Genomic DNA, 72,089 nt, shown 5'->3' on the forward strand with positions numbered 1-72,089 from the left:
GCCATGTGTGCTAATATGTATGTATTGTGTGTATGTGTTAATGCATTAAGATGCATGTCCCACCATTATGGACTATGGGCAGAGATGGACAGGCAGAGGAAGGGCTGGCAAATGAGACAAAAAGGATTGTTCAGGTGTGGTTTCACCCTCTAGAAATGTCAGATTCATATCAAAACTAAAATAATAAATGCACTGCTTTTCCCACTCCCCAAAACTTTTGCTTTGGAAGCAGAAGTCATCTTTTTTGTTTTTGTTTTATAAGACTGTGTCTTTCAAAAAAATGTTTATTTATTTATTTGAATGGCAGAGTTACAGAGAGGCAAAGGCAGAGAGTGAGAGAGAGAGAGAGAGAGAGAGAGAGAGAGGCCTTCCAACCACTGATTCACTCCCCAGATGGCTGTAAAGGGTGGTGCTGCACCGATCGGAAGCCAGGAGCCAGGAGCATCTCCCAGGTTTCCCACATGGGTGCAAGGGCCCAAGGACTTCAGATATCTTCTGCTGCTTTCCCAGGATGTAGCAGAGAGCTGGATTGGAGGTGGAACAACTGGAGCATGAACCAGCACTCATATGGGATGTAGGCACTGCAGGCAGCTGCTTTACCAGCTACACCACAGCGCTGGCCCCAGCAGAAGTCTTCTTAGAACCAGAACTAGCAATGTTAAGAAGCACTGGAGGAAAAAGTCACCTGGTGTCTTTTTAAAATTGTTTTAAATTTCAGGGCCAGCGCCCAAATGGGTGCCGGTTCCAGTCCCAGCTGTTCAACTTCCGATCCAGCTCTCTGCTATGGCCTGGGAAAGCAGCAGAAGCTGGCCCAAGTCCTTGGGCCCCTGAACCCACGTGGGAGTCCCAGAAGAAGCTCCTGGCTCTCGGCTCCTGGCTTCAGATCAGAGCAGCTCCAGCCTTTGCGGCCAATTGTGGTGTGAACCAGCAAATGGAGGATCTCTCTCTCTCTCTCTCTCTCTCTCTCTCTTTCTCTGCCTCTCCTTCTCTCTCTGTGTAACTCTGACTTTCAAATAAATAAATACAAATCTTAAAAAATTGTTTCTTAAAATTTTATTTGAAAGAGGGAGGGAGCAAGAGAGATCCGGAGAGAGATCCCCTATCTGCTTGTTCATGTCTTATATGACCACAACAGCCAAGAGTGGGGGCCAGGTCAAAACCAGAAGTCAGGAATTTAATCTTGGTCTCTCATCACCTGCTGTTTTCTAGGGTGTGCATTAGCAGGATTCTGTAACCAAAAGCAGAGCCAGGACTTAATATGGCACGCGTATTTTCCAAGTGTTGTCCCGGCTGTTGCACCAGAAATCCAATCTTCATCTACAGCCCTTCCGGCATTACAATTGGCCCAAGTAGGGGAAGAAGAATTCCCACTCCCAATATCCATGCATCATGGTACTAAGCTAGATGATCCTAAGGGGGCTCAAAATGCAGCAAGGGCTAGGGCAGGAATCTTGATGTGGGAAAGGAAAGCACATTGAGAGTCTGACTCTTCAACATGGGTGGTAAGGAACAGGTGTTTGACTGGAGGGAAAAATTTTACTGTCAGTATTTCCTCACTCTTACTATTAAAATCATAGTGGGGGGGGGATAACACCTTAGCAAATGGAAATCCCACTTACAAGGACACAGAAATCCTATGGGGTGAAGCTGTACTGGAAATACAGGGCTCAGAGCACCTGCAGGAACTGTTCCTCTGATTGTCGGCCTCTATATTTGTATTTGCCAACTTCTATTCTACATATCTAATAGCAAAATTAGCTCCATTTCTGAAGTATGAGTTCCTTGTGAACATCAACCATGGCCTAATCATCACCACAAAACCTCAGAATGTCTCAGAAAGCACTTTGTAGTAGGCCCTTGAAGAATAGTTACTAAACTGGTTTGATTTTTAAGAAGTGTTGTAGAGGGGCCGGCGCCGTGGCTCACTTGGTTAAACCTCCGCCTGCAGCGCTGGCATCCCATATGGGCACCGGGTTCTGTCCAGTTGCTCCTGTTCCAGTCCAGCTCTCTGCTGTGGCCCGGGAGGGCAGTGGAGGATGGCCCAAGTGCTTGGGCCCTGCACCTGCATGGGAGACCAGAAGAGGCACCTGGCTCCTTAGCTTCAGATCGCCGTAGTTGCGGCCGTAGCAGCCATGTGGAGAGTGAACCAATGGAAGGAAGACCTTTCTCTCTGTCTCTCTCTCACTGTCTAACTCTATCTGTCAAATAAATTTTTTTTAAAAAGTGTTGTAGAGTGAGCATTTCATTAGGGATTGGGTGATTTAGGTTTCAAGAGAGTGGACCAATAGCAGATGTTTTTATCCACAGGCAGTCACCTGCATCCTGTAGGTCTCAGTATCTCTTAGCAGATGTAGGAAGTCGCCTTAGGTGATGTCTAAGATAACTTCTAACTTCTAACATTCTGGAGTGGAAAGCCTTTCTTCCTTTAAGGAAATGTAAAATTATATATTAGTTGTATTCATAAGCATATATTCTATAAATGTAATGGGAATTTCTTATTAAATATAGACAAATAAAACTGTCACATATGATGATGGAGTAATGGAGTAGTAAGCAATTACCCCACCTAGACGTGATTGTGAGTCTATATTTTTTCTATGTTAAAAATAAAATAAAAATGTTGGCCACTTTAACTTGATTTAAATGACTTTCTTTGACATACAGGCATTATTTTTTTTCCTGAACATAGAATCTCATCCTAATCCTCTAAAATATCACCAGGTTAGCTTCCTAAAGAGTCCATATTACTTCCCAGAAAAATTTATACTCAAGAAGAAATTTTCTGAATATATAAGAATGCATTCATTATATTTATAAGCTCTAATTAATTCCTTTTCTCATAAATATATGTTCTAATGTGATACACACTTTGGGAACTTTGTTTCTATTCTGTTCTTCTATTTATTTATTTATTTATTTATTTATTTATTTATTTTGACAGGCAGAGTGGACAGTGAGAAAGAGAGACAGAGAGAAAGGTCTTCCTTTGCTGTTGGTTCACCCTCCAATGGCTGCCGCGGCCGGCGCACCGTGCTGATCCGATGGCAGGAGCCAGGCACTTATCCTGGTCTCCCATGGGTACAGGGTCCAAGTACTTGGGCCATCCTCCACTGCACTCCCGGGCCACAGCAGAGAGCTGGCCTGGAAGAGGGGCAACAGGGACAGAATCCGGCGCCCCGACCGGGACTAGAACCCAACCCGGTGTGCTGGCCCGCAAGGCAGAGGATTAGCTTAGTGAGCCGCGGCGCCGGCCTTCTTCAATATATTTATAAATATTTGAATATCTGAGTGGAAATGTCATTCTGCAATTTAACTTTAAAGGTATAAAAATCAGATTCATGTGAGATGTGCAGTGTTTGGGGAAGAGGAAAAAAACTTCATTAAGAAGAAAATTCAGTTGGAGTTTTCTCAAATTTTAGATATATAATCAATAAAAAGAATTATAATTTATTAATTTAATAGCAGTCACCTAAAATGTTTGTCTATCAAATGACCCTTTTATATTAACAGTTATGAAACCATTAAATTTACTGGACCAAGGCTGTTTTATAGATATTGATTTGTATCAAATATTGGATTCTTTTTCACTGGAACTGGTAAAAAAATTAAATAAAGTTCGCTATCTGTAGGTGCAATGCAATGACCACTAGAGAGAGCATATGGTCAGCATAGGCTAGAGGGCTTCTGGCAGAACGGACCACACTGCTGAAACACAGATTATCTTCCTTCCAGCCCTGACCCAGCCAGCTGGTGACACTGCCCTCAGGCAACCAGCCACTGAGAGACCAGGAGGCTATGGAATTAAGAAGCCGAGGTCTACAGCAACAGCAACTTCCTTCATGACTTATGGATATCAAAATCTATCAGGGGCTGGTTGGATGTTCCTGGGTGTCCCGTGATCACTTAATTTATAAATGAGAATGCAACCTCAGGTCAGTTTCATTCCGCCTCTCATTAGATGATTCCAGAGTGGATTCTAGGCACAGAGCAAGCATGGGTGGGGAGTTCTGGAATCTTCTCCCTCCACCTGCCCTGCAGACTGCACACCAGTCCTGGATGCTCAGGTGGACTCCCAGACACAGTAATTGGCTTGGTGACCACTGGGGGCTCCAACTAGCCTCTACACCACCACTTAAGTTAAAAGTAATAGAAACTTTATGCTGGGGTCATTGTTCCCTGGAGGCCTTGGTGAATTAGCCTGAAGAATGATTGGCAGCATGAGGGCTCTGGGCCCTACAGCAATGGATCCTGTAGCAATTACTAGGTAGGGATTAGAAAGCCATTGGTTGACGTTTCCGACTTTCCTCTTAGAATTGATAGAGGACCCAAAAGGAAGTCTACAATGAGTTGCAGTGACAAAAGTGACAATGGCAGCTGCTCCCTAATAAGCAGGGATACTCCTCCACTGAAAGTCAGTCTTTCCCCAGAAAGGAAATTCTGAGGGTGACAGTAAGGGCAGGCCTATGGCATTGAGTGGAGTCTTTAGGAGAGGTGTGGTAAAAGCAAATATGGGGACGTATCATTTAATTAGCATTTAAGAATGAAAAAATAGAAAGTGTGAGCACAAATTAATCTTTAAAAAAAAAACTCAGCTGAATCTCCTTCAAGAATTAACTCCTTCCTATCCTGCCTTCTAAAGCAAAGGAAGTTGCTCTGGGATTAAGGACAGACGGTGGGCACCGGTGCTAAGCACCCAGGAGAGAGGGGCGTTCGCCCGTCTCACACAAAGCCGGGAGTTCCCAGGCCGCCAGCGGCCCTGCCCGCGACACCACAGCGGCGAGCCAGGAAGTGCCCATGTCTGTCCAGCTGTCCTGCCGCTCAGCTGGTGGCCGGCAGAAGTTAGTCACCCGGAGCCCGAAGCCGGCGGCCGTCGGAGCGCAGACCGGCCTGGGAAGGGCGCGGGAGGGACCCGGGTACCGGGATGGTCGGGAGAAGCGAAAGGAGCGCGGGGGCGAGGGGACGCGGTGGGGACGCTGGGCGCCTTTTGCCGGTGGGCCAACGGTGCCGGGTCTGCAGGGGCCGGGGCGCACGGGCGCGCCAAGGGGAAACACAGCGGGAACTTCCCACCGAGGGCCAGAAAAGCAGGCAGGGAGAGACTTGAAATGTCCCAATAACTTTAAAAACACACCAAAACACTCCTTCAGGAGATGAGGTAAGCGGGGTTAGCCAACTCCGATTGGTTGTGAAATATCAGACAGACCCGGAGCTGCTGTGGCTTTAAATGGGGCCAAGGAAATCTTCTGTTTTTCTTGCCCCAATACTTTTTCCCCTCGCTCTCGCTCCCTCCCTCTCGCTAGCCGGGTCCCGGTCCCTTCCTCCTTCCTGGTCTCCCTTTCCTCGATCAGCCTCCCCCTCCGCCCCTGCCCTCCCCCATCCGATTAGGCGCGGAGCGGGAAGGGTGGGAGCGGTGGGGGAAGCTCTCCCTTTAAGAGGCAGCGTGCAGTGACGAATTGTTGAAATTGCCATTGCAGGATGGCATGCCGCTATAAATTCATTGTTCCACCTCCTCGCATCTTCACAGCGCTCGCAGCAGCCGACTGGGGATGACCGCGGGCAGGAAGGCACCGCAGACCAGGGGACCCCGACGCGCCACCCGCACCGGCTCGCCGCAGGCCGCCCCCTGCGATTTTGTCTTAATTTTTATGGCTTTTCCTCCTCTCTTTCTCCCCTTCCTCCTGGTTCCAGCAGAGCCGAGGAAACCCACAAAATAAGAAAGCAAGTGGGCCACGGAGCTCGGAATCTCTGCAGCCGGCGGGGACCGAGCGGCCAGGGGGCGGCGGCGAGGCGGCGCGCACCAGTTGCCGGCCCGGTGCGCGGTACCCTCCTTACTTTTCCTGGTGCAAGGAACCTGGCAGCATTGGACTTTTTGTTTGTTTGCTTGTTTCCTCTCCTTTCCACGTATTTGCTGAATCTCCATCACCTGACTTTTTTCTCTCTTCCTTTTTTTTTTTTTAACCCCCCATTTTTTTTTTTTTTTCCGGAGCTGCAATCCAAACATTTTTCCAAACCAACAAAGAAAAGTTCGCACGCTGGCACCGCGGCCCGGACAGGCAGGCGCTGCTGCCGGTCCCCCCACCCTCCGACACTTGAGTCAACCTTGGGAGCAAGTGTGTGTGTGTGTGTGTGTGTGTGCCCCCACTCCCCGCCCCGGTAACTTCCCTAGCGAATAACAAATACCCATAAGGTCCCGGTCACGCAGCCCCTCCCCGCGGGCAGCGCACTATGCTGCTCTGGTGGGCGTCCTTGCTGCTGTGCGCGTTCCGCTTGTCCCTGGCCGCAGCCGGCACCGCCGCGGCACCTGCCCAGGATAAAGCCGGGCAGCCTCGGGCTGCTGCAGCGGCCGCCCAGCCCCGCCGGCGGCAGGGGGAGGAGGCGCAGGAGCGGACCGAGCCTCCCCGCCATCCGCAGCCGCTGGCGCCTCAGCGCCGGAGCAGCGGGCTCGTGCAGAACATCGACCAGCTCTACTCGGGCGGCGGCAAGGTGGGCTACCTCGTCTACGCGGGCGGCCGGAGATTCCTCCTGGACCTGGAGCGGGATGGTTCGGTGGGCGCTGCTGGCTTCGTGCCCGCAGGAGGCGGGCTGAGCGCACCGCGGCGCCACCGGGACCACTGCTTCTACAGGGGCACGGTGGACGGCAGCTCCCGCTCCCTGGCCGTCTTTGACCTCTGCGGTGGTCTGGAGGGTTTCTTCGCGGTCAAGCACGCGCGCTACACCCTGAAGCCTCTGCTGCGAGGGCCCTGGACCGAGGCGGAGGCTGAGCGAGTGTACGGGGATGAGTCCGCTCGGATCTTGCACGTCTACACCCGCGAGGGTTTCAGCTTCGAGGCCTTGCCGCCGCGCGCCAGCTGCGAGACTCCGGCTTCCCCGCCGGGGCCCCGCGAGCGCCCTCCGGCGCACCTCAGCCCTGCCCGACGCGCAGCGCTGGCCCCGCAGCTCACGGACCTGTCGGCTCTCCCGCCGTCCGCCGACGGACCTGGACCACAGACGTGGTGGCGGCGGCGGCGCCGCTCCATCTCCCGGTCCCGCCAGGTGGAGCTGCTCCTGGTGGCTGACTCGACCATGGCGCGGATGTACGGCCGTGGCCTGCACCACTACCTGCTGACCCTGGCCTCCATCGCCAACCGGTTGTACAGCCACGCCAGCATCGAGAACCACATCCGCCTGGCCGTGGTGAAGGTGGTGGTGCTGGGCGACAAGGACAAGAGCCTGGAGGTGAGCAAGAACGCGGCCACCACGCTCAAGAACTTCTGCAAGTGGCAGCACCAGCACAACCAGCTGGGCGACGACCATGAGGAGCACTACGACGCGGCCATCCTGTTTACTCGGGAGGTAGGTCCGGCAGGGGTGGGTGCTCCCAGACAGCGAGGAGGAGGTAGGTGACTGTTTTGCTGGTAGCTTTGCTTCTCCCACCAACCGTCCCTCCGCTGTGGATTCGCATAACTAACCGCTCCTGCAGGACACCCCGCCACGCTCCTACTCTGCTCCTGTGTGCACATTAGCCCCAGCAGCAGTGCCTGGCTCAATGGCGACTCGACCTACCTAGGCAGTCAGTCAGCAGTCATGCTGGGCATTACCCAGTCTGAGGTGTGGTGGCGCAGGTGCATAAGCATGGCTGAAACCTTTAGGGAGTTCAATGGGAAGAGGGAGATGCGACATTGCCTGTGAAACCTTTCCAGTGAGACCTGAAATATCACTTTGTCCAACCTAACAGAAGGGGCTCGGTGATTCAGCCCTGGTGGTCACTTTCATCTGATGCCCTTCCTTCCTGAATGTCCCCCTGTCTTCTTACTTGAACCTTTTCTGCAACGCAAGTAGAGGGCAGACTTTCCAAAGGACTCCTTGTCCAATTACGCTTCCTAATGGAATTCTCATAGGTCCGCCTTGGAATGCTGAGAAGGAAAGAATGTGGGAGGGTAAGGAGGATCTACCCAATCGGTGAGGAGGACAAACCGGGGAACCTCCTAACTCCCTCCTAGCAGGCCAGCGCTCCCACAGCACTGCGCGCACCAACTCCGAAGCCAGAGGAAGGGTACCATCGTGCTGGCATGACGTTGGTCTTGGAGGAGCATAAGTCCCAGTGCAGATCTGGGCAAAGAGTCAAGAAGCCAGGGGAAAGGAATGTTTTCCCAGGGTTTCCCCCTTCTTAGGGAGCAAGATGGTAACAGGAAAGGAAAGAAACAGATCTCTGTAAGACCAGAGACTCAGGGAGGAACACAGTGTCTGTCGACACAGTCATTTGTCCGCTGGGGTGGTGTGACATTTAGACAAAAAGCCTGGGGCCTGGTTTGCCTCAGTTTTCACAACTCTCCTCTGATTTGGCACTTTTAAGTTGTGCCTCTCAGATGCCTGGTAAGAAGGGACTTTTAAAGCTCATTCTTGACGTGTTTGAACTCCATCCAGATGAGATGAAGGATTACTGAAGGGATTATGTAAAATCATGGTATGAAATGGAGCAAAGAGAACAGGGATAGGAAATTAGATGATGAATTGAAGGAAACTTCAGGATTACACAGCTTCACTACCTAATTCTGCTATTTTTACTAAGGCACCTCTGGTATGAAGGGAAAGTGTTGCTAAATTTGGAGTAGAGAAACACTTGTGGTTCACGGGGGTAGACATGAATGTAAGCCACATGTAAACAAAGGCACTGCAGGGCAACAGTGTAGGGAGGTCCAGTTAGCACACAGTGCTGTGCACAATGGAAAATCTCGCTGAGCGAGCCTCTGGAAGCCAACCTTTAATTCCTCTGTGCAACATTAGTCTTTGAAACGGTAGAGCATTCATTTTGTAGCCTTCCGTATGAAGTGAAGTAAGCTCTCCTGTAAAACTATCCAGTTTTTATTTGGTTTCCAAGTCGTTTTTAACATTTTTTGTAAGCAACTTTCCATGTCTGGGTTTCCTTGCTTTGCTGCATCCCAAGAGGCTGCCAAGAAAGAGGCTTTGGAGAATTTATGGAAGGAGACTCTCTAAAGAAAGAGGAAGAAATGCTTTTCTAGGCACACTCTTCCAAAGAGTAGGTCATTTTAAGAGCTCGCTTTCGTTTTGGAATACAAATGTGCATTCCATACTTTTAACACAAATGAAAATGAACAAAAGGACCATCACTTCTTACCTCTTGCCCCAATAATCTTCCAAATTGTTAAAAAAGGAAACTATTCAGTGTCCCTTTGCTTGTTCTGAATTTCTTTTCTGTTTGGGGAGTTACCAATTTCTACTTTGCAAAATCTGAAACTTAGTACTTTTTTCTAAAAGGTTTGTTGATTTATTTGAAAGGCAGAGTTGCATAGAGAGGCAGAGAGAGATCTTTCCACCTGCTGGTTCACTCCCCCAATGACCACAATGGCAGGGCTGTGCCAGAATGAAGCCAGGAGCCAGGAGCTTCTTCCGGTCTCCCACGTGGTTAGAGGGGTCTAGGCACTTGAGCCATTTTCCGCTGCTTTTCTCAGGTGCATTAGTGGGACTAGAGTGGAGAACCCAGGACTCAAACTGGTGCCCATATGGGATGCCGGCATTGTAGGCGGTGGCTTTATCAGCTATGCCACAATGTCCAGCCCCCAAACTTGGTACATTTTAAATAGAAAAAAGCAAAGGAGAAATAAATGAGCAGTCTGTATTAATTATAATAAGTATTATAATAACATATGCTTCTCAAACTAGTCTACACATGGAAAATATTTCACATGGGCCCTGCGTAGCCTGCTTGCCAAGCAGAAGCACACTTTTAGCAAAGCAAATCTTGTTTATTGGCTGGTTGGTCCTCTAGTATTGACATCTCACTTCATGAGAACTGAATATTAGAAAAATGTGGGGATATAATTTAAAAGAGTGCTATTAATTTGGGAATGAGAAAAATACTCCAAGACTTTTATGTAGCATTCATTTGAGACTATTTCAAAATGTGAAGTTAATCTCTGCCTAACACTTTGAAAAGTGAAAGTCTATAGGAAAGGTGATCTGAGCTATTCTATCTCATGGAAATCAGATATCTTGAGGTCTAACGCAGAATTTTCATGGCTGTTTCTTTTTATTTATTTGTTTGTTTATCTATTTGAAAGAGTTACAGAGAAGCAGAGGCAGAGAGAGAGGTCTGTCTTCTGTCCCCTGGTTCACTCCCCAAATGGCCGCAAAGGCCAGAGCTGGGCTGATCCCAAGCCAGGAGCCAGGAGCTTCTTCTGGTCTCTCATGTGGATGCAGGGGTTCAAGGACTTGGGCCATCTTCCACTGCTTTCAAGGCATATTAGCAGGGAGCTAGATTGGAAGCTGAGCAGCCAGGACTAGAACCAGTGCCCATATGGGATGCCGGCACTGCAGATGGAGGCTTTTACCAGCTACACCACAGTGCCAGCCAGCCCCGGCTATTTCTTTTTCAATGAGAAATACCCAGAGCTGGCCCAGGATTTTACTTTTACAACTCTGTTTTGAAAGTAAGAAGCACGTTGCTTAGCAACCAGACGCCAAGCCATCAAATGCATGTTTTGATGGGCTCTGAGTCCTGTTCCAATTTTGTGTCCAGATGTCTTCTCCTAAATTGCTTGTTTTTCAGGCATGAAGCAAATGTGTGAGGATATGTTTTCCACTCCTGTTTACTAGCTGTGGCCACCTTGAACGTTATGTCTGGAAGTCAGCAGAGTAGTGTTAATAATTCATCTATCAAACTAGCACATTGCACTGTCAGGACTGCACCCAGCACTTTGGCACTGTTCTCATTAGAAAACTTAGCATCAGTCAACTTTCTGGCGTAGATGCCCTTTTCATTGTGGAATAGCACTTATGCTGGAATTCACATGACTTCTGCCACCAAACAGTAGGAATCTGATCTGCCCCGGAGTTAATTTTGCTTTCCAGAATACTTTCTTTGTAGCTGACTTCCTCTTTTGTTGTAAAGTAATTTATTTAAAGACAAACCCTGAAGTTCATTGTGTAGACTGTTCACTTTTTTTGAGAAACAAGGCCTACCTGCTTGATAATGAAATTGGAAATTGCTTAATTGCCTACCACCGCACAGCAGTGATCAAAGTGTTACTTGTTCATGGATTAAAAGCAATGGATTGGACTGGAACTATCTAAGGACTGTGTAATATAAAAGGCTCATTCACTTTCATTAAATACCAATATGCACGTTAATAGGCTGCTGTCTCTCAGTTGAAATCTTTCTTTTGCGTTCTGCCTGATGATTCTGGGGTTGCAACTCCACACAGCATTTCTCCATTACCATCGAGTCCCTTGTTAGCAATAGGGGGTGCTAGAAGGAGAACAGAGGCTTGGACAAGGGCAAAGAAAATACTTTATCTTATTGGCTTGCTGAGTGGAGTCAATCACATATTTGAGTTTAAATCTCATTGAAGGCCAAGGGTAAACCTTTATCAAGGAATCATAGCCCATAGGTTAATCTTAATCAATAAAATGCTAAATAACTCATAACAGAGAGACTCATGGCAGAATGAGCAGCTCTAGTTGATATTTTTTAAGTAAATTACGAAGAATATTCAGAAAAATCAGAAGTCTATTACAGACAACACACCAACACACATGGGGATCTATTGTGTTGTGTTTCTCACATTTAGCACATGCACCTCCCATGTGTGAGACACTCATTTCAGCAGCTGACGGTAGCAAAATGTAAAATATCTGCTCCGTGCCCACTGGGCTTGGCACTGCAGAGGGGAAGCAAATTCATGTGTAAATCACTGTAAAGTTAGGAAAACCAATAAATGCTCTGAGCTGTAAAAAAAAATGTGAAATGGGAGGAAAAAGGGATTCTGCCTATGGATCTTTATACTGTTCTCATTGAAAAATAAGAATTGGCACTTGAAGGGTTGATAGGTTTGATTTAGGTTTCTCTGCTGTCCATGGCCATAAATCAGTTTAGAGTTAATCCTTTCAACAATCTGTAGCCATCACTTCATTATTTCCTTTTGGTAGATTAAAATGTTCATGTAAAGACAGAGATACTCTTCTTACACTAATAATTGACAGATGGCAGAAAGCCAAGGTAGTCCTGTCTAGTTGTTCCCTATACTAAAAATGTTATAATTAACTTACTCAAACATCCAGTGTTCCTCATAGGTGGAGAGAGATTCAGAGATTGTTTTTTCAGAGTCTTTTTTCTAGAAAGTGGACAAGGAAATGGATATTTGTTGTACAGCATGATGGTTTTATGATAGATTAATTGAAGTCAGTTATAACCAGAATGTAGAAGACATTATACATCATGTCTATAAGCCTGTTGGACCACCATAAGAAAGTACCATAAAATGGGTGACTTGGACAACAGAAATTATTTCTCACCAATCCAGGGACTGGAAAACCCAAGACCAAGATTCCAAACAATTCAGTTTCTTGTGAGTGTTCTTTCTCCTAGCTTGTATACAGCCACCTTCTCGATATATGTTCAAAAGACCTTTTCCTCCTGTGTGGTATGTGCCTGGGGTAGGGGAAGGGATGTAAAAGGGCAGAGAGAGAGAGAGAGAGAGAGAGAAAGAGAAGTCTGATTATCACCTCTTAAAAGGGCATTAATCATATCTATTCAGGGCCTCACCCTTCTGACTTCATTTAACCTTCCTTAACTCTTTATAGACAGTTTCCAAACGTAGTTGTGGGGAGCAGCCCGGACTGGACTGAGTTACTGGAATTAAGACTTATTCTATGCATCTGCTCTCCCACAATATGGCGCTGGGAGAGAAGTAAACAGCTTCCGCACAGCTGCCTCCAGTTCAACTAATAAACTGTAGGACTTGCTCCTGATTGGAGAGCAGCGTACTCGGCGTGTGGGCAGCCGAGTTAGGATTGGTGGAGGAGGACTATAAAGGAGGAGAGAGACGGCATGCACCAGGGACATCTAAGGGGAACATCTGAGGGAACACCTGTGCAGCCCCCGAGAGAGCCGGCCGGCGGTGTGCCGCTCCCCTGCGGAAGTGGGGAATGTGGCCAGGGGGAACTGCCCTTCCACGGAGGTGGAAGGGATAGTAGCCAACCCGGGAAGAACCAGCAGCAAACCCGGGGAGGGCCGAGCAGACGAAAGAACAGCGCAGGGTCCTGTGTCGTTCCTCCACGAAGAGGGGGAGCGACATAATGGTGCCGTGACTCGGATAGGAAACCTAGGACGGATATGAAACTTAGGAGGGAAGAAACGGGAAGAACTGGGAAAATACCGGAGAGAGAGACTAGCAAACAGCCTAGGGAAAATATCGGAAAGAGAGACTAGCAAACAGCCTAGGGAAAAGCCGGACGAGAAAGGTGCCGGAAGAAGCTATTGAAAGCCTAGGCATAGACTCGGATACGGACTACGGGGGGAAGCTGGGAGAAATCTCTAAGGTCGAAAGCGAAAGTGAAAGCTAGAACAAACAGACTCGGACGCGGACTGTGGGGAGTGGCCAGGAGAAATGAGGGAGGAATATTGTTGGAAGAAAACTTAGGGAAACATACCGGGTAGAGAAAAGTGTTAGGGAAATTGAAGCCGCGGGGGGCAGGCCAAGGCGGAAACGAAAGCCACTTTGGGATTCTCAAGTTAGCCTGGGAATAAGGGGCGAAAAGTTGAAACCAGAAGCTGAAACGTAAGCCTGGTTGGGATCCGTCTGATTAGCCCGGGGAGCAAAGGACGGGAAGCCAAACCGTGGGGCGGAGACGTAAGCTGGGTTGAATTCGCCAGGCTAGCCCGGGGAACTTAGATTGAATGCTAGTGGCGGACACGTAAGCTACGCCGTGTGACTCGCAGAGGCTGCCGCGCGCAGACAGAGCGTGCGGGGCTCAAGTACATAGGGAACGCGGGGCTGGCGCGAGGCCGTGGTTCAGACGCGAAAGGGTTAAGTGCGAGACCGCAGAGTGTGCGCGCAAAGCCGAGCCGCGCAGATGAGAGAGGCGCTGGCTGAAGCGGCGCAGAGCCGGGAAGCTGCCGGCAGGGCGAGGCGCCGGGAAGCTGCAGGGATAAGAGAAATAGAAGTTTAGAAGCAAAGTGAGAGAAATAGGAATGCTGGAAGATAGAAGTAAAATGGGAGAAATAGGAATGCCCGGAGATAGAGAAATAGAGAAATAGAAAGGCCTCCCCTCAACATGGCAATAAGAAAGCTTGGATTCGGTCTGCCTGATTAAGTGAGGCGATGAGCACCTGCGGCGGCTAGCAGCTTATGCGCCGCAGGTCACCGAAGATAGGCACGAACCAACACTAATAAGTCTCCCCCACAATACGGCAATGAGAAAGCTTGGATTCGGTCTGCCTGATTAAGGCGGTAAGCACCAGCAAGCAGCTCGACCAGAGTATGAGCTGCAGGTCACCGAAGATAGGCACAAACCAACACTAATAAGTCTCCCCCACAATACGGCAATGAGAAAGCTTGGATTCGGTCTGCCTGATTAAGGCGGTAAGCGCCAGCAGGCGGCTCGACCAAAGTATGAGCCGCAGGTCACCGAACACAGGCACGCATCAGCGCCTAAAAACCTCCTCACAACATGGCGAAGAGAGGACCCGGATTCGGTTTGCCTGATTGATAGGACTTGTAAGAACCTGTGGCAACTCTAGCAAGTAGAGCAGAGTGTGTGCCGCGGGACACCGAAGACAGGCGCATATCAACGCCAAAAAATAAAAAGAAAGGGGGATCTGTGGGGAGCAGCCCGGACTGGACTGAGTTACTGGAATTAAGACTTATTCTATGCATCTGCTCTCCCACAATATGGCGCTGGGAGAGAAGTAAACAGTTTCCGCACAGCTGCCTCCAGTTCAACTAATAAACTGTAGGACTTGCTCCTGATTGGAGAGCAGCGTACTCGGCGTGTGGGCAGCCGAGTTAGGATTGGCGGAGGAGGACTATAAAGGAGGAGAGAGACGGCATGCACCAGGGACATCTAAGGGGAACATCTGAGGGAACACCTGTGCAGCCCCCGAGAGAGCCGGCCGGCGGTGTGCCGCTCCCCTGCGGAAGTGGGGAATGTGGCCAGGGGGAACTGCCCTTCCACGGAGGTGGAAGGGATAGTAGCCAACCCGGGAAGAACCAGCAGCAAACCTGGGGAGGGCCGAGCAGACGAAAGAACAGCGCAGGGTCCTGTGTCGTTCCTCCACGAAGAGGGGGAGCGACAGTAGTCACATAAGGGGTTAAGGCTTGAATTTATGAATTTGGGGAGGACATATTTTAGTAGTGGCACCATGCTAGGAAGTTTCTATTGCAAATTACATGCTTTGGGAATAAATGGAAAGAACTTTAGTAAGAAAAGAGCAATGACCAAAGATGTGTTCTGAAATGAGCCTTCTGTTGTAAGTAGATGGGCTGGATTCTGGAGAGCCTTTGCAGAATATTTCAGTAATCATGAAAAGGAGGCTGGATGTAGTCCAAATGAAAGCAGTTGCATTAGAAATTAAGAATCTTGGATTGAGTCAAGAAATGTTTAAAAGAGATTGGTGTGAAGTAATCCTTACTAGCAGAAGAAATACTTTGGTGTACGATTTAGGGGTCAAATATTCATAACATATGCAGGAAATAGCGGACAGGACAGAGCAAGAAAGTAAGGTGCAGGCAGGAAGAGGTGAATGTGGAGGAGTGAAGGAATGTTACAAGATCTGTGCTGTAAGAAGGTAACTGACCACAACCTAAGGATAGGGAAGTTATAGGAAGCAAAGGACCCAGTTAGAAGTCCAGGCAGGAAGGATTAATGGAAGGAATGAGAAACAGCAGACAACTACATTGATGCATATACAGTGACCTATGAGATGTAGCAAATGCGTGAGAGAAACATATTAACAATGTCACCAGGGTTCTTATGCAGCAATGGCTTTGTCTTGTTTTCTGGAATGCACTTTTGCACTGCATTTTTATATATTTATTTATTTATTTTTATTTGAAAGAGTTATACAGAGGGAGATGGAGAAGCTGAGGGAGATGTCTTCCATCCACTGGTTCACTCCCCAATTGGCTGCAATGGTCGGAGCTGCACCGATCCGAGGCCAGGAGCCAGAAGCTTCCTCCAAGTCTCCCATGTGGGTGCAGGGGCCCAAGCACTTGGGCCATCTTCTACTGCTTTCCCAGGCCATAGTAGAGAGCTGGATCATAAGTGGAGCAGCCAGGACTCAAACTGGTGCCCATATGGGATGCCAGCACAGCAGGCGGCAGCTTTACCTACCAAGCCACAGCACTGGCCCCTACAGTGCATTTTTTATGGTTATAATGCTTCTAAGTGATAAACATACCCTAGAAATTAAAATGCTGCTATTCTTTGTTACATAAAAGAATGTGCTTGCCTAAGTGTATATTGTGACTATAAAACATAAGATGAATGTCAAGAATAACCTGTAGGATGATTTACTAATACCATGATGATGTAAGTTCAGGAATTGCAGTATTTAGATATAGATTGGAACTCCAATGGAATATAGATATTCCACTTATTTGGGTATTTAGTGTGTCCAAGCTGATGGTCTGGGGCTTTTATTGCCCCAAGCATCAATTCTTTTTGATCTCCAAAGTGACTGTTTTTATTAATACCAGCATATGGTCAGCTAGAACGAGCCCTAGACCTAGTGTATAAACCTTATGTTAATGATGACAAGACATTGTCTCAAAGCCTGTAAGTGGTATATGCAATGATTCTTACTAGTAGAGTTAGCATTAAAAAGCAGCCAGCCTTCCATTCCCATTCTCCAAAATGACTGTAGTAAGCATCTACTTCCCCTCCATCTCCAACTTGTTCCATGTCTTCTTCCCCTTTTTCTCACCTTATATTTTTCAGATAAAAATGTCCTATCTTGGGGTCCTGAAAACAGACTCTCTTTCCAGCTGGTCTCCTATCCAACAAATCCTATTCTCCAAACAGAACCTGTCTTTTACTATTCCATGATTTTCCCATTCCACTTTCCCTGTTAGAATACCTGTTTCTCTGGGGCTGGCATTGTGGCACAGCAGGTTAAGCTATTGCCTGCAACACTGACATCCCATGTAAGCTCCAGTTGGAGTCCCAGCTGCTCTGCTTACAGTTCACCAAGTTATAACCTGTTTTAGGCCCTTCCCTTGAACTCCCTGCTTGCCCTCATCAGGATGTACATGTAGAACCAGAAGGTGCTGTTACTTAACTCCTGTACCAGGTTTTCTTAACTTTAACTACTGTTTTTGCAACTGTGATAGTATCTGCTTTCTATCTTCAGCAGTGTCTGTTCCTTGTAGCTCCTTCCTCCAGCATACGTAGGCTGCAAGGACACCAATCCGTGAATCAAGGCAAGAAATCTGTATCTCCTGTGATTTGTCCCATGTTGCACATTATTCTTTTTTTAAAGATTCATTTATTTATTTGAAAGGCAGAGTTACAGAGAAAGAGAGGGAGGGAGAGATCAAGAGAAAGATCTTCCATCCATTGATTCACTTCTTAAATGGCCACAATTGACAGAGCTGGGCCAGTAGGGAGCCAGGAGCCTGGAGCTCTTCCTGATATCCCACTTGGGTAGAGGGACCTAAGTACTTGGGCAAACTTCTTGCTGCTTTCCCAGGTGTGCTAACAGAGAGCTGCATCAGAAGTGGAGCAGATGGAACTTGAACGTGGGCCCGTATGGGATGCAGGCCCCTTAGGCAGCATCTTTACCCACGACGCCACAGTGCAAGCCCCTAAACATTATTCTCCACTTATCACTGACAACTGGAGCTTCTGAAATCATATTATCTTCTGGGTATGTGCTTCTCAAGGCAGGCTACTTTGCTGGCTCCCTTTCCTCCTCCTTGTTCCCAAGTATAGGTCTCGGATACTACTCATAATTCTGGATTCCATGCTAAATCACAAGCTTTGTCATATTCATAGTCTTCTGAAAGGTCTCATTTGGTAAGTAGTCACAATGTCAACTACTTCCTATCAAATCTGTACTGATGTTGTAGACTTTCTCAATATCTTGTTATTTATTTTTGAGAGGCAGCAAGACAAACAGAGAGAGACAGATAGGGGGTGCAGGGGAGGAAAGAGAGAGGAAGGGAGAGAGGGGGAGCATAAAAGTGAGCACTATCATCCCCCCCAAATTCTTACATAACAGCTGAGATCACAGCTGGGCCAGGCCAAATCGAAGAGCCTAGAGTACTATCCAGACCTTCCTTGTGGATGGCAAGAACCCAGGTACTTAAATGATCACTTCTGCCTCCCAAGTCCCAAGCTAGAATCAGGAGCTGGAAGTGTGAATCAAACCCAGGCACTTCAATGTGAGATGCGGGCGTCTGAACTGATAATCAGCTGCTGGGCTCAGTGTCTGCTCCCTCATATATCTTTGTTAGATGTCATGTCGCAGTCTTGTATCCTTGTCAATGCCACTCCCCTAGACCACCAGTTAAATCTCTGCATACTCTTGCAGCCCTTACTCTACTAAATCTCTTTGCAATGTCCCACACACAACGGTGACAAGATACTGATCTTGCATAAAAAGAGCCATCTTCAATTATGACACTTCAATTACGACAGTGATGATTACCTTCAGATCCATGTTACACAAGTAAGAAATTCTTGTCGGTACCACTTTTAACTGATTCAACTCCTATGTAGATACAGTATGGGATCCACATGTAATCAATATCTCCTACTTACAAATCTCTCTCTCTCTCTCTCTCTGTCTGTCTTTCTGTCTCTATCTCTCTCAATCTCTCATCTGTCATGTGTCCGGTATTGGCCCAAAGTATTCTTACACCTGAATTAAAATGTTTTCTGAAAATCTTATACACTTCAAATAAAGCTTTACCTATAAATGCTATTACACATTATCACCAAAAAAATAGAGATGAGTGTGATATGTTGTAATTTTAATAAGTTGATAGATAGATAGTTTTAATGCATTAAGATAGAAATTGGTTCACAAATAAATTTAGAGGCTCACTGTAAATCCTGAAAGTGGGACTATATTGCTAAGCTTTGAAATCATGTGCGTGAAATAGAAAGGGTGCCAGTTTACATAATTACAGCTATAGAAATATGGAGTGTGACTGTATGGTCAAAGGGTTTTGTCAGTGTGTTAAAAAAAAAAACACAAGTGCTTCTGTTCATAATTTTGTCACTTGCACACATTTTCATGGCAAAGGGCCAAAAGCATTTAATACAACTTAAGGATAACAAGGAGGTTTGAAGGCCTCTAATGAGCAGTTGATTAACAGTAAACAGAAAGATGTTATGATTCCAGTTTAAATTCTATTCGAGCATGAGGGTCATTTCCTTTTGCTGTAGGTCTTCCTCCAAGCTTATTAGTGAAGGAGTATGAAAGAAATTTTAATTCTTCAATTATATTATTTGAAGATAATTAACTCTGAATTATGAAGATAAATACAAAGGTTGGCTTAAAAATGTATGTGTTTAGACATAACCTGTAGTGTCTAGTGACTCATTTAAGCTATGATGGGTTTTAATCCTAGAACTACTAAAATGTTGGTGGAAGAGGAAGGGGAATTAAAAATGTATTGGACTGTATTATTATCTCAAAGGCTGATTATTATGCAAAAGCATGTTCCAGTTTCAATTTTAAAAACTACTAATTTGTTCTCAACAGCTGTAATTTGGGATCCCACAGGATGACATACAAGGAGATGCAGGGAGAATTTGGAAGGCTATTGTTGGTTCGGTGCCTTGATTCACCAGGCCACTTGGCTGAGATTTCCTCTGTCTGAAGCTACAATAACATGGTGGCCACACTGTAATTCATCACAGCTGGGAGTTCATAATACACAGAACACAATAAGAACCTGGAAATGTACTAAAGAGAAGAGAATAGGGTACATCTTTTCACAGTTCTTCACCTTAGTTGAATTTTTATATAGCAAACTAGGGAAGGAGCTGAAGAGTTATTGGCATTGAGTGTGGCACTGTTTATGTAGTAGCACTGTCTTGCACTTGTCAAGATAGTGACAAATTGAACTAACTTAGCCATGTAATTGTTGAGCTGCTATCATAAGCTAAACATTGTAGTAATTGGAAATACAAAGATAATTGTAATGGAAATGGTACTTATTAATTCAACTGTCAGTCTTCTCTCATAGTAATTAATGTCTTTCTAAATCTTTTCCTTCTGCAGTTATTGACTTATGGACCATTAGGAGTATTGCAAATGGACACACTGTCAATTAGTTTTCATTGAAAATAATATAAAACAAAAGAAATTCTAACATTTATTAATATCCTAATAGCACTTAAAGAGAAAGCTTATCATTACAAATCCATCATGTCAAAATTTGTGACTCATGTTTTTTTCTTTATGCTTCATATTTTAAGGATTGGTGATCTATCTTTCATCTAAATTGATGATGTTTTTGGTTAGTGGGATGTGCTATACAACTTCACATCAGAAAAATGCATATACTCACACACCCATAATACACTACATATAATTTCTGAGGATTGATGAGCTATAGTAAATGCTATTGGTAAGACTGCACACATTTATAAGATGGAAACCTATGAAATTGCAACTTGATTTGGAAATTAAGAAATGATCTCTCAAAGAATTACACTTCTGGGCTAAAATGTAGTTTTCTGTCGAAAAAGCTGATACATCCATATTCTGTTGCAAGTGTGGTTGTAGTCTGCATCTGTGATTGAAACAAATTTTTTGGTCTGGCTTCTGATGAATTTAGCATGAATTTGGACCAGAATGTGAGGAGTTTCCTAAATATGCCCATATGTGATCCTTGACATACATGTATACATTACAGCTTTTTTAAGGCCCTGGCTGCTATTGTAACGGACAAGCTACAGTCCTAAAACATCTTTTCAGCACAATTGAGTTTCATTATCCTTCTGTGTTTTTGGTCCCAGAGTATCACAAAAGAGTAGCTGCCTTGAGTTTGTCTTTGGAACATTTCCAAAGCTGAACAGGTGATACCATAAACCTACTCCCGTCTTGCCATTTGGGGTGAGCAAGCGGCTTTACATGGTGCCTCCTTCTGGATGTAAATTGATTTTAATGATTTCTTTCTTTCTCTTGGGCAGGATTTATGTGGGCATCATTCATGTGACACCCTGGGAATGGCAGACGTTGGGACCATATGTTCTCCGGAGCGCAGCTGTGCCGTGATTGAAGATGATGGCCTCCACGCAGCTTTCACCGTGGCTCACGAAATTGGTATGCAGCGCCTTTTCTCTTCCCTCGCCAAATCAAACACTTGGAACAGCTGCAACAGGAACCAAAATACTTGGCAATTAATTCCAGATTTCTCCCGGTTCATATGTACCGCTGGGGATTAAATTTGTTTATATTTGCACTTTTAGGGTTAACTAATATGGGAGAGGGAAGGCAAAGTCAGCAGCACAGTAGATGTTTCCTTCTGTCAGTGTCATTTAGAAGTGGAAGAGACATTTGCTACTGCTACTGTCTGCTTCCTTTTTAAGGATTGCTAAATAGCTCCTAGACAAAATGTGTCATGTCACTTTTAGACGTTGTTCAAGGTGGTGTTGACTCATCCAAGGTGAATCTGTTTGTACAGAAAGTTAACATGCTGTACTCCACTGTGAGTAATAATTCTAAGTTCCTAGTAAAGGTAATCTTTCACTTATGATACATGTTCTTGTTTAGTCCTTATGTAGTGAGACAGATGAAACCAATCCCGGTGCTTTAAATGTCACTTACCAAATTTATTTCTTAGAAGAAACACATAAATCCTACAGCCGTAAATTTGGTGCTAATAAAACTATCCACAGAATAAGGAATGTATGCTTCCTTATCATTGACCTGGGCTGCCAGGTATGTGAGAAATTGGCTTAGTACGGAGGACTATATGGTTAGAACTAGACACATCTAAGCCTAATTCTTACAAAAGTACTTTCTAGTTGTGTCTCATGGGTCTGATTATTTAAAGTCTCTAAGCTTCAGTTTTCATATCTTCACTATAGGGATAACAGGTCCTAGTTCATGGAGTTGTGTTAAGGATCTACACAACACTGGGTAGGGCATAGTTACTCTGTGTTATTTACATGGCCGTGTACTTCTCTTTTGCTGTTTAAATAGTTCACTTCCTTTTTAAATCTACTTATCACCTCAGCATCATCTTTTGGAGTCAAAGCATCCTTGATAATTATTATACTTGGTTTATAAGATAATTTTAGTCTTATTTAAAATTGAAACGAACTTTTAAATGGCAATTCAAACTTTCTTTCAAATTCCTTGTAGGCAGAGAATTTTAAACTGTGTATTTTCTTTGAGGAGTTAAAAATAATTTCTGATCCAAGGTATAATCACATAGATAAATTTCAATTCTTAAGTATTAATTATGACATTAATATTCCTGATTAATACCCTTCTTAACATATATGTAAGAAAATAAAATTTAAATAACATCAGTAATACAAGCATTACTGATAATAATTCAATTCAATACTTTGTTAACTGGGCATCTTTGCCTTTGAGAGCCAAGAGCCAAGATGGAGTCCCAGACCTGTCCCTGTGTCCTCTTTGTTATCCCAAAGTCAAACACTTTGAATGCCTTTCTTCCCTATGTGGTGCCCTAATAACGAGGTGTGACTCTCTCACGCGTGCATTGGAAGAGCTGGTGTCCTTGTAAAAGCATATGTCACTTGAACCGCAGGTTAGGGATTATATCTGCATGTGTCTCTCCCCCCACCTATTAAAATACCTGATACAAATATAGCCTGATATAAAACGATAATCAATATTTGCTACACTTCTGGGTATGTATGTGAGTGAAAGAAACAGACGAGGTGTCCAAGGCAACAGTCTGATTGTGCAGCAGAAAGTAAGAGGATTTGGTCTAAATACTCCACAGGGCTGTAGTTAAGCAGAGAAATTTAAATAGTGTGCTGGGCATTAATCACCATTATTCAGAGTGAATGGAATCCTAACAGAGTGGTGCTACATATCTGGGAAGGCAAAGACTGGTGAGTTACAGACCAGGAGAGAAACGATGGGGAATAAGCAAGTGTTGAATTTTAGCACCATCCATGCACAGGGTTTTGAGTGCTAAATCCCAATCTCCAAAAGATGCGATTGCACATTCTTTTTTTTTTTTAACTTTTATTTAATGAATATAAATTTCCAAAGTACAGTTTATGGATCACAATGGCTTCCCCCCTATAACATCCCTCCCACCCGCAACCCTCCCCTTTCCCACTCCCTCTCCCCTTCCATTCACATCAAGATTCATTTTCAATTCTCTTTATATACAGAAGATCAGTTTAGCATACATTAAGTAAAGATTTCAACAGTTTGCTCCCACACAGAAACACAAAGTGAAAAATACTGTTTGAGTACTAGTTATAGCATTAAATCTCAATGTACAGCACACTAAGGACAGAGCTCCTACATGAGGAGCAAGTGCACAGTGACTCCTGTTGTTGACTTAACAAATTGACACTCTTGCTTATGGCATCAGTAATCACCCTAGGCTCTTGTCATCGATTGCACATTCCTTCCAAGAAGGGTTGTTTCTTTCTGTCCTTTCCTCTGGTCTCTCACATTGAGAGCATTTTGAAGTTTCTCATGTATAATCCTGTGGCAATGAACACAGCTTCTTCAGAGCTGCTATGACTTTCAAACCAGCTAGATTGCAAGGAAGGACCCTCCAGCATAACTTCTCAGCACTCCTGAATTGCTAAGCCAAGGGTCTTTGCTGTAAAGTTGCAGCAATCTGAGACATGGCAAGCTAGATGCTGGTGAGAACAAATGTGACATTAAAGCTATGAGTATCCAAGTGTAGAAGAGGATCCTTTCTTAAAAGGACAAGGGTATTGGACACAGATGTACAAGAGAACAGTGTAGAAGTAATGCATGCTCCCATGAGGAATCTTTAAAAATTCATGAAAAATGCATATATGAAAATGTTATGCACATATTTCAAAATTTTTTACACAAAAATACATTTAGACTTTAATTTTTTATGAAATTTTTGAAGTACATGCAAAATCAAATGCTTGTGTGTTCACTTTAATTTTTTGGTTGAACCATATCAGTTTCCTTCTTTTAAATTCTGTGTAACTCATTCTCCATCACTTAAGCACTACTTGCTTGATTTCTCTTTTTACATTATATATGGTCTAAGCTGCAATATTTAAGGTCAAGATGTGGGAGGATGAGGAATCAGTTCCCCTTATGTAAAGCAATTTGGCTTTAATTCATTTTTTTCTCACTGCTTTACTATTTGGTTTTGCTTTTTGCCTAAATATTATGAACATGTGTTACAAAATATCACCTGAGTCTTCTCTCTTCAGCCAGTTAGATCTTGCATACTGTAGCTCACTACTCTGTTTCCAGTGTTTTATTTTTGGATTGCTTTATGAAGCTATCAGCCCAAGCTAACCACACTCTAGATTCTAATTCTAACTTGACTTTTTTATGCAATCTTCCATCTTCCCTTCCATTAGATATTTGTTACTTTCATAAGTGGAATTTACATGTACAGGCCATGTAAAGTGACAAAAACAATGTTTTGGAACCTGTTTCCAGAGTGTTCTGAATTTCCTTAAACCATATTCCACAGTATGCATTTCCTTCATGCCGTGTAAATGTATCGCTGTGCTCAAAACATAAGCTGGGAGAAAATTCTCAGGCCCATCTCAGATTTTTTCTACTTTATTTCTTCTGTAAACAGTTAAAGGATATATTTGATTAAGAATAGCATTTTCATTGGTTGATGTGCAAGTTTTCATGGGAGTACCCAAGTGCTTTCTCTTTTTACACACTATGGTTTAAAACTCAAACTTGAATACATTTTTCCACATAAATTGAATCAAAATTTCTTTTTTTTTTCCTTTTGCTCCCTGCACCTAAAAAGCTCCTACATGGAGAACTGATGTGTAAGATAAGTAGAGGCAAAACTGAAGTCTCTATGTGACACCATTTCTAGATACAGGATTAAATTACTCAAAATCATAAGGGCATGGGTTAAACAGACAGTTCTGAGAAATTACTCTTTTCATGTATTACGTGTAAGCATAACACTTCTCTATTTCTACTAATTCTTTAAAAAAGTGAGATTTTTGGAAGTATATAGTCAAGTGATGACAATGTAGGCTACTGGAAGATGATGCTAATAGATGTTGAATTGCTTTCCTCCTTGCTTTAATAGATGCATGCAAACTTTGATTATATTGTTAGGGCATTTCAAGCACTCAGAAAATACAGTCCCCATTCATGTGCCTTGAGTTGGAGGCAGGAATGTATTTACAGCCATTTACAACCCAAATGTGAACTTCAGACATTTCAGTTAATTTGAGTTTACATTTTGCGTTTGTATTTTTAACTTGTCAATTTTTTATTATCAACTTGTAATAATAAAGATTTCACCTGCTGCACACATGGTTATTAGAAACATAATTTTATTGATGTAGGGCCAGCTTTCCATACTCTAGGGGGAACAATCATTTTATTTAGATTAATGAAATCCATAATTTGCAAACACGCCAAAGCTTTGCTTTATTGTAGTTAATTATAAAATGTGTTAAGTGAATTTCTGCAGAATGAAAGACTGCAGTGTGCTTCCTAGGCTAAAGTCCAGCGGCTTAAACAAGCCAAGACCCTATATTCAGTTGTGACTTAGGAAGTGGTCGAGACACAACAGCAGGACTGCCTGTGTTTTGCTGTGGTTACAGGCTGTTCTCTGGTTGTGCTGATCTTCGTGTGACTCTGCTCCCATAGATGATTAGATTAAAAAGGCCATGTTTTGAAAAGCTGCTGAGGCCCTCAAAGCACCATAGACCAAAGCCAAATGCACAGAATCAGATGTCCAGACTGGCTGTGAGATGTGAGGTCAGAGGAAGCTGGGATTAAACTTGGTATTTACCCACAAACTCATGGCTTTAATCAACATGAACTGAGCATGTTTTTTTTTTTTTTTTCTTTCCAGCGTGGAGCAATACCACACTAAGCCTTACTTGGCCTCCAGATGGAAAGAGGGAATATAGGACTTTGCTCTATGTCTGGCATCATTGAGAGATTTAGTGTTTATTGTCAGTTTTTCTTTTTTTTTAAAATCAGATTTCAATTCTTGTTTCTCTAGGGGAAAATTTTCCTCCCCTCCCAAAGGAAGTTGTTTAATAGCATCAAAGTGTATTAAAACTACTGAAGACTAGCATATGAATAAGTAAAAGTATAACAGTCTTAGAATATTGATGAGGACAGTGAAGTTAGCTAACAGTTACTAATCCTTTCAAAAATACCAAGCGTATGTTCTAAACACTTTGTATCTTTTACATCATTTGAACCTCACAAAGTGCCATGGGATAAGAACTATTTATAGATCAACCAAGAGAAGAAGAAACCAGCACACCAAGAAGTTTCTAAACCTAAGGTTAGCAATTAATACATTCCTATGGTAAAATTTAAACCCAACTCATTTAGCTCCAGAGCCCAAGATTTCTTTCATGGCCTTTAATTGCTTTTCAGATAATATTCAGTTTGGAGGATATAACCCTGAATTGACTCAAAAGCATATTGACCCTGCTAGTGAATGAAGTGAAAAAAAAAGTTTTCTTCCTTCCAAATGACATAATTGGTACCACATTTACCATTCATATTTATTGTTTTGTAAGGAGAGTTTATCACTTCTCCATAAGGAATAGATGCTTGAGTAGACATGTACAGCCTGATTACTGGAGTTCATGACTCTTCTCTTCAGTGATCCTAGATTCTGATCCCATGTAAGCTGTTGACTCACTTTTCAACCCTGGCAAGACTGTCTTCCACCTCCATAATCCCAGCTGGAAAATGAGGTAAAATAAAAACATGACTTCATTAAGAAACAGATGCTTCATCCATGCAGTGCGTTCCCAAGTAAACACATTACAGAGCTGCTTGTAACATTTTTTAGAATGTGGTGCTGTGTCCCCTTGACCATTGGTCACTTTGGAATCAGGAGACAAGACTGTGAAATTCTGTTTAACTTGCACACCAAAGTTTAGAAAAACAAGCGATTTCCTTCCTAAAGTTAATGTTCTAAGTCATACTGAAGAGTACAGTAATACCTAAGTTGAATTAGAAGCTGAACCAATACTTGCCTGTGGAGGAAATATGTCTATTTTATCACAGATTTTCTTTCTAATATTAGATTCACTTGTAAATTTAAGGAGGCCACACATTCTTCCATATTGGGAATATCAAAGATAAAATTTTAAATGAAATAGCACCTATATGTCAATCTTAAAGAGAATTATCACACTAGAAGCATTATCAGGTAACTGTTCCCCATTTCTGTGTTAACATTATCACTCAGACTCTTGAGTGTATACACATTGCTGAGACATAATTTACCATTAAATTCATTTGGTTAGTGTTGTTCAGACAAACTCCATCCTGGTGTTACTTGGTGAAAAGGGCACTCATTAACAGGACAGTTGTATTTATGACATCACTTAATATCTGTCAAGAATATACCAAAATTTTCTACAAAAGCACCTACAATTTACAATTTGACTTTTACTAATGATTATAGTTAGCAAATGAATACAGTCCTGAGGGGGGCATTCCTTGGGAAAACACTCCTGGCTCAGACAATTATATTATTCTTGAAATTTCACTCTGGCTTCTGTCCCTCTCTCTCCTCTTTTTAGAGTACATAAATTCAGATTCTGTCAATGACTGGTTTTTCATTGCCTCAGGATTTTAGGTGAGAAGTTTCCAATTATATCATCAAGAATTAAGGATTCACTAAGAAAGAGAGTATTGTGAACAGAATTGCTCAAGCAAACTGCTTTTCCACATTTTGCATGTCTCTTGATTACAAGTGGTTGCAAACACAAACACTACTTCTTCTAAAGCAAGACTTTGGGAACTCAGCTTTAGACCCTGACTATAAATGACTTCAACCCCACTCCCACCCCCACCAGACCCCTACGAGTCCATCCCTGTGGCTCCCTCTCACTAGAAGTCTGCTCAGCCTGTTTTGCAGAGGGAGCTTGCTTGAGCTGTCCCAAATCTCTTCTTTTACTCTTGAGAATCTTCACCACCCTTTTCTTCCTATGCTCTGACTCTGAAAAAAGAAATATTTCTCCATATTCCTAAGGGAAGAATTGTTTTCTTTTTAAAATTCATTTATGCATTTGAAAGGCAGAGAGAGAGGCAGAGACAGATAGGGAGATCTCCTATCCACTGCTTCACTCGCCAAATGTTCTCAACAACCAAGACTGGATCAGGCTGGAGTCAGGAGCCTGGGACTTAGTCTGCATCTCTCATTTGAAGGGCAGAGATCCAATTACTTGAGCCGTCATCGCTGCCTCCCAAGGTGCATAGTAACAGGAAGCAGGAGTCAACAGCAGAGCCTGGACTCGAACCCAGGCACTCTGATATGGAATGCAGGCGTCCATAGCAGCATCTTAACTACTGCACCAAACACTTGCTCCAGGAATTGTCTTTCTGGGTTTCTGAATTCCACTTTCCTGCCTCCTTCAAGACTTCATCCTTCAATTCACTCTGCTGTTCTGTATGGATGTAAAAAAAAAATCATAAAACACAATTTGATGAAAACAACAACCTGCTTTAGGCATTGTAATCACTTTCTCCACCACTTCTTCATATTCTTCACCAACCCTTTTATTCTGGGGCCGTGAATGTCTAATCCTGTCTGCTGGGAAATGCCGTTGGAAGCTGCTTGTCACAGAAATCCTTAATCTGCAAACCACACCATTCATTTCCAGTATCTCTGTGGGTTTATATGAACAAATTCCCTGGAAAGACAGATGTCGCCAAAGCCAGAGACTGTCCTCGGTCTTCTGTATAATTTCCCATTCCCCTTCACAACCCCTCCTCAACATACATGGTTGTAGCAACTTGGTGTTAAATTCGCTAGATTCCAGATTTGCTCTGTTAGTGAGCTTTTAGTGTCATAGTGCGTTGTCTCCTTTAAAAGAGCTGCTGCTTTTGTATGTACCTTGTCATTTCCAGGCTGAATAATGTGGGCAAATTTCCGATTGACATCAGAAGCCTTAGCAAAACTGTCTGGGGGGGCCCCCATTGGAATCCACCCTCTGCTGTGCACAGCTCTCAGTATGTGGGTCACGTCTTTCCTGAAGAGCATCCAAGCATCCCCCACGCTGATCTTCCCTTTCAGTCGCCGTCCAGCTCTGAAGGGAAGTCACATGGGCTTTCTCTCTCTGTGCCCTGATTCCAGCCACTCAGGAACAGGCTTCCTGTGTCTGGGGGCGCTTCAGTGTTCTCCAAATTGCCCATGTCTCTCGCAGCCATCGCACAGCCTTTCTCCATGAAGGACAAGATGTTTTTTTCACCCTTAAAATGTCAGTCTCTCCCAGATGAGCCGCAATCAGCCCTTCTCTGCCTGGCTTGGGGAGCTAACAAAATTCATATCCCCCTCATATCCCCCTCTAGTTCTGGCTGAGGTGGAGCTATGACTTGTCCATGCTCAGAATGGCGAGCTTGTCTGGCAGAATTCTTGTATGTATCTGTGGTAGCGATTCACTTACATGGACAAATTAGCAAATTCAGAAGCATAAAACTCACAATATGATGCCCAAGAGCAGGCCAAAAGATTCATAAAATTATGACAAAATATTTTAAAAGTAAACTGCCTTGCTTACATAATTTAAATCTTTAAAATTATATGACTTGTCTCACTGTAGAAAGGAAAAAAAATGAGATATTCTCCCAGGCCCCTGAAAGTATACTTGGTATTTGCCATATGGCCTGCATTTTAAATCAGAAATCCAAAATCATTCCCCTCCAAATGAAGTGAAAATCCCTGATGCAATAATAAAAATGCATATGGAAAGTTTAATTTATATAGATTTGGAAGAAAAGACTATTACTCCATTAAATAAATAGGACTATCTTATGAAATAGAATGCAAAACTCAAATGTTTTGTTAAAAAAGTATGAAACCTAGGTTCAAATAAATATTGTGTTACAAAGGTCATTTGGGGCCACTTTTTCTCTTTTCTATGCCAGAGAGGGGAAAAAAACCTCCAGTGTGAAATTGCCACACCAATCCCACAGTGCTAGCTGATAAAGTTTCTACCTTGAGAAGTTCTGGAAGGTTAGAGGGCACTCACAACAAGTGTTGAATGTCCTGAGTAACTGTAAGTAGTTTTTAAAAGGACATGAGTGAAAGATTCTGTATTTTTCTGGGATCTGTGACTTCTCTGAACACACCAGTCAAAATTGGATGAGCTCCTGCTAATCTTCTTTTACATGTTGTTTGAGACATACTTTCTAGAGTATGGTGCACATTTATGCGACTGATCCAAGGAAAGGTGAGTGGATTTGGGAGATTTTCCCAGAGAAAATTTGCTAGCATAGTAAATCCTATTGAAGTAAATATCCGAAAAAAAAAAAATAGCTAAGAATGTGGAGACTTGGAAGGTCACTGGGCCCTAGTCACTTAATTGCAGCCGCAACAGCAGTCAGCTGCTCAGTGAACGATCTTGTTATGAGGTGTCAGTGATTTAACGAGTTGGCCAAAAGTAGTGGGAATGCAACGTGAAAGATTTCATCTCTGTTGGATTTATTTGTGTGCATTGAACTCCTGACAGCATGGCCAGAGCACTCACATTTGGCATCAGGAACCCAAGGAGAATGCAGTAATCAATTGGCAATACTACTTTCCACATCCTTATAAGTGGTTTTTATTCTATTCTAGCAACCTTTACTAAAAAGGCACTCTTAGAGTGATTTTTGACTACTTTTTAGAGTTTCTACAAACTGTTCAAATTTCTGTATTTTTAGCAGCATTATAGATATATTGGAGAATGTAATTTTATCCTAATATTAGTGGAAGTTAATACTATGTAATGAAAAGCAATTTATTGGATTATAAAATAACAATTATCCACTCTGTGAAATAATATCTAGCTTGATGTGATAGAAATGGCGTAGGCTGGGGTTGCCAAGAACGTGGTTGGGAAGCTTCAGCCTAAATACCACCTGGCTGAGTGCTGTCTGAACAATCACTGCACTAACATCGTTTGTTTCTCTCCCAGCACCAACACTGACTCCATGATAGGCATATTTTCAAAATAAGCAATTTATTTGGGAGACTAGCAAACAGTCATAACTCACAAAATAACTAAAAGGAATAAAGAGGAATAACATGTTTACACTTTCATGGAACCAGAAAGTCTCTATTTTCCCTTCCCTTTCTTTCATCCTCACATCTCACACAGCTAGCCATGTATTTCCTTGACAAAGAAAACAGAAATCATTGGCATTCAAAAACCCTCTAGTAAGCGTTTGCAACTTGCATGGCGTTAAGTTAAATACTGAAGTCTCAGCAGTGAATGGGGGGAGAAGCACTTTGATCTCGTGGGGCTTATGGTTGATCCGAGAAAACAGAAAATTAGACGATCAAAATAATATGTGGTGAGGGCTATGACATAATGCACAGTTGTCTCACAGATTCTAGATTCTAAATAAGGCCTGGTCTCTACATGTCACACAGCATATGTGGACCAGATGAAGAGAGCAATCATCCTCTCCTGAGCTGAGTTTTTCAAATCTTCATCTCAATGTTCACCAAAAGTAACTATTTCACTAATAACATGCGGCTTTTATTTCCCTGCGGATCCAGCGTCTGGGTGAGAAGGTATTAAAAATGAACTCATCTACCACCTGGGGAAAAAAAAATCATGTGCTAGTGCAATTGTGTGGAAACACAGAAATGCAAAATCACCTATTATTTTCACATTCTCTGTTCTCTCCCTAGGACATCTCCTTGGCCTCTCTCATGACGATTCCAAATTCTGTGAAGAGAACTTTGGCTCCACAGAAGACAAGCGCTTAATGTCATCCATCCTCACCAGTATTGATGCCTCCAAGCCCTGGTCCAAGTGCACCTCAGCCACCATCACGGAATTCCTGGATGATGGCCATGGTATGTATCATTCAGGACCGCGTAGTCCCGGAAACAAATCACTGGGGATTCTTCGGAGTTTTTCTTCGTTATAGCCTCCACACAGTATCATCCAGCCCTGTTAGACAATGGATGTTGAGACACTCTGAGAGAAAGGAGCAAGGGAGCTGACCATCTCTTGGCACGTAATGCCAGCGTCCTTGGTGGCATTGCAGCTATGGTATTTTTGCTCTGGAATTGCAAAGTTCAAAAGAGAAACAGTGTGGGAGACCACACAGAATGCCTCACTGGTGCTCTGAAAGCCTGGCTCTTATTCCTTCTTTCACCACCAGCTTCCTGTGAGAACTTTGGCAGACATGTTGGTTTCCCTGCTATTAAGATGACTCTCAGAATTATTTGTTACATGCTTATTATAGGGGTGTGGTTAAGGGGTAGGTGACAGTTCCACCGGATTCTCTTCATGGCAACAGAAAGCAAAGGAGGGAAGTTCTCCACGTTTGCATTGACTGAAAGAATTTTATTTCATCCAGACAGCAGATTCTTCTGAAAGTGGAGTAAAAACAGCAGAATGGAAATGAAAAAGTGGTCTGAATGGTGAGAAAACACATTAAGCAGTTCAAAAGAAAATCTTTGGCTTTATTCTTTAGATAACAGTTCAGGAGAAGAGTATACTTTAGTAAATTCTGTGAAACTAAGTATAGTACAACAAATTATATACAAATAAAGAAGTCACAGTTTCTAGAAATAGCATATCCTGATACCTTAGTAATCTTTACAACAAATTGTTGCAGATTTCCTAGCATCCTTTATTACCTTAAAAGACTGGAAACCCAGGAGCATTGATACATAAGAGCTGGAAGAGAACTTCAGAAATCACACTGGTCCAGTTTCTGGTCTTACAAATATAGGCATATTCGGCTGGCGCCGCGGCTCACTAGGCTAATCCTCCACCTTGCGGCGCCGGCACACTGGGTTCTAGTCCCATTCAGGGCGCCGGATTCTGTCCCGGTTGCCCCTCTTCCAGGCCAGCTCTCTGCTGTGGCCAGGGAGTGCAGTGGAGGATGGCCCAAGTGCTTGGGCCCTGTACCCCATGGGAGACCAGGAGAAGCACCTGGCTCCTGCCTTCAGATCAGCGCAGTGTGCCGGCTGTAGTGCGCCCGCCGCGGCAGCCATTGGAGGGTGAACCAACAGCAAAGGAAGACCTTTCTCTCTGTCTCTCTCTCTCTCACTATCCACTCTGCCTGTCAAAAAATAAAAAAATAAAAAAAAAAAAATAGGCATATTCGTATTTCTTCTTTGCTCCCCTGAAATTGATCTGTTTCTAAAACTAGTCATTACATTGAATATAAAGCAAATATTTTTTTTTAAAAATTTGTTTATTTGAAAGGCAGAGTTACAATAAAGAGAGAAAAAGAGAGAGAGAGAGAGAGAGATATCTTTTATCTGCTGGTTCACACTCCAAATGGCCAAAAGTGCTGGAGCTGGGTCTCTCCCATGAGTGGCAGGAACCCAAGCACTTGGGCCATCCTCCTCTGCTTTCCCAGGTGCATTAGCAGGAAGCTTGATCAGAAGTGGAACAGCAGGGCTGGAACTGGCACCCATATGGGATGCTAGCATTGCATGTGTTGGCTTTACCCGCTCTACCACAATGCTGGCCCCTCAAAGAAATTCTTGATCATAATAATTTCCCAAAAAATTATTTCAGGATGTATAGTTTAAACTTGGGTAAAGATATTCTGTGGTAACTTTTTTCCCAGTTCTACAAAGTTTATGAATAAATATTTTCATAATTTGTTCATGTGTTGGTCATCTTAAACTCTGATTATGTCATCAAAACAGATTTATCAATTCAACTTGTTTCATACAAAAAATTCAGATACCTAGTTCTTCAATATTGTGTAGCCAAAATCTGTCATTAACTCATTTTGACTGCTTTAATGGTGAACTTGCAATACCTTAGCTGCTTTCTACTATTTAAGTTTCCTTTTCCCAGGGCACGAGTTTGGCTTAACAGCTAAGGTGCTGCTTGGGTCACCTGCATCCCATACCAGAGTGCCAAATCCTGGCTCTGCTCCTGATTCCAGTTTCCGGCTAATGTAGACCCTGGGAGGCAGCAGTGATGGTTCAATTGGTTGGATCCCTGCCACCCATGTGGAAATGTGGAAACCTGATTGCAGATACCAGCTCCTCTTTTTTGTCTGACCCAGCTCCCACTGTTACAGGCATTTGGGGGAATGAAATAACAGATAATCTCTCTCACAAACATACACACACACACAAAACACACACACACACAAACACATATTTTATCTTTCAGATAAAAATAAATAAAACTTTTAAAACATTTCTGTTCCTAAAAGCAATCAAGGTCCAAACTGTTTTAAAGTTTTTCTCAATAAAAAATGTGTTCTTTACGAGTGAAAAGAAGATCCTAGTACTGTAAAAACTTAAAATCAATATTGATACTCACTACGATAGGCTTTTCTTTTATCAGTAATAAAATTGTAACTTTATGTTTAGTTCCATATAATTGAAGGATGCTAAAGTCTTGAAATTAATGTTTACTTGATTATTTTCCTAACTATATTGATCAAACCAATATTTAACAAAGATCCTCTTGAGTAGAATCTTAATTCTCCACTGTTAATATTACCCTTACTGTTTCATTTTCTTTTTTTCAGTTTTATGAAAATGAAATAGCATTAATATTTAATTTCAAAATCACACATTACACATTCCAAAAGCTTGAGTTAAACCTTGAATCACTAATTGAATGGATTTAGTTGCTAAAACAGCAAATACTTACTGTTAAATGGTACAATTTTTTTTCCTGTGCAAGTATTAGGTCAACTAATTACAATGCTGTGCACAATTTTGTTCCTCATTGCCATAATTTTTAAATGATTCCATGGTTGTGGAATTTATGATTTTACTTTCTGTGCAGTAAATATCCTTTCACCATTGTCTTAATTTTTGAAAAATGGGTCTATATTTAAAGATGTCTCTACTCTTATTTTTTAAAAATTTTACAACAAATATACTTATCTGTTACATTTTGGATTCTATTCCAAAGCACTGAGCACAGAGAATAACTGAGGACATACTTTCAGTATAAATAGGTTGTATACATTTGTCTGACTTAAAAAAAAAATTCTGAGTATATTGAATAAATAATAAATTCAGTTACCAAATTCTTTAGACAGAGAATTTTCATGATTAAACTCTAGGCTTTCTCTCTTTTGAATATGTTGACTTGATTAGTCCGTCTTTTGTTTTAACCAAAAAACATTATTTTATTTTATCAGCAGTCTGTAGTGACAAAAGTAATGTCAAAATAATGAAAAACAAATTAAACATTGCTCTACACTAATAATTTTTTAAAGATTTATTTATTTGAAAAGCAGAGTGACAGGGAGGGACAGACAGAAAGAGAAGGAGAGAAAGAGAGCTAGTATATGTGCATGTGTGTGTGTGAGAGAGAGAGAGAGAGGGAGAGAGAAAAAGAGACAGAGAGAGACAGAGTCAGAGAAGGAATCTTCCATCTACTGGTTCACTCTCCAAATGACTGCTCCAGCCAGGGCTGGGTAAGGCGGAGAGTAGGAGCCAGGAGTCATTCTGTGCCTCCAATGTGAGCTGCAGGAACCCATTACTTTGCTCATCCTGTAATGCCTTCCCAGGTGAATTAGCAGGGAGCTGGATCAGAAGCAGAGTAACCAGGATTAGAATTCATGCTCTGATCAGTGAAGCAGTGTAGCAAGCTGCAGTTTAACCCAAGGCACCACAATACCTGCCCACACTAACAAAGTAGTCATAGGATTGGAGAATACTTCGGACAGGTGAACTGAGCTCAAGAAGTGGTATCAATTGACTATAAGGGAGAAGCAAAATAAATAAATAAATAAACTCTTTATAATATAATAACATCTTGCTGTAGCATGGTTTTCCACAAGGTAGAAAACCCTAGTATGTGTGCATGATCCCTAAAGCTACCTCTTTATAAAATCAACAAAGCAACTGCTATTTTAAAATGGATACTGTCTTAAAAGTACATTATCTTGACATTCCATTTATATGTAATATCATATCCCCACTCCATATTCCCCACCTCCAGAAATGCTAGAGACCTGAGGTCCTGGAGCAAAATTAAATTCAGAGCATTTGATTTATTTTTAAAATTATTAGCTATAAGTAGCTGGACTTTTGTAGCACTCAGCCACTGCCAAATTTAAACTCATTAATACTGAGTGTTTCTTGATTTGGTTCCAACAAGAGCTATGCATCAATTAGGTATGGCTGAAAAGTCAGAGTGCACCCTCGAAAGTAACTGTATAGGCAGATTTCTGATTCCAGCAAAGAAAAGCGATGTCTTGGAAGATTCCCCACCCTGACCCTGCTACCCTGGCCAAGATCCTTGGAGACAGTTTATACAAGTTAGCTCTAGGCAGCTTGGCTGGGAGTGTGATCCTCGAAAACAAAGGTAAGCAATGGTGGAGAAACTGTGCAAGGAAAGCAGATTATTGCATTTCCTTTCTCAAACGTTTAATAACCTTGAGAAGAGAACAGATAGCTGTGTCTGCTGTAGCCACATCCACAACGTTCGGTGATGACTAAGGCCACCATCTGCATAGACACAGCATGAGAGCACCTGCAACCTCAGCTGCTGGAGAGAATCATAGACAGTTTTGAAAAGTTAATTTGTAGCATTTTGAAAGAGCTTATCTTATAACCATTTATTGAACACAGGTCTTTGATATGAAATGCTGTTGGAAAACACAGTTACCTGAATCCTTTCTCTCTCTTTTTTTTTTAATGTTTTGGGTTATTTTATTATTATTATTTGACAGGCAGAGTTATAGACAGTGAGAGAGACAGACAGAAAGGTCTTCCTTTCATTGGTTCACTCTCCAAATGACCTCCACGGCCGGCGCTGTGCCAATCCAAAGCCAGGAGCCAGGTGCTTTGTCCTGGTCTCACATGTGGGTGCAGGGCCCAAGCACTTGGGCCATCCTCTACTGCCCTGCCGGGCCACAGCAGAGAGCTGGATTGGAAGAGGAGCAACCAGGACTAGAACCCGGTGCCCATATGGGTTGCCAGCGCTGCAGGCAGAGGATTAACCAAGTGAGCCATGGTGCCGGCCCCATCCTGAATCCTTTCTTACCTGTAGACTGCAATGCTAGCACCAAGTGCTAAACAACTAGTCTCTTAGATGGAATTAATTAAAGTCTTTTATAGCTGTATTTTAGTTTTTATAATAAAAATATTAAGAGAGTGTGCAAATGAGACACAAATTTTAAGATTCTGGTCGACTGTGTTTTTCAAAACCTTTGCTTCATCTTATATGATGGAAAATTTTTAGTGTAATTTGCTTGTCATCACATCTGCTCAACAGTGTATATCATGTACCTAAGAGCTTCACAATCAGACCCCTTCAATTATTTTTGGTCAACAATTGTCTGTTCCTTTGCCAGTGCCCTTGTTTAGTTAACTATCACTGGGCCCAAAATGACTCATCAAAGAGTAGGCAAATGCACCAGTATCTCTCTTAACAGCAGAAATTCAAGTAAAGACCTAAAAGAAGTGTTACAAAGGCAGGGACATGGAGATAGGAAGCAAAAGGGGAGATCAGATGTGGTTATGCTGCTTTGATTGAGTTTGGTTAGGAGCATTCATTGATTTCTCTAAGGCCATGGATATTTGGGCCAATGCTTAAGTGCATTTCTTGTGTATGGACAAGGAGGAGTAGACTGAAATAACTACAGTGCTATGAATAAGAAAGAAAAATGAAAGGATTAAGAATAGTAACCATAATCCATTAATTTCCATTCATTAATCCTTAACCAATAATTTCCATTAATCATGAATTAAAAAGACAATTAGTGATAGAGGTAAGATTGAAAAAAAAGAGAGATTTTTCCATTCTATTTCCTGGAGACCTGGTGTACTTTCCATCACCATTGGTGAACTTCAGGGGCTGTGGAAAGACTGCCAGATTCTTTGTCTGTTCATCTCAAATCATCGCATTTCCTTTTAAGCATTTTGCTTTATTTTAAACACTTTGCTTAACATGGATGATAAAAACAAAGATGTACTATTCTACCTTTTAAAAAAATACACTGTCCTATTATATATACAACATATTAAAGCCAATGAAAGAATGGGAGAAAGAAGCAACTTAGCAATTTGTGGAACAGACAGACAAAATGTTGGCAGGGAAGCCCAGATAGAATTTCAGACCAGGATAAACTAGAATACGTGTGATGTCGCTATGAAGATGTGGTTGAGAGTAAGTGCAAAGCAAGCAAAGAAAAGTCAGCTGTAGTTTGGGTCCCTTTACAGATCAATATAAAAGATGCGAAAAGGTTGATCAGTTTCCTCTGTCACTCCTCCCTCAAACTGTACACATTTTTAAAAATGGAGCATGCATATCCATTCCACTATTACTTAGATTTTCAATATTTCATACTGTGAGACAGAATCAGGCTGATATTGATTTGTTCACTCTGCTGTTCTTGGCACAAGTCGGAGCCTGCCATTTGCTAGAGATGTCTGTGTAAATGGACATAATTCAACAGAAATTGAAATGGATAGACTGTATGTTTCAGGGTAAAGAGAAATTGATGCAGCAACACATTCTTCTACTGAGAACAGTAGGACAACAAACTGATGGCAATTCTGAAATCAATCACTTCATTTTAAGCAAGAAAATGCCACCTCCAAATCCTGCCCTGTAAGGGGAAAAATAAGGAACTGGTAACATCTTATTTTTCGAAGCAAAGCAATTGTGTATTTATTTTTTAAAAAAATTATATTTCTGGATTAAGCTTTGTAAAGGGATTCCACATCTTGAAGCCTCCCTGTTGGAAGCTGATTTCAGATTGTTTGTGTTATCCATTTCTTCTCATTCATTGGCAGCAACCGGTGAGGTATGGCGGCTCTGTGTAGCTGTGTGCCTTTAGTGAGGTCGTGGGTTACTTTGCCTGGAGATAAATGAAGTAGACCCAGGTCACATGCACCCTCACATGATAAAGACTTGCCAGCTAATATTTAGTTACCCAGTTCTTAAGGTCAGTGCTTTTCAGTAAAATTTTTCAAAAAATTCTTAAAGCAGCACTTTTGAAGAATTGGAAAGCATTCTTGCTGACTCAGCGGTTTGTTGACAATCTTCTAAGTCAGCAGTCTGCTAAGCACTGCTTGATTTACACACCATGGTGCTCCTTTATATGCAGCAATGAAGATAACGTTGTCCCTGGAGTTCTAAAGTGCCTTATCTTACTCTGTCCTGTAAACAAAACCAATGGAGGTTTTACTATCATTCTTTCCTATTGACTTGATGTTGATGTTTTTCTTTTAGCTTGGTGTTTTTCTCCCCAAGTTCTCTTTGGCTGGAAGCTTATTTCTAATGCTTTTGCTGGCTTATGTTAAGAAGTTTTACCTCTTCAAATGCTTTGGCTCAGAAGTTAAATGGGAACTTTGCTTTTTATTCATTTTCATATAATGCATCCATCCTAGATCAACAAATTTTAAGGTATTCACTTTGAAGAAACTTGAATGTAGTTGTAAAAACATTTACAGTATAGTTAAAATGTGCTGAATATTCTATTCTCAGTGGAATTGAGGATTTGAATGTTATTTTTTTCTGTAAAATAATTGAAACACTTAAAAGTTTGATAAATATTTTGAGAATAGAACCAATTATCGTCTCATACTGTTTGGTCTTCTTAATTTCTTTGTTAGCTGATTTTACCTTTGTAGAATCATAATGAGAAGGGAAACATTTCAGAGGTCTTGAAAATAAATTAGGGAAAGATTAACTAACTTGGCCAAGAACACTCAGCCATCTAGGGTTGCATCAGGATTAAACTTTAGACCAGATGTTTCTACCATTAGGCACAAAAGTTCCCATTTAAGGAATCCTTACCCAAGCCTACCCTTCAGCAATGAAATAAGACAACTATCCACATGTTCACTAGAAGCAATATGGTCTGCAATGAGGAAAACAGCCTCTGACTACAAAATCCTAACAGCTGTGTGGCCTTGGGTAATTGATCTTTTATGTTCCTCAGTTTCCTTATCTGTAAAACAAATGTAATAAATGAACCTGCCTCACAGGGATCTCATGAAGATTAAGTAAACAAATACCTGAAAAGAACTAAGAATAGTGCAGATATATAACAAATATTTGTTATTATTCTTATTGCTGTTATAGCCTGCATATAAATCCTAAAATCAAATTAGAAAAATATAGAAGCTGACTTGTAGTATTTATACATGTGTATATGATAAGAGAAAAATCTCTGGTAGCAACTCACTGGGTAAGGATTCTTTTTGGGGAGAGGATGCACATTTCAGCTTCTGAATTTTCATTGCCCTGTTTGAGGTTCTGTGGACTACTCCTGTTTGCCCTCACACTCCCATCTGTGATACAGTGAGACACCACTGTGGTTTTAGTTGATGCATTACCACACTCAACAAATGCCAATTCCATTAACTAACAGACACAATGGAAAAAAAGAGTATGAAGACTGTTTTGTTCCGAAATAGTCAAAAAGTGTTGCTTTTCTTCTCTCATTGTTCCTCCATTCTGTGCATATTAACAGCTTTCTATTGTCACTTTTATTGGCCTGGGAGAAATTATTGACTTAGACTATATTATTCTTTTTATTGGAAGATCTTAAGGGATAGAGCCTGGTCATATTTTTGTATTACTTGAGTGTTATCTAATGTACTTTTCTAGAACATTGTAAATGCCAAACAAATGCTTTTTGAGTGAGTGCAGGAATGAGTGGTGTAGCACCTCGGTTATTGTTTGTGAAATCAGTGGAAAGGAAGCTTGTGACAGGCACACAGGAAAGAAGTAGGTTGGAACTGGAGATTGAGGTATAGAGTGTCAAGGATAAATTTTATTTCTGAAAGTTATACAGCGATTTCCCTATTGTTATTATTAAGCTCACTATCTGATTTCCTCCAGGACCATTCAAAATTTCTTTTAGTGCCCAGCATATTGTCTATTTTCACAAGTAATTATTGCAAATTCATTTTATTTATTCATGCCACTGCTGGTCCCTCCTCCACCACTACAGAGTTGGTAGAGATATCTGTCACCCATGGGTAATGGAAGGTTCTGGAGCAAGGAGGCACCAAGCCTCACCCCCTGAGGGGTCCCTTCTCCAGAGCCTGATACTGCAGGTGTGTGGGTGCATCCTGCATCAACACCAGCTGATTCATTTCATTTTTAGATTCATGATTTCATTGGCTTAAAATCTAAACCCTGAGCGGAGATCAATCTTTGTTGTTGTAGGAAACTGTTTGCTAGACGTACCACGAAAGCAGATCCTGGGCCCCGAAGAACTCCCAGGACAAACCTACGATGCCACTCAGCAATGCAACTTGACGTTCGGGCCTGAGTACACGGTGTGTCCCGGCATGGACGTGTGTGCCCGCCTGTGGTGTGCGGTGGTGCGCCAGGGCCAGATGGTGTGCCTCACCAAAAAGCTGCCTGCCGTGGAGGGCACGCCCTGTGGGAAAGGCAGGATCTGCCTGCAGGGCAAGTGTGTGGACAAGACCAAGAAGAAGTATTACTCAGTAAGTGATTTTCTTGTCACCCAGTGACTAGAGATCCAAGTCGGGAAGTGGGCATTCCTGGGGCATGCATAGACACTGTCATTAGCTTCATGAAATACAATAAAATGATAATCTTATTTTGGTGCAAAAACTTTTTTTGAAATCATACATATCCTTTTCATAATGTGCATTTTCCATGAACTCTTTGAAGACTTCTTGTTTGCATAGATTTCAAAACCTTTTGCACCAAAATACATTTATCTTTTAGTTCTAGTTTTGATGATGTCCTATGAAGTAGCCTTGTATGTCTTAATTAAAATATATTCCACTTATAGATCCATTTACAACTTCACTTTGCCCCACAGCCGCCGTTCTCAATAATCAAATATTGGAGAAAATGCAAATAACAGAGATTTCTATACAGCTTATACTCTTTTACAAATAAATACTATAACCTGAGTTCTGTCTAATTGAGACCTCAAATATGGCCCTTAAAACTGTTTTTGTGAAATCTTGCTTTTGAATTTCTCTTGCTAAAGTTATCAGAATACATTTGTTTAATTTTTAAAATTTATTTATTTGAAAAGCAGAGAAATGAGAGAGAGAGAAAGAGAGAGAGGATAAATATGAGAATCTCCCATCTGCTGATTAACAAATTCTTGCAACAGCCAGCACTGGGCCAGGGTGAATCCAGGAGACAGGAACTCAACCCAGGTCTCCATTCTCCGTGTGGGGTCAGGGACCCAAACACTTGAGCCACCTGCTGCCTCCCAGGGTGATCATGAGCAAGAAGCTGGATTGAAAGTGGAGCTAGAACTCAAATTCAAATGCAAGCACCGCGCTGATCCGAAGGCAGGAGCCAGGTGCTTCTTCTGGTCTCCCATGGGGTGCAGGGCCCAAGCACTTAGGCCATCCTCCACTGCACTCCCTGGCCACAGCAGAGAGCTGGCCTGGAAGAGGGGCAACCGGGACAGAATCCGGCGCCCCGACCGGGACTAGAACCCGGTGTGCCGGCGCTGCTAGGCATAGGATTAGCCTATTGAGCCGCAGCGCCGGCCCAAAAGAAGTCTTAACTGCTGAGCCAAATACCCACCCCAGAATACATTTACTTAACAGTCCACTAAATAATAGCAGAGCTGACGGTCTTCGTATATAAGTCAGCTCCAAAATGGTCAACTTGTCCCTCTGATAGCAAGTTAACCTAACTGAAGCAGCTAGGGTAACCTATGGCTACCTCAGGGAAACAAGTCTTCCACCCAACGCACAGTCCAATTTCAGGTCCACAAGTGTTAAGACCTTTCTGGTCTGAACAAAATGTGGGTTTACTCTCATGTATGAGACTTGTGAGTTTCTGGAAGAGTGTTTCTATATGCTCTTTACCTGCTCTCCCAATATCCCAGCCCTGGCTGTCAGGGCAGTTCTGTGTGTACTCCCTTGGCAAAGCAGCTTGCAATATTCCACCCTTTGGAGTCCCGCAGTGTCATCCTGCAGTGTGTCCAGAGTACAGACCTGAGGTGTTCCCTGTGGTGTGCATGTGCCTGCAGTATCTGTCACACCTAATTACTTAGCCAAACCCAGCTCAAATACATTTATGTATGGAGCAGAAGGCCTGTTATAGACAGGATATGTGATGTCAACAAAGGAACTGAAAAAATTTAGTGCCGGTGAGGGAGAAAGAGATGCAAACACAAAAAATACCAGCCATCCCACACAAGTTTCTTCCATATACATTATGTTAAAGATCCAAGATCGTAGGGCAAGCACTTGGCACAGCAGTTAAGTTGTCACCTGGGAAGCCCACATCCCCTATCCGAGTGCCTAGGTTGGAGTTCTGGCTCTGTTTTTGATTCAGATTTACTGGTAATGGTCCACTTGGGTCCTTGCCATCCACATGGGAAACCTGGATTGAGATCCCACCCATGGCTTCTGCTTTGGCCTGGTTATTACGGGTATGTTGAGAATGAAATCAAAGCTAGGTGATATCTCTCTGTTCTCCCTCTCCTTTCCTCCCCCTCCTCTCCTGTCCCCTCTTCTCCTCTCCTCTCCCCCCAAACCCCATCTTTCTGCCTTTCAAATAAATTCAATAACTTTAGCTAAATGGACAGACATACCATGACCCAGAGATTGTTAGCAGAGACATACACTACTAGAAGGCATAATGTCAAATGGCTCGGAGGTAATCTTGGCAGTTTGTTCAGTGCATACTTAGGACGATGCTTTCCGATACACTTGTGCTGGGTGTGAGGGGTGTGAGAGGGGATGAATTGGTTAGAATTGGAAACACACTGCAATTCCAGAGCATGGCTGTGCTCAGTCTGGTAGAAATATAACTGCAAGAGGGCACTTCAAAAAGATCGTGGGAAAAATGAATTAAAAGATAAATTCATTTTGGTGCATAAAATTTTGAAGTCCCTACATAGTTTTTCCATAATATGCATTTTTGTAAACTTTCTGAAGACCTCCTGTATGCATGGGTTTCAATGCTTTTACAAAAATGCAAACTTGCCATTTAATTCTATTTTCCATGAACTTTTTGAGATGCGCTCCTATCTGTCATGAGATTTCTATGCATCTTTACACGCAAGCGACTTCCAAAGGGACATACTGGAAGCTTTCCTCCTGAGTTAAAATGGTTTCTGTTTTCTATTACAGACATCAAGTCATGGAAACTGGGGGTCCTGGGGTCCCTGGGGCCAGTGTTCTCGCTCTTGTGGGGGAGGAGTACAGTTTGCCTATCGCCACTGCAATAACCCTGCACCCAGAAACAGTGGCCGCTACTGCACAGGGAAGAGGGCCATCTACCGCTCGTGCAGTGTCACGCCCTGCCCAGCCAATGGTATGTTGCTCCCAAGTGTCAATAAGCAACATGTGCGCATATAGTTTCTATTCTAGCATTAATAAATAGGGGAGGCTGAAGAAATAGCATTAATCTTACAGTGCACAATTCTGCCAAGGTGCAAATCAATAACAAATATGTGAATGATTCCTAGATTGATTAAGTTATAATTTAGGTATTCAGGTGACAACAGAAAATAGTCATCATTTTGAACCCATGTATAGATAAAATTCAACACGGGTGAATTAAGAGGCTCTACATTTTTTTTTTTTTTGAAATGTTAGCATCTCCTCCTTAAAATTAACTATTTAAATGTCTAAATTTCAGAACAGATAAAGTAATATTGTGATGTGTTTGGTTCTAGGTAAATCTTTTCGACATGAACAATGTGAAGCCAAAAATGGCTATCAATCTGATGCAAAAGGAGTCAAAACATTTGTGGAATGGGTTCCGAAATATGCAGGCATCCTGCCAGCAGATGTGTGCAAACTGACCTGCAGAGCCAAGGGCACTGGCTACTACGTGGTCTTCTCTCCAAAGGTAAGTACACCCTGACTGTCCACCAGCAGAAGGCATCCTCTGTGGAAATTATTTGGTAGAAGGAAGCCTGCAAATGCCACACACGAGCAGCCACTATATTTTGTGGTGGTTAGTATTTTGGAAGATTTTTATTTTCACCTCTATAATTTCTATATTTTCAAACTTTACACAATGAATAAAAATTATTTTATAAACAGAATAAGTAAATGTTTTAAAGGCTATTTTTGAAAAGCATAACTAACTGTCAAAGAAGGTAGAATGTTACTGTACCTTCAAAATAGCCGTGAAAATATCTAGAATTGCCTAAGTGACTATAAAGCAAGAAAGCCTTCTCTTTTTCTGTCATTTACTTAAGGCTCCCTTTATACATCATGAAGATGGGTTTCAAGATCATCATCTCTCCGGCGCCGCGGCTCACTAGGCTAATCCTCCACCTTGTGGCGCCAGCACACCGGGTTCTAGTCCCGGTCGGGGCGCCAGATTCTGTCCCAGCTGCCCCTCTTCCAGGCCAGCTCTCTGCTGTGGCCAGGGAGTGCAGTGGAGGATGGCCCAAGTCCTTGGGCCCTGCACCCCGTGGGAGACCAGGAGAAGTACCTGGCTCCTGCCTTCGGATCAGCGCGGTGCACCGGCCGTGGCGGCCATTGGAGGGTGAACCAACGGCAAAGGAAGACCTTTCTGTCTGTCTCTCTCTCTCACTGTCCACTCTGCCTGTCAAAAAACAAAAACAAAACAAAACAAAACAAAATAAAACCTTCAAAAAAAAAAAAGAACATGAAAAAAAATCATCTCGACCCAGACTTTTGAATAAATCTTCCACACTTAAAATAAGTTAGTTTCCCTCTAGTTATATGCCACATACAAGGCAGATTAAAAATGTTCACAGAAAATGGAATAATAATATAAGCTTTTTTCTTAAAGATTTATTTATTTTATTTGAAAGTCAGATTTCCAGAGAGAGAAGGAGAGGCAGAGAGAGAGAGAGAGAGAGAGAGGTCTTCCATTTGCTGGTTCACTCCCCAACTGGCCACAACGGCCGGGGCTATGCCGATCCGAAGCCAGGAGCCTCCTTTGGGTCCCCCATGTGGGTACAGGGGCCCAAGGACTTGGGCCATAGCAGAGAGCTTGATCAGAAGTGGAGCAGCCGGGACTCAAACCGGCACCCATATGGGTTGCTGGCACTGCAGGCGGAGCCTTTACTCACTACGCCACAGTGCCAGCCCCAGAAGATAAGTTTATTTAGGTGCAAAAACATTTTGAATTTATTCATATGAGGGTTCATCAAAAATTTGTGTGTAGTTATCCCTTGTCTTTTACAAGAGATATTTTTGATATACTTTTAAAAATGTTTTTAAATATACTTCGATTATTTTCTTGCTCTCAATATTATGCAATAATTTATAGTAGTTAAAGTATTATTGATCTAGTTTTCAAAGAGTTGCTACATTTAAAACTCTTCTAAAACTAGTATTCATATATTTATAACACGGTATTGAAAAAGAAGCTACTGCTCAGCTTATGCAACTTTTAAAATATTGTATCTTTCTATTAAAAATAATACATTTTCATTTGAATTATCACAGGGAAATAAAAATAAAAATATTAACTGGATATACCATCATCTGGGGAGCTGCTAACCTGTTGAAATATGTTCTATAATTTACATGCAAATATGCAGTCATTCATCTGCTCACACACATGTATGAAAAGCAGTTTTCATGTATTCATGAGTGTAAGATACATATGCTTATTTATATGTCATTGCAGATGAGGTGTATTGGAAAAGTTCAAGAAAAATGCACATTATAAAAAACTATGTAGAAATTTCAAAAAGTTTTGCACCAAATTACCTTGTCTTTTTATTCCAGTTTTCCACAAATTTTTGAAGTACATTTGTATAGTTCTGCAAAGATCACTTTGCAACTTTTATATATACTCATATGCCCACACAACGAACAATTCATTTGCATACTATTTTACAACTGGCTTTTTAACTATAATATATGCATATTCTTTTTTTCATCCTCTGTTGAATCTTTTCCAGTAAATATTTTTTCTGACTTCTCCATGCTCCTGTTTCTACTAATTGGCCCCTATTTCAGTGTCTAACATGTCAACCTACAAATAGGGAATGCCTTCCAACCATGACATGGTTTTGAATGTCAGGTTTAGAATTTCAAATGCGTTACTCTAATACACTTCTGCAACAAAGAAGGACCATGGCTTGTTGGACCCACTTATATATACTCCACACAGGTGATAATCAGAAACACTAAGTGAGAAGACTGCTTCTATCAAGGTAGACAGCCAAGATTTCTGCTGTGGGAACAAGTATGCAGAAAGGGAGATGAGCACCTTGGATCTCCCAACACCCTGGGAATTAAGTAGGATGTAAATTAAGTTGAAGGGAGAAAGTGTGCAACCTAGACTTCTCCCAGATCTTCTTTCTCTCAGTATATCAAGGATTTTTCTGTTAGAGACTCCTGGAAACTATGCAGTTGCTGTTGTTTGCTTGTTTATTCGTCCATATCCTATCTAGTTCACTAAAACTCAAAAATCACAAATAGAATTGTTTAGTTTACCAAAGGAACAAAATATTGCTCACGGCTAATATGTGTGTCGTGCTTCAGGTGACAGATGGAACTGAATGCAGGCCATACAGTAATTCCGTTTGCGTTCGAGGGAGGTGTGTGCGAACTGGCTGCGATGGCATTATTGGCTCAAAGCTTCATTATGACAAGTGTGGAGTATGCGGAGGAGACAACTCCAGTTGTACAAAGATTATTGGAACCTTCAATAAAAAAAGGTAATTGGTAGAACTCTTGCCCTTACATGACTCCAGCAGAACTTCATTGACTCTTGCAAAACTGATAAAGGGGGTTCATATTACATCGTAAGCTCTCTATAGGAGGACGTCTAACGTGATTCTGGTAACACAGAATGAATATGAGATTGGAATGAGAGGAGATGAATCAGGAATGAGAGGAGATGCATACAGCTCTGGTTGGACACTCGTGGTGCCTCCAGGCAACTACAATGGCTGTGAGGGTTAAAGTCTTGCATAGTCAAAAAACTGAAAAGAAAAAGTGGGTGGCATTCTATTTTAGTGATATCTTGCAGATGTATGATTCCTGAAACACAGTTCATGAAAGAATGGCTGATTTATATCTTAACTAATTTTTTTTAACAAATGGATTCTCATTAGTATGTTTTGTTCTGGAGAAAACATTTCTCTTGGAGAAATTAATTGCAGTGGTATGGGCAACAATTCTGTTTTATAGTGGACTACTCTGGTTTATGGCTATTCTATAGAGAAATATACGCAGCCATGACTATCTGCTACTTCCTCTCATGGTCCTACAAATATGCTTTAAATATGTACATTTTTTAAGCTTCTGGCATAAAACATTGTGCTGTCAGCCAAAGGGCTGAGTTCTCTACAGAATCCCATAGAATACAGAGTTGTTTGTTTCCTTAGCACTATCACTGTCATGCTGATTGGCACTGGCTGAGTGTAAGTACCACGTGGTGGGTAACTTGAGAGTAATATGCAAGCCACATTGATAATAAGGACTTATTTTTTAAAAACTTCTTTGTGTGTTATGTTAATAATAGAAATTTTATGTCATTAACATAAAAACTGGTCATGACATTTGATCTAATCTTTAAAAATCCATGGCTAAAGAAGTTATTCTGAGTTAAAATATGTATTACATCTTACTTGCTAATGCAAGTTATTCATTTCATTGTGTTGGACCATCTATGTCAAAAATCCTGCATCTCTCAATTACAACTTGCATTTTTACACATTCCAAGCGCAAGTCATGTTAGAGATGATCTGTGTCCAACCTTTTGCTTTACAAATTAGAAAACTGAGACTCTGTAGGTTTAGGCCTTTATAGGTGGTGCACAACTGATGAACGTTAGAGCAGGGCAGAGGCTGTTACCTAAGTCACAGGATGCACAAGACATTTTGTAAAAAGATAAAGGAAAGGAGGAAGGACAAGGGAGGAAAGGAGGAAGGGAGGAAGGGAGGAAGGGAGGAAGGGAGGAAGGGAGGAAGGGAGGAAGGGAGGAAGGGAGGAAGGAAGGAAGGAAGGAAGGAAGGAAGGAAGGAAGGAGAAAGAGAGGAAGGGGAAAGACTGAAAAAAAAGAGAAAAAAATTCAGTGACCAGTTTAGGAATAAAATATAAAATAAAAGTACTATCTCATATATCATATGCTATGTATTTTTTCTACACAAAATTGTCAGTCACTTTTCAAAATGCTATGCCTAAGTTTGCTAACAAGTAACACCTGCATATTTGCTGTCGCATGAAAAGAGGAAGAAATCTATGATAGTAACCAATGGTGTGCAATGGAAGCACTTGCAAAATGGCCAAGATTATGCAATGTGGGACAAATGACCTATTCAAGGATCTTGGGACTGGACTATTTGCGACCAGCCTCTGATTGAATAATTTGCTAGTCACATGACCCTTGAGGACTCATGTAGTATCTTTACCATGAGATTTCTCAAAGGTAGAATGGAAATAATAGTAATTATACTGTAATTAATAAAATTGATTACAAGGGTTAAGCAAGGTAATACATATTTAAATATTTTGCTAAGCTTACACCCATCACAGATATGATCCTAAACTTAAATAACTCCTTCGTTAATTTTCCCCATCTCAGTAGATGGCATTCAGTCCTGTTACATAAGCCCAGTTCTTTCGTTACCATTCACCTCTCATTTGCTCTCACACCCCACATCCATACATCAAATTCTGCCAGCTTTATTTCCACTTTGTATCCAGAATCTGGTCGCCCTCACCACTGTGACCAGGACACTTCATCCAAATGATCATTAGTTCTTACTTAGACCAACGCAGCTCCTCCTATCTCCCAGCTCCAAGTCCCTGTCAGTAGGTAAGGATAGCTAACACTTTATTTCTAATCAGGCCCTGTGCCCTCCAGTGGCTTCCATCTTGCTTAAAGTCAATGTCCAAGACTTTTTTTGTAACCCAAGAGTTACAAGAGAGTTTATTTGTCCCCTGCTCTGCTGTGTGTGTCTTCAGCATGTCCTTGTCACTTACTTTGCTTCAACCACATTGGACAGCCTGCCACCTCTCAAACATGGGCCCTGGCAGGTGAATGCTGTGCCCTCTGCCTGGATCACTTTTCCTTAATTAATAATCAGTGTTCACTTTGGGTTTCTCGGTCCCCTCACTGATGATGACTACCCTAAATGAATTGAAGGATCTCTCTCCCATCCCCACTATTGCTCTCCATTTTTACCCTGTTCTCTTTCTTCAGAATTCTGATCAGTCAATACAAACCACAGATTTGTTTTGGTGGGGAGAGGTAGAGATCTGACCACCCCCACTAAAGTTTTGCTTCCATGAAAGCATTATGAATATGAAGAAGATATTCCTCCATGGCAGGCATGGTGCATGGTCCTGTGCAGATAGCCCTGAACAATACAAGAGTTCCCTGCCTTGCCAGCCATCCTTTATAGTATGAAGGCAGTGGGATTCATTTATTATAGCCAGGGAGCCAATTACTGTCTCAAATTGAAATGCTACCATGCAGAGTATAAAGAAAGGGAATAAGAAATGCAATCATCCTTTACTAAGGCACTAGGAAATCAGAGCACCAGCCTCAGATTTATTGATGCCTCGTGAAACTCATTTTGAAGACCCACTGCAATGCTGATGCCCTTACTGACTTTCATCCGTGTGAGACAGGCTGTAAGAATCAGCATTAAAAATTGGAAAGTTCTCTTGCCCTATTCCATTACCTTTCTTCTTTCTTTTCCTTGCTCCTTCCTTCTTTCCTTGCTTCTTATCACTCAAACTCTGCATGCAACCAGAACTTATTTTCATTTGACTGCTATAAAATCTGTCTGGCAAAGCAAAGATCTCATGCATCCGGGCACACTGAAAGGAACAGATTGGGAGTCAAGAGGTCCAGCAGTTAAGCCTCACACTGCCACTAATGAGCTCTGGAGTGAGTGAACCTGTTCAAACACATTTCTCCGTTGCAACTTGGTATTCTTTGTGTAGGAGATGTGATATTTTCTCCATGATCCCAGTGTTGACTGTTTGAAGCCACTGTGGCTTCAAACTGTCTATATGCATATCATCTAATTCAAAAAGTAAGACATGTAGAAGTCCTTATTATGAAATGATTTATAAAGCAAAGATCTGACAAAAGAGGATTCTTTCTAACTGCAATAGTTCTTTGATGCTTAACTAGTATTTCAGCCCTGGCATTTGCCACAGATTCATGGGTATTAGAGATATTAATGCATTGGCCCATTCCTCTGAAAAGGTGATGGATCTTTGGAGATCTATTTGTCACTCATGGTAAAGCCTTATGGAATTTATTGTGGTATCTCATGGGAACTAAGCCTTCAGGAAACTCTGCTCAGATAATATTAATTTTTTGGTAAGTTTAGTAAGATGTTATTACCCAATTATATAATCTTCTGTTCCATTGAATTTTCTGTCTCTTGAATCCCAGACTTTCAGTGGAAATGGAAATAAAGCCTCTATCCTGCAGCTAGTCCAAGAAACTTTTAGAATCCATCGTCGCAAATTAATGTACACATTGGAACAGTGCTACCCATGTTGAAATTGGGAATGTAATTGGTGTGGCGTATGGTGTTGGAATGTTTCTGATAGCTTCAGGTGATTCCAATGTGTAAAAGTTTGAGAGAAATATTAAAAAATTTGTTTGATATTAATGAGGGCAGATTTTGTCAGCTTGTGTTTACATGTGAAACTTGATGTGAAGAAGAACATAAAGTAGCTTTGTAAAGATGGTAGGATTTGATAAAAAAAAAATGCTAGTGCTTGTATAAATCTTTAAATACAGTTGTGATAAATTTTGAAGATAAAAGCAACTATTGGCCGGCGCCGTGGCTCACTAGGCTAATCCTCCGCCTTGCAGCGCAGACACACTGGGTTCTAGTCCCGGTCGGGGCGCCGGATTCTGTCCCAGTTGCCCCTCTTCCAGGCCAGCTCTCTGCTGTGGCCCAGGAGTGCAGTGGAGGATGGCCCAAGTACTTGGGCCCTGCACCCCATGGGAGACCAGGATAAGTACCTGGCTCCTGGCTTCGGATCAGCACGGTGTGCCAGCCGCAGCTTGCTGGCCGCGGCGGCCATTGGAGGGTAAACCAACGGCAAAAGGAAGACCTTTCTCTCTGTTTCTCTCTCTCTCACTGTCCACTCTGCCTGTCAAAAAAAAAAAAAAAAGCAACTATTAATGTCATCTCTTTTGTTGAAGTTTTTTTTATTTATTTACTTGAAAGGCAGAGTTATAGAGAGGCAGAGGCAGAAAGGCAGAGGCTGAGGGGAGAGAGAGAGAGAGAGAGAAAGTGAGAGGTCCTCCATCCACTGGTTCACTCCCCTGATGGCCACAATGGCTGGAGCTGTACCAATCCAAAGGCAGGAGCCAAGAGTTTCTTCCAGGTCTCCCATGAGGGTGCAGGGACCCAAGGACTTTGGCCATCTTCTACTGCTTTCCCAGGCCATAGCAGAGAGCTGGATCAGAAGTGGAGCAGCCGGGATTCGAACCAGCTCCTAGATGGGATGTTGGCACTGCAGATGGCAACTTTACCTGCTACGCCACAGTGCCAGCTCCCATTCTAACTTTAAACATGCCAATAATTGTATACAATAGTCTAACTGTAACTATATTTTGTCATAAGAAAATCAATTTCTAAAGCCAAATTTAAGCGTATTTCTTAAATGCATTAATAATTTGTGTCAGGGAACACTTTTTGGAGAATTTGTTTGTTCAGTCATTTGTTCAATGTTATTTCTTTCCTCTCCACCCCAACCCACTCTTTCCCTCCCCTGTGGACACAATTCCTGCCATCAGTAAGGGCTACACCGATGTTGTGAGGATTCCAGAAGGGGCAACCCACATCAAGGTTCGACAGTTCAAAGCCAAAGACCAGACTAGATTTACTGCCTACTTAGCCTTGAAGAAGAAAAATGGTGAGTACCTTATCAATGGGAAGTACATGATCTCCACTTCAGAGACCATCATTGACATCAATGGAACAGTCATGAACTACAGTGGTTGGAGCCACAGAGATGACTTTCTACATGGTATGGGCTACTCAGCCACAAAGGAAATCCTGATAGTGCAAATTCTTGCAACGGACCCAACTAAAGCATTAGACGTCCGATACAGTTTTTTTGTTCCCAAGAAGTCCACTCAAAATCTAAACTCTGTCACTAACCATGGCAGCAATAAAGTGGTATCACATACGTCACAGCTGCAGTGGGTGACAGGCCCATGGCTCGCCTGTTCTAGGACCTGTGACACGGGCTGGCACACTAGGACGGTGCAGTGCCAGGATGGAAACCGGAAGTTAGCAAAGGGGTGTCTCCTATCTCAGAGGCCTTCTGCTTTTAAGCAGTGTCTGCTAAAGAAATGTTAGCCTGTGGTTATGCTCTTATGCACAAATGTAACTGGAGGATTCATCACAGATCCAAGAGTGGTGAATGAGAGGTCTACCTAATGCACAGAGAGTCATGCTTCAGTGTCATTGTCAACAGGAGTCGAATTATGGGCAGAATCTGCTCTCCGCGACCAAATGAAGATGTGCACTGCTTTATGTGACAACGGTGACCTTGGAATATAGAAAAACTTGGGAGTTATTGACTATCCCCTGGGCCTGCTAGAATGAAAAGAAAAAGAAGCAGTGATGAATGTAGATTCAGGGGACGTTTGAAGATGGAAGAAGTCTCCCCTTTGTCACCTACCTCTATAGAATGTCTTTAAAGGCATCATAATCATTGTCACCCATGACACACAGTAGCTTATTTTTACTGTTTGTAAATACATTCTCCCTTGATATGTCACTTTATATCACTTGGTTCTATTAATATATATATATATATATATATATTTCTATAGAAAATATTTGACCAAAGTAGGTCTGCAGCTATTTCAATCCCTTCTAATTTCCAGAAAGAGCTGTGGATGTTTTACTGGAAATTAAGGACTTGCTGCTGTTTTAATAAGATTTAATGCATTTGCTGACTACAGGAGATAAATTTAAGTCAAAAACCACTTTGACAGCAATCATCTTCTGAGAAATTTTGAAAAGAGAAAGGATCTCAGTGTATCTAGTCATTTAAATACATACATGGGTCCATTTACTCGAACTTGTGACTGTATTTATTCCAGACAGTTAGCCAAATTAATGCATAGTCAGGATGTAGAAGTAGTGTGTGTGTGTGTGTGTGCGTGTGTGTGTGTATGTGATCAGTATTCAACAGTCTAAAAGTTAGACTCCTTATGTTGGATTGTAAAAGAGAAAACATCTATTTCACCATATTGTCAATTTATGTGTTCACAACTGCTTTTTCTCTCTTTGGCTCTCAGCTGATATTTTACAATGTGTAATATAGATAGATACAAAACACACAGCAAAGAGTTTTCTATCATATCCAACACTTTCAACACTGGTACACATCTTACCAGTAAGCCTTTAAAATGTCTTTGTTTTCATGTACTTGTTCGTTTTGTTCATTGATTCCATAAGACCTACCATAATTTGTACTTGCTGACTTGGTTTAATAGGAATATTAAAGATCATTTGGTAGTTAACCACATCTAAAAGTGGTTATCATCATTAATGTGGTTAATGCAAAAATCAGTGGTTAATATTAATAAGACTGTTTCCACACCATAGGCAATAATTCCTCAATTATTTTTACTGCAAGTATATTCTTACTGTACTAGCAATTTCCCCCAAATGGAAAGCATTTGGCTGTATCAGACAGTGTTTGAAGGATGAAATATGAAATAATTTTCTATCACATTTGTTAGGAAGTTTGTTGCTTTTATTTCCATCTAAGTGAGTTCTAAGTTCAAATAGTTAGAAATTGAAATTTTTTATCATCATATGCATTAAAAATTTATTTTTTGATGGTAAACTGCATCCCCTCCACTCTGTAGCTCAGAAAATGTTAGGTGTTTCATTTTTTCAGATTTCATTTTCTTCGTGAAATGCCACAAAACTAATTTTTAAAAAATAAAATTTGATAATAATACCAAATGTGCCTATTGTTAAAGATGTGCATACAAGGTTGATAAGAAACCATTGTTTTGGGTTCCACTGAACTCATGAGAGTTTATTTTTATTATAAAATCCTTTAATATAAAATAATTATGTAATTAGTCTTGCTATATCAAGTTCATTTAAGTGGGGCAGAAAAATGGATCTCACTGTTTTAAGCACTTCTTATTTTCTTAAGAAATTTTAGTACATTTTATTCTCTTAAGAATACAAAATCAGTAGTCATCCTTTACATTTTCATACATTGACTTTGTTTTAGACATGGTAATGTTTTCTTAACAATTTACAGTTTGAGAAATGAGATCCATTACAGGACTGGTAACACATATTAGATGGAGCTAGCCAGATACCAAGGACAGGGATAAAAGCTGACCAACTTGGTTAACAAGAAAGAAAGACAGAAAGAAAGTAAGAAAGAAAAAAGAATGAGAGAGAGAGAAAAGAACTATTGAACAAACCTCATAGACCTTTTGACCATGCAAAGAGAATTAGTACAGAGGTCAATCTTAGTTTTTCTAGCTTTGAAAATAATTTAAATCAAGTAACTTAAATGTGCCAACATTTATTTTTATCTTTTGAGATTAAAATTTCAACAATATTAAAAAAATTGAAAGGTAAACATGATTGTCTTCTACTCTACTTCTCTACAACTGTATTCATAAAATTTTCAAAGGATTTATTAATGATATCTTTTCCCCAAAGTAATGAAGTTGTACACTTCTCATTGAAATAATCCTAAAGAACTTAGAACAATAAACCACTACTCCATGTTTTTAAAGAGTTTTCTCTACTTTTTTTTTTGTTGTGATTATCACTAGATTGACCAAGGAATGTATGCATGAACTTCTGAGAAAAATGACAAACTTGAAACTGAAATTCAAATAAATAGAATGATCAATAAATATGAAGAGTAATGAACAAGGTGGAAATCCTCCATAGCTCAATCCAGTTCAGTCCAGTTTGACTTGGTACTACATCTTTCACCTTCTCAAAGTTGCATCTTGAATTTTTAAAAAGTCTGCAATTCAAGATGCTAGGGACTACTTCCTTAAGAAAAAAATATTTGAAAATGCTCAGGTTTATAAAAAGTCAATCTCAATTACAAACGAAGTCCAGGAGAGCTCAGTATTTATTCTAGAATGGAAAAGATTAAAGTAAGCCCTTCTTTGGTCTTTAGAGGTACAAGGGCATTGTTGTAACTTATTCAACAAATTCAACTTCCTTTGCCTTCCTGTGGAAACAGTTTTATCCCATTAATCTAAGAATTAAGGGGTGAATCACAATTGAGAAAAAAGTTGCAGCACTGAAAAAAAGTAATTTATTGTTTTTGCAACTTGTATGTGAATTTGTGTGATAAAATTATTTATTCTTATTTAACAAAAATATGTGCAAATTCTTCTATATTTAAAATGTTTTGCTATTGTCCTACCTTTTAATTTATGCTTCATGTTTGTGTATAAAGTACACTTTGTGAGTTTACATAATATACAACACTGGTTGCTTTTGTATTTTTTTACAGAAAGCTTTCTGTGTGAAACAGGTGTATATGTATATATAATTCTTCATGTATCTTTACTGATACTATCATTTTCCTTTCTAAGGAAATTTTAAATTTAATCATTCATGAATAGTAGTGTTCATTACTTGTAGCTATGTTAATAGGTATTTTCAATACCATTAACATTAATTTTTCAAAGTCACAGATAACAGAAACATGTATTTGATCATTTAAGGTGCAGGTTTTAAACTTGAGCATTTAGAAAGCTTCCCATAGTAGCTGTAGCACAGTCAAGAATCAGGTCCACGCACTTCATTGAGTAATCTAGACAAGGAGCTATTGATGTATTATGTAAAATTTGTGTACACACACCTCTGAGTGATGTAAATTATAATAAAACTTGTCTTCTGCTTTTGAAACACTTAATAACTTTAATATCATTTATTCCCTAGTATCTGTAGAATTCCATAGATGATTACAAACAAATGGATTCGTATGATTCAGATGTTAGTAATCATAACTGTTTCCAAATATGGTGTGTTCATTGATAGAATGTGACTTTTTATTGCTACTATTAAATCCCCTGGAGTGGTGATTCAACTTGGGACAGGTAGGGACATGTCTGATAATACCAATTTGCCTCCGACTATAATTTAGTTGTCTGATTACAAGAATAAGACAGAGCACCTTTGCCTCACAGCACAATGCACTGGGTCCATCTCTGGTTCTGATGTTTTCCTATCAACTTCTCCCTTTTAAACAAGCTTATTGTAATGATTTGGATGAGAACAGCCACTAGATTCAGAAGTCCAGTACTTGTGCTGTGACTCAGGGGTCACAATTTGTACAGTAAGGTCATGTTTAATAATGGTGACACTTGCTAGCAGTCTATGGCTGAGTGTGAAATCTCACTGGCCCAATTGGGAATATTACTAATATATTCATAGTTAAACTTCAAGCCAAACAAATAACTTTATATTTTTGAACATTTCAAAGATACAAAATAGACGACCACTGAAATGGTCATCTAAAGTTATAATAGAGACAAATTCAAAATAGTTTATCATTTAGACACAGAAAAAAACTTGGATGTTTTCGCTATTAATTTTTCTCATTTGCCAACAATTTGTAGTTGTAGATTACAAAATAAACAGATCAACCTAATTGCTGAATAGCCCATGTTAGCATGAACTATAGGAATGACTTATCTAGTTATATCTTCATGAAGCACATTAGTCTGTAATGTGTAATTGTGCTCTATTCAACTGATGTATGGGAACATATTGAAATATGAAACCATGTATTTACACAACTGAAAATGGGAATATGGGTGGTATTCATCTCAGAAAGCAGATTAAATAATCTGGCAATTATCTCTTTGATGCCATGTTATATAATTGTCCATGCAGGTTTTGTGGAAGAAATAAAGAAATACAAAGACACTGGTTTTGAAAGACTTTAGCATAAGACTTAAAAGTGCACATTAGTTAACCTAGTTAATTGCATCTTATTAATATAACACCACTTTAGAAATAATTTTTCTATTTCTATTTTTAATCATATACTTCCACTAAGTAGTCCATGTAGATTGCATAGGTCAAGTGAAAAAAATGAATTAATATCCCATCATCCTATAAGGCAATGCCACATCAGAATGACCCAAAGTCTAACACTGGGAGGAAAACTGTGATTTGTAAGTACAATAGTGCATACATTTTTCCTGATTGTTTGGCACATCCAACAATCAGTTGTAATTCCTATTAAGGTGCTAATATCATCAGTGGTCAACTGTTAAATGCAACATTTTTGAATTACTATTTCTTTCTAAGTGATTTAATAACTTTTAAGAATGACCTCTCAGGTTTTTGTTAAAGCTGGGTGCAACTTGATACTCAAAGTTTGAAAAATAAGCACATTCAGTGGTCATTCTGACCAACTGTGGCAAGCAATATAAACTATACATATTCTAAACACAATTAAGCTATTATCAAAAATTGAAGAGTGTCAGGCCACAGTCAGGTTTGAAAGCTATGTTTCAGTATTTACTAAGCTCTCACTACTCCATTTAAATATCTGTGCACATTTGGCCTGACTTTTTTTAAGTTTTGCAATATTTTTGTAAACATTACTACAGCATCTCTCAGCCTTTTGTTTCACAACTTACAATATATTACAAACATTGCTACCTATACTGAGAGTATATTTAGAAGTTCATATTGTTATGTAACTTTGTGACGCTACACTTTTGATTTAAGAAATATAGTCTCTGGGTGATGTTTTTATATTATACAGCCAGGCTTGACAAATATGGGTTCATTTTGCTACCATTAACAGTTGACAAACACTGCCTACATCTTGGAATGACCTATTAGTCAGAGGAAATCATGCATGTGCTTTGTAAATAGACAGTGCAGAAAACTAAACAGATTACAGAAATATGCTCCATTTGATGTAAGCAGTTGCACAAATATTAAATTCCTACATTAGGTTATGTGAGTAAATTCAAATAATAAAACTAAGTTGATTTAACCAAAATTTAAAATCTTAAAACATGCTTTCATGGTATAGAAAAATATTGCAGATCTGCACACTATTTATAAGATGTAAAATGCAAACTGCTTATGAACTTCAGTTTTCCAGAAGTGTTGGCATATAGTGAAGTAGAAAGAAGAAGAAAATCTTGGAAAACTAAAGCAGGTCTTGTTTAAAACATCTCTTCAGCTTTGGCAAACTTCAAATCTGAATCAGCTATTTAAAGCATTGCTGTGTCTTGTTGCCTGCATTCCACAACAGCGCTGTGGTTCAGGTAAACTACTTGAACTGAGTTGTGTGGGACCTAGCCTGTATATTTTTTATTAAGGAACATATCCTATTTTGTAAGACATTTCCCTATGTGTGATGTTAAACTGTAAATTTAAACATTGCTTTTGTGGTTTTAGTGGACACAATAAATCTAAATTATAAACTAGATTAAAGTATGTACTGTACAAGATATGTTTTAAAGTTGGGAACACATGTCCATTTATGTTTAATTTCTTCATCCCACTAGTAGCACAAAGCCAGGTCTTAAGGAGACCCTATATTTTCCATGACTTCTATCATCTCTCATTCATTTTGTTATAGACATTTTTTTATTATTTTTATTTTTTTGACAGGCAGAGTGGACAGTGAAAGAGAGAGAGACAAAGATCTTCCTTTTCCGTTGGTTCAACCCCAAATGGCCACTGCAGTCGGCGCGCTGTAGCCAGCGCACCGCGCTGATCCAAAGCCAGGAGCCAGGTGCTTCTCCTGGTCTCCCATGTGGGTGCAGGGCCCAAGGACTTGGGCCATCTTCCACTGCACTGCCAGGCCACAACAGAGAGCTGGACTGGAAGAGGAGCAATCGGGACAGAATCTGGCGCCCCTACTGGGACTAGAACCCAGTGTGCTGGCGCTGCAGGCAGAGGATTAGCCTATTGAGCCACGGTGCTGGCCCATTTTGTTATAAACATTTAATACTTCATCTGATTTAAAATACCACGAAACTATTGCTTCACATTTTTCTTACTAGACTTCTACTCTCTAAAGTCTGCCTAGTACTGAAATTCTGTTAAATTACAAAGAACAAATTACATGGTCAACTGTTTCACTTCTATTTTATACATAAATTTATTCCATATGTAAAATTCAAGAATAAAGATAATAATACAAATGTGGAAGTAAAAGATAAACTGCAATTCACTAGCAAAAGTCTTTTTTTTTTTTAGCTAGTAATTCTATAGCATTAAGTTTTCTAAGGACATTAATTTTTTTAAACCTGAAATCACAAGTGTTTAGTGTACATTCCAAATTCTGAATTTCCCTTTCCCTCATATCAAATAATATTTTAGAATTTTGGCACTTACATTTTCTAGTTAGTACAAGACATACTTTTAAAAGACATTTTTTGAAAATGCCATATAGAGGTGAGAGTTTGACGTAGTGGTTAAGCCACCAGTTGGAACTCCCACATGCCGTAACAGAGTGTTAGGTTTGAGTTCCAGCACAATTCTGATTTCTGCTTCCTTCTATGGCATACCCTGAGGGGAGGCAGAGGGCAGCAGTGATGGCAGAGATGCAGACTGAGCGCTAGACTCCAACTTTCTCACTGAAATAAATAAATGAATTTTAAAAATTATGGGCATGCATCCTGAGATCTAAGTCATTAGGTGATTTTGTGTGAACATCAGGGAGTGTGTTTATACGGTTTATGATGTCATTAGGCAATAAAATCTTATGAAGCCAGTATCAACTATGCAGCCCTTTGTTCAACAACATGTTGTTAATGGAGCACATTAGCATATAAATTTAGTCATCAAAAAATAGCTAAGAGTGTTCGGAATATCTTATTAGACCATATCTTATGGTAAGGGCCTCCTGACTTCAAGCATACTCCTCTCTGGTTAGTCTTGAGGTTCCAAAACTACAAATGGCAGCCACAACATAGTAACCATTAATGGTTATCTGGCTCTCACCAATTCCATACACCGCTGTGAGCACTTTATTTTCAAATTGTGGCTTCTTTAAGCACTGAGGGTCTTCAATCCTGTGGGCTGTGCATATCAGGGAGGATTGTATGGAGGGTAAAGGACTGTATGAGGTTGGAGAAAGTGTTTAGATGCCCTAGTGGATGGGTTCCCTGAGTCACAGCAAGAGTAGTTCTGAAATTCCAATGAAGACGGATGGAAAAGATGGAGACCCAGGAAAGCAACAATGACATAAGCAGGAGCTTCCAGCAATGCAAAGGATTGTTGCTTAAGGACAGAAAAGAGAATCTGATTTGGAAAACCTGGAAACTGTTAGTAAGGCTTTAAAAACATCAATATTTTATCTTGCAAACTCCTTAACCACTAATAATGAGTTGGCTCTAACAAGGTCAAAGTCAAAAAGTGTCCCAGGACTGGCTTTTAGATTAGGAGTAGAATAAACAAAGGAGATTATTGGAAATGGAATTTTAGGTGTTTGTGAAGTTCAAATTGTCTTTATTCCTGCATTCCATTATGTCTTTCTTGATATATTACTGAATCTTTTCAATTCAGTTCATGTTTTCCCAAGCAATGAATCAATACAATTAGCCCTCCAAACCCTCTTGTTCCACATCTATGTATACCACTAACTGCAAACTGAGAACATTTGAAGAGGGCCAACATTGTGACATAGTGGATAAAGCCACAGCATGTGACAATGACATCCCAGTTAGGCACTGTTTCGAGTCCCCACTGCTCCACTTCTGATCCAGCTGCCTGCTAATGGCCTGGGAAAAACAGTGGAACATGGCCCAAGTGCTTGAGTCCCTGCTACCCATATAGGAGACCTGGAAGAAGCTCCTGACTCCTAGCCTTATCCTGGCCCAGCCGTGGTTATTGCAGCCATCTGGGGAGTAAATAAGCAAATGAACATACTCTCTCTCTCTCTCTCTCTCTCTCTCTATCTCTCCCTCTCTCTGTAACTCTGACTTTCAAATAAATTTAAAAAAAAAAAAGAAAATATTTGAAGGAAAAATTGTGCCCACTGTAAATATGTACAGACTTCATTTCTTGTCGGTATCCCCTGAACACCACCATAGAACTACTGTTTACCCACCATCTACATTGTATTAAGAATTACATGTAATGTAAAGATGCTTTAAAGTACACAGGAGGATGTGCAAAGGTCACATGAAAACGCTATATTTCATATAAGGGATTTTTTCAGTATTCATTGAGGTTATCTTTACATTGAAATCATTATAATTTTGTTGTTATTATTTAAGATTAAAAGCATCTAAATCTTAGGAATAAAACAAGGATTGGCACTATGGCATAGAAGGCTAACCCTCTGCCTGTGGTGCCTGCAGCCCATATGGGCGTTGGTTCATGTCTCAGCTGCTCCACTTCCAGTCTAGCTCTCTGCTATGGCCTGGGAAAGCAGTGGAAGATGGCCCAAGTGCTTGGACCCCTGCACCTGCGTGGGAGACCAGGAATAAGGTCCTGGCTCCTGGCTTCAAATAGGCCCAGCTCCAGCCATTGCCACCATTTGAGGAGTGAACCATTGCATGGAAGACCTCTCTCTCTCTGTCTCTCCCTCTCCCTGTTTGTAACTCTGCCTTTCAAGTAAATAAACAAATTTTTAAAAAGAAAGGCATAAAACATATTTATTAATCACTTGTAAGTAGAGTCATTCCAAAAACAGTGAATGAACTACTTTCAGGTTAAAAATAGTCCTACAAAAAATTTTGACAACCATTAACTATTCCCCTTTCAAATATGTCTGATACATTTTAGACATTGTAACAAAAAAAGGTCTAGATGATTTCTCCACTCTCAAACTCCTTTACTGTCTCTCTCTTTCAAAAATGTCTTTCTTGCTCCTTGTATCTTCATTGTATTTTTTAAGCATTTCAAGATGGGAGCTCAGATATTAGAGCTGGACAGGATCCAGAAGATAGAGACACAAGAGCCTGCATGGGCAGAAGCCTGAAAAAGTCCTTGCAGCTCTGACCAGAAAATCAGACAGAATGCTAGTGTGTCAGAACAAGCAATTGAGAGTCCTTCCTTCAAGGTTTTGCTACACCCAGTCAAGTCTTACCTCCCGCACTGCTACCTCCCAAGTCCAAAGCTTTCTCACCTTGAGCAAGAGTGAATGCCTCCTAATCGGGTTGCCTGCAGCTTCCTTCAGTGGCCATATTGTTCATGGAAAACCATATGTCAGATCATTTAATGCTGATAAAAATTCTCCAAAACTTTTCATCTTACTCGATGTAAAACTGTGATATCTTTCCATAGCCCTGAATGCCCCATAGGTTCTGCTCCCACCTACTTCTCTGATGTCTTCTCATTTCCCATCTCTGTTCTGTGTTCCAGCTACTCTGCTTCCCTTTTATTCTTCATCATATCAAGCATGAACCTGGCCCAGAGTCCTTACCCTAGAACACTCTTCTCTTATACATGAGTTTCCTCTCCTCCTGTGCCTAATCACTCAAATGAAATTAATTTTTCCCTCCTCCAGTTTTTCTTCATGGAATTTATAACTACTTGAGAGATCTTTATGTAGCCATGTGTTTATGTCCGTTATCTCCATCATTTACACAGATGTGCAAATGTATATATTAGAACGTGATCTTTTTGGTTCACTCCTTTGTCACCGGCTCTTAGGAAGTTACATGGCACATAGCATGAGTTCAATAAGTACTTGAATAACGAAGTCAGCAAATGAAATAATGATAATTCAGGCAGAAAGTCATATTAAGAGGTTCAGGAAATGGTCAAGAATGTCTCAGAATGTGGGCAAAATGTGGTAATGAAAATATTTTAAACCATAACACTATTTTTAATACCTTAGAAAAAAGTCAAACCAGGTTAGGTCAGGGGAGTAGGGATAGTGTCATGATAGCAAGAACATGGGTATTGGATTAACAAAGAAAACTTTAGATCCTAGAATTGTTCATTGTAGAAGGTAGAATTCTAAAGATGCCCTCCCATGGTTTTCATCCCTTGATTATTCCAATAATCCAGGTACTGCTGTGAACACATTGCCTGATGGAGTTAATGTTACCAAGCAACAGCCATCAAAATTAGGAAATTATCCTGGATTAAGTTGAAAGGTACAATATAATGACATGAAATCTTCAGAACTGAAGGGAAGGAAAATTGACCTGGCAGAGTGGGTTAAGCTCTCTCTTATAATGCTGCATATCAAAACCGAATACCAGTTCAAATCCCAGCAGCTCCTCTTCCAATCCAGCCCCCCGCTAATTAGCCTGGGCAAGCAGTGGAAGATGGCAAAATTCCTTTTACCTTGCACCCAAAGGAGGTATGGATGGAGTTACAGGCTCCCGGCTTCAACCTAGCCCAGCCTTGACTGTAGAGGTCATTTGAGGAGTGAACAAACAGATGCAAGGTTTTTCTCTATCTCCCCTAATCTATCACTCTGCCTTTCAAATAAATAAAATAAATATTTCAAAAAATGAAATGCAAAAGCAGAAAGGAAAGAGAAATTCTAAGCATGAGATTCCATTGCTGACATGGAAGATGGAGAAAGGGAGCCACAAGATAATTAATTCAGGCAGCATCTGGTAGCTGAGAAAATTACTCCTAGCAGATAGCTAACAAAGAGAAAGGGACCTCAGTTGTACAACTTTAAGAAACTGGATGCCAACAAACAAAAGGAACTTTGCTATGATTTGAGTATGTCCCCTGAAGTTCATGTGTTGGAAAGATGATCCGTAGTGCAACAGTGATGAGAGGTGCAAGCCTTAAGAAATTACTAGGTTGTAAGGACCTGCCTTAATAAATGCATTACGGTTGTTACTGAGTGAATTCCTCTAAAAGGGGGTGATCCCTCTCTCTGTCTCTCTCTTTCTTTCTCTCTCTTTTCCTCCATACTATGTTCTCCACTAGGTTATTATACAACAAGATGGCCCTCATCAGATTCTGTCTTCCTAACCTTGAACCTCACAACCTCCAGACTGTGTGAGAAATACGTTTGTATCCTTTACAAGTTGCTAGATCTATTAGAGTTTTCTAGTACAGCAATACGAAACACACTGGACATGTTTGGAGTGAGATTCATACTCAGAACCTCCAGAAAGGAGTCCACTCCAGCTGATTGATTCTAGCCTTGAAAAACCTGGTGCAGAGATCCACTTGAGCCACACTGCTCCTGAGCATCTCTGGAACTATGAGATAATAAACATTCGTTGTATAAAGCTTCTGAACATTTGCACCTGCCACGGTACCAATAGAAAATGAACACACAGATGAAAACCAAGAAAGGTCCCTTTCTTGAGTGGAGTATTAGCAAAGGTGTTGCTGCAGTCTGAACATGATTGCCTTCCTAATTCATGCTGCACTTTAAACTCCAAAATCACAAGTCAGTGGTACACAGCCACAGGGACCTCCTGCCATCACCACCCAGCCGCCCCCTCCAGGCCTTCAGAGAAAACCTTCAAGCAGCTCTGCACTTTTGGGGTAGAACAAAGGGCAACAGATGCTGCTTATCTGACAGCATCATTCTACCAAAATTCCAGTGACAATAGAAAGATACAAGAATGAGAAGCAGCTTCTGTCCTGAATAAAAACTTCATTCTCTGTAGATCCACGCTGATCTCAGAGGTATGAGAGTGGGAAGGATGAAGAAGGATTCCTCTATAAGAGGTGTGCCTCCCACGAGACACTTGGAATGAAATTGTCACTGCAAGACCAGAGCAATGCATCTACTCTAGATTTTTTAAAGATCCTGACCAAGGAGAAAAATGACGTTAGCAACTGAGACTGATCATTCAATCATTCAATCACAGGTCATCCAAATAGTAGTGTTCCCACCTAGGAGTTGTAGGAAGTGATTTTTGTGTGTCAAGCAGAAAAACAGCTCCAAAGAAATACATTCAGCTTTGGAAAACTATGACTTAACTAGGCTATCTTGTTTTCAAATTTTAGGAGTTTAAAAATAAAATACTTTGCATTCTAAATTGCCAAGAAAGTTAGCAGTACTTAGACTTAATCCAATTGCTATATCTAGAAGGTGGGCATAGCAGAAGGTCAGTGGGTCACAGGGGGCATGAGTCCTTCATGGGTAGTTCTCTCCAGGGGACTGCTTATGAAAGCTGGGTCTGACCCTTGCACTCCGCTTCCCAGCTTGCCCTGTGACTCTTCCTTTACACGTGCAGCACTGTCCCCTTCATCCCTGTCCTCAGAGTCCAAATCCATGGTGCCACATGTCCTTGACTTTCAACCTCCAAAACTGTGATCTAAATAAATTTTTTTCTTATCAGGTGAGCTGATTCAGGTATTTTATCTCGGTAATGAAAAGCTGACCAATACAACTGTCATTCAGGATGGGAAACTTTTTTTCTGCCAAGGGCCTTTTGGATATTTATAACATCATTCATGAGCCATACAAAATCATCAGCTTAGAAATTGTCCTGGTACCGATTTATTGAATTTTGAGTCTGGGATGCAGTTGCGTTGGCAGGGCCAGACCAAATGATTTCACAGGCCTTGTATGGCCCATGGACTCACTGTTCCCCACCCCTGTAATATAACCCATAATCAGAATGAACAAGGTTAAGACCTAGTTACTGGAATTATAATACAAGGGGGAACACAAGAATAATAGAATCAGAGTTACTACATCTGGCACAAAAACTTGGAATACAACCATCATCTAAGCCAACTGTGATATGGAGTCACTTGAGCTGCTAAACACTCTCTAATTCAAAGATGGCATTAGCTAATAGCTTGGGGCAGAGTGCAGAATCTACAGACACAGTAATAACAACCAAATGGAACTGAACAGTGGAAAGAAAGCAAAAGGAGTCAATGAATGCATTTATCTATTACCTAGAACAATGTTTTCCCAAATTCAGTTTTATTGCCAGTAAATACATAAGTAAAGGGTTTTTTTTTCTTTTTGTCTTTTGTTAAAGATTTATTTTTAATTAATTAAAAGAGTTGCAGAGAGAGGCAGAGAGGGAGAGAGACAGAGAGAGGTCTTCCATCTGCTGCTTCACTCCCCAATGGCTGCAACAGCTGGAGCTGAGCTGATCCGAAACCAGGAGCCAGGAACTTCTTCTGGGTCTCCCACATGAGTGCAAGGGCCCAAGGACTTAGACCATCATTCGCTGCTTTCCCAGGCATATTAGCAGGGTGCTGGATCAGAAGTGGAGCAGCTGAAACCTGAACCAGCGTCCATGTGGGATGCCAGCACTGAAGGCTGGGACTTTAACCCACTGCACCACAGCACCAGTCCCACAAGTAAAGGTTTCAATACATTAAAAGTTAAACAAAGTCGTTCTGCTCATATATTGCAGTTCACAATCCATCCCAAAATTTAAAGCAGCAAGTAATTGAACTATATGATTTCATGAGTTGGGACTCAGTGAGTGTTAATATTTTCTTTTATATTCATTTGTGGTTTTTTTAGTTTTAAAATTCAACAATTATTTAGCATTTTGCCAAAATAATTTTAAATGCAGATATTATATACAAGCACATATCTAGAATTTTTTTTTTTTTTTTTTTTTTTTAGTTTTCTGGCCTGTATGCTCTTCCACATGGCTGGCTCCTGCTGCTTGGTATGAATCCAGATTTCCCTCCTTCTTTTTTTTTAAACTTTTATTTAGTAAATATAAATTTCCAAAGTACAGTTTATGGATTACAATGGCTTCCCCCCCCATAATTTCTCTCCCACCCACAACCCTCCAATCTCCCGCTCCCTCTCCCATTCCATTCACATCAGGATTCATTTTCAATTATCTTTACATACAGAAGATCGATTTAGTATATATTGAGTAAAGATTTCAACAGTTTGCACCCACACAGAACATAAAGTGTAAAATACTGTTTCAGTACTAGTTATAGCATTAATTCACATTGAACAACACATTAAGGACAGAGATCCTACATGAGGAGTAAGTACACAGTGACTCCTGCTGTTGACTAAACAATTTGATACTCTTGTTTATGGTGTCAGTAATCCCCCTAGGCTCTAGTCATGAGTTGCCAAGGCTATGGAAGCCTTTTGAGTTCACTGACTCCAATCTTATTTAGACAAGGTCATAGTCAATGCGGAAGTTCTCTCCTCCCTTCAGAGAAAGGTACCTCCTTCTTTGATGCCCCCATTCTTTCTACTGGGATCTCACTCGCAGAGATCTTTTATTTAGGTTTTTTTTTTTTCCAGAGTGTCTTGACTTTCCATGGCTAAAATACTCTCATGGGCTCTTCAGCCAGATCCAAATGCCTTAAGAGCTGATTCTGAGGCCAGAGTGCTGTTTAGGACATCTGCCATTCTATGAGTCTGCTGTGCATCCTGCTTCCCATGTTGGATCGTTCTCTCCCTTTTTTATTCTATCAGCTAGTATTAGCAGACACTAGTCTTGTTTGTGTGATCCCTTTGACTATTAGACCTATCAGTGTGATCAATTGTGAACTGAAATTGATCACTTGGACTAGTGAGATGGTATTGGTACATGCCACCTTGATGGGATTGTATTGGAATCCTCTGGCACATTTCTAACTCCAGAATTTTTCTTAAAAAAAGAGATATTCATATCACAAAGTGAGGGATTCATGACAATAATCACAGCATGGGGAGAGGAAGGGTATAATTTCATGTGGGATATAGTCACAAAAACAGACTCATTGAATCAGTGAATGATATTTCTACTTCACATATCAAAAGGCCTGGACTAGAGTGAACCTATCCAGTTCGTTCACATGCCCGGTATCTTGGCAAGTTGTGATTAGAAAGCCAATCTCAGCTGAGTGCCCTCTGTCTTCATGTAACCTGTGTGGCCTCTCTGTAGTATGCTCTATCTTTTCATAAAATGGCTCATGTTTTAAGAGCAGCTGTTTCCAGAGAACCAAGCTGAATCTAAAAGATGTCTTTTTTACTGTGCTTTGAACTTCCAAAATACGCTTCCTTAACACAACTCACTAAAAATTTCACAGTATGTGAATCAAATACTTCCAGGAGTTGAGAAATTAGAAAACATGTCACTCTTGGGGATGTCACTGTGGCATAGTGGGTAAAGCCACTGTCTGCTGTGCCAGCATCCCATATAGGATCCAGTCCCCTACTAATGTGCCTGAGAAAGTGGTGGGAGATTACCCAAGTCCTCTCGGTCCCCTGCACCCACGTGGGAGACCCGGAAAAATCTCCTGGCTCCTGGCTTCCAATAAACCCAGATCTGGCCTGGGCAGTCATTTGGGGAGCAAACCAGTAGATGGAAGATATCTCTCACTCTCTCTCTCTGATTCTCTGTAACTCTGCCTTTCAAATAAATAAACAAATAATAAATAAATCTTTTTTTAAAAGTCATTCATTTAATTATCAACATTTTAAAGTTGTTTCTTCTTTGCTAACATGCCATTTCTACAAACAAAAAATGGGCTCTTTCATTTCAGAAACAACAATGTTTAGAATTACAAAGGCTTAATTGTTAACAATTAAGTGGAAATGATATTCACTTGAGTATAAAAATAAGCAAGCTGCAGACAATAAGTCGCACAAGCTGTAATTTACTTGATACGCCAGTCCTGACTTTGGGGAGTCTTCCAGGTTGGGTGGGGAATAAGAATTGATCCTTATTGTTTTTGTTTTGTTTTCCTGGTCTGTGTGTCTTTTTCTTTTCCCTCTGGAAAAAAGTCAGCATTTCTGAAAGTTGTCATCATTCTGAAAAACAGAAGTATCTGATATAAACAGGCACCAAATTTAAGATGGTGAAGAAAGTTTTTATTAGTTGTATGGGTGAAGTTGGACAGATATTTTCATTTTCCAAAATATGTTAAGGCAGCTGTATACAATGATGTCACGAATTGTTCAGTCATCTCCTGAGTCACTTCATGAGCAACTAAAACCATTCTAATTAGGAAGAAAATGTGCTATTTAGGAAATGCGCATGACGACTTAATTTGGCTCTAGTTAATTAAATTGCAAACATGTTCCTGGTCCTTTAAAGTGATAGATCTCACTTGTAAGCCCTACAACTTCCTCTATCATTGATCCTACAGGGAACCAAAGAGAGATTATGGATGAATTATTGTAAATCCACCAACACAGCCTGTGAAAGGTATGTACTGCTGAAAAGGAGCCTGGAGACTAAGGAGACAGTTTGGGGGCCAGCGCAGTGACACAGTGGATTAACGCCTGACCTGAGGCGCGGGCATCCCATAAGGGCGCCGGTTCGAAACCCAGCTGCTCCACTTCTGATCCAGCTCTCTTCTGTGGCCTGGGAAAGCAGTGGATGACGGCCTAAGTCCTTGGGCCCCTGCACCCATGTGGGAGACCCGGAGGAGGCTCCTGGCTCCCGGCTTCAGATCGGTGCAGCTCTGGCCATCACAGCCAGTTGGAGAGTGGACCATCAGATGGAAGACCTCTCTCTTTCACTCTGCCTCTCCCCTCTCTCTGTAACTGACTTTCAAATAAATAAATAAATCTTTAAAAAAAAAAAAGAAGAGACAGTTTATATGTTGCATCCTTCTTCTATCAATGGGAGACCAGGAGAAGCACCTGGCTCCTGCCTTCGGATCAGCACAGTGCGCCAGCCACAACACATCGGCCACAGCAGCCATTGGAGGGTGAACCAATGGTAAAGGAAGAGCTTTCTCTCTGTCTCTCTCTCATTGTCCACTCTGCCTGTCAAAAAAAAAAAAAAGATAAAATTATTTCAATTTTGATAGAGTGTTTCTGAAGCCCATTATGGTTTTTCCTATAATCAACGAGAAATGGACACCTAAATTGTGTCTTGGAATTTTGGCATTGATAGTCCCATTATGTGAGTTCAGTGACAGAATCAGAAAATTCTGGAAAATCATTATAAATACAGATTTTTTTTGTTTATTTTGGGAAGGAAGAAAAAAATCTCTTCAAAGAGGCCCTATCTCATTTTCCAGAAAATATGCCTTTTTACATTTGATCTTCAATTTATCTTTTTCTGAAAAATCTATACTATATAGAAACACAAAAATTTTAGGTCCAGAATATTTCTTTGGGAATTCGATTGAAGCCATGTTTTGCATAATAAATTCCTATGTAGGAAATACATGTAATTCTAAATAATTTATAAACAGAAGCTAAATAAGAAAACCCAAGTTACAGAAACAAAAGCAATATGTAGTAAAATGAAATTTTCTAGAAAATAACCTCCTACAAATGGAAATTACGCTCTTCACAGTCAAACATGGCTGGTATGCATTGATCATGCGAAAGTATTTCCTGAACATTTACGTAACATGACTTGTGAAAATGATGAGACACAATAGTGAATATGACTCTTCCTGTAGTCAGTGACCTAAAGCTAGGGCGATGCTTGTACAAGGAGATCACAAGGCAGTGAGAAAGGTAATCACATTGTCAGTAACAGAATCTGGCTGTTCAAGAAGCCACTAGACTGTCAGCGTGATTTTCATGGTTGTAGACTGTGATGATGCTCTTCCCACTCTGCTTTGATCAGGTAAGCTGTATACACCACTAATACTGACCGTAAATACCACCAATACTTCTGCATGCTTTCCTTGCTCTGTTCTAAGGATGCCAGGGCAGATACTCATCAAGAGACAGTCTCAAGTGTTCCAAGGTCCGTCCTTAGAATGCGATATTGCACAGACTGTTTACATCCTGTTTGTTTTACTCTGAGAGCTATTGCTCCATTTGCATGGGGCAAAAAAAAAAATGAAACTTCAATGATTCGTTTTTGTGTTTCTAATTTTTATGATGAGTCTCTGCGTTAGACAGAGACCAGTCAGTTTGGCCATGAGAAGAAAATATCAGACACAACTGCCTCCAGCGGAGGTGCGTGCCTCTCCGCCCCACGTGCGCTTCCCGAGATCTCCAGCTGGCCTCACCGAGTCTGCCTGAAGAAGCAAAGGGAAGAGAAGACCCCAGCCACAGAAATGACCCTCCTCGCTGTGACAGGGGTGTGACTGCTTGGAAGTTCCTGAACAAAAAGTTATCATTTAAGAGCACCAAGGACGTTATCATATAAGAGCCCCAGAACCTGCTTCCTGGTTTTGCTATAGAGGAAAAATAGCATAACTTGAAACATGAGTCTAAGCAAAGCACAATTATTTACCTGCATAACAAAAATTCTCATTTTTTTCTGCCCATTGTTAGTCTTACATGGAGTAGAAAGAAAAAAAAACCATTTAATGTTTCAGAATTCTATAATGTTAAAAAATGCAAGGATTAAAAACTGCTATTTTATGCTCCTATAAAGCTGCAAAAACATTAACATTGTATATTTCTGGGTGATTTACAAAATACTAAGTTTGAAATCACTTGTGTTGACTGGCTTTGCAGAATAGGGAGAAAATAATTCATTTGTTAATTATTTCTATAGAC

General features: G+C 41.0%; 1 protein-coding gene and 1 pseudogene across 1 annotated transcript; both read left to right on the forward strand.

Moving 5' to 3' along the window:
* Nucleotides 1-5,415: 5,415 nt before the first annotated feature.
* ADAMTS5 (ADAM metallopeptidase with thrombospondin type 1 motif 5) lies at nucleotides 5,416-59,222 on the forward strand. Its single transcript, XM_002716775.6, has 8 exons — nucleotides 5,416-7,329; nucleotides 20,923-21,055; nucleotides 31,590-31,757; nucleotides 41,035-41,318; nucleotides 43,950-44,133; nucleotides 44,498-44,673; nucleotides 47,301-47,476; nucleotides 52,540-59,222. The coding sequence occupies exons 1-8, from the start codon at nucleotides 6,223-6,225 to the stop codon at nucleotides 53,105-53,107; spliced, it is 2,796 nt and encodes a 931-aa protein (XP_002716821.3). The 5' UTR covers nucleotides 5,416-6,222; the 3' UTR covers nucleotides 53,108-59,222.
* A 5,789-nt stretch (nucleotides 59,223-65,011) lies between these two features.
* On the forward strand, nucleotides 65,012-66,500 carry LOC138849464 (microtubule-associated protein 1 light chain 3 beta 2 pseudogene; annotated as a pseudogene).
* The last annotated feature ends 5,589 nt before the right edge of the window (nucleotides 66,501-72,089 follow it).

This window comes from Oryctolagus cuniculus, chromosome 4, assembly GCF_051225735.1.
Source record: "Oryctolagus cuniculus isolate XC-2025 breed Fujian yellow rabbit chromosome 4, ASM5122573v1, whole genome shotgun sequence".
In the NCBI taxonomy this organism is placed as follows: domain Eukaryota; kingdom Metazoa; phylum Chordata; class Mammalia; order Lagomorpha; family Leporidae; genus Oryctolagus; species Oryctolagus cuniculus.

Bases quoted from the DNA above. Each gene is read 5' to 3' on its own strand.
- ADAMTS5 (XM_002716775.6), top strand. From the start codon at position 6,223: ATGCTGCTCTGGTGGGCGTCCTTGCTGCTGTGCGCGTTCCGCTTGTCC. The intron at 7,330-20,922 runs GTAGGTCCGGCA...TCTCTTGGGCAG, and splicing joins CCATCCTGTTTACTCGGGAG to GATTTATGTGGGCATCATTC. The intron at 47,477-52,539 runs GTAATTGGTAGA...TCCTGCCATCAG, and splicing joins GGAACCTTCAATAAAAAAAG to TAAGGGCTACACCGATGTTG.